Source organism: Hylobates moloch, unplaced genomic scaffold (genome assembly GCF_009828535.3).
Source record: "Hylobates moloch isolate HMO894 unplaced genomic scaffold, HMol_V3 SCAFFOLD_6, whole genome shotgun sequence".
In the NCBI taxonomy this organism is placed as follows: domain Eukaryota; kingdom Metazoa; phylum Chordata; class Mammalia; order Primates; family Hylobatidae; genus Hylobates; species Hylobates moloch.
Genome location: NW_026652281.1, coordinates 153,353,363 through 153,413,327, shown reverse-complemented (window position 1 = coordinate 153,413,327; position 59,965 = coordinate 153,353,363). Strand labels below are relative to the sequence as shown.

Here is a 59,965-nt window from a genome sequence, read left to right as displayed (position 1 = left end):
AGCAAGAGGAGTTACCTAAGATGGTAGCCACAATCTTAGTAATCTCATGTTGGAAATGACATTCCATCACTTTGGCTGCATTCCTTCCATTGGAAGTGAGTCAGGCTGGATGCCGTGGCTCACACCTGTAATCCCAAGACTTTAGGAGGCCAGGGAGGGAGGATTGCTTGAGCCAGGAGTTTGACACCAGCCTGGGCAACAGAGGAAGACCCTATCTCTACAAAAAAATTAATTAGCTGGGTATGGTGGCATGCACGTGTAGTCCCAGGTACTCGGGAGGCTGATGTAGGAGGATCTATTGGGCCCAGTAGGTGGAGGCTGCAGCAAGCTCTGATCGCGCCACTGCACTCCAGCCTGAGTGACAGAGCAAGACCCTGTCTCTTAGGGAAAAAAATGTGGCCCGGCACAGTGACTCACGCCTGTAATCCCAGCACTTTGGGAAGCCGAAGCAGGTGGATCACCCAAGGTCAGGAGTTTGAAACCAGCCTGGCCAACATGGCGAAACCTCATCTCTACTAAAAATACAAAAATTAACCAGGCGTGGTGGGCGGTGCCTGTAATCCCAGCTACTCGGGAGGCTGAGGCAGGAGAATTGCTTAAACCCAGGAGGCGGAGGTTGCAGTGAGCCGAGATTGTGCCACTGCACTCCAGCCTGGGTGACAGAGCGAGACTCTGTCTAAAAAAAAGAAAAGGCCGGGGGCAGGCCGGGCCTGGTGGCTCACGCCTGTAATCCCAGCACTTTGGGAGGCAGAGATGGGCAGATCACTTCAGGTCAGGAGTTCAAAACCAGCCTGGCCAACATGGTGAAACCCCATCTCTACAAAAATTAACTGGGCGTAGTGGCACGCGCCTATAGTCCCAGCTACTCGGGAGGCTGAGGCAGGAGAATTGCTTGAACCTGGGAGGCGGAGGTTGCAGTGAGTGGAGATCAAGCCACTGTACTCCAGCCTGGCAACAGAGCAAGACTCCCACAGAGCGAGACTCCGTCTCAAAAAAAAGAAAAAGAAAAAGAAAAAATGCCGGGTGTGGTGGCTCACACCTGTAATCCCAGCAATTTGGGAGACCAAGGCGGGCGGATCACGAGGTTAGGAGTTCGAGACCAGCCTGGCCACATGGTGAAACCCCGTCTCTACTAAAAATACAAAAAATTAGCCAGGCGTGGTGGTGAGCGCCTTTAATTCCAGCTATCTGGGAGGCTGAGGCAGGAGAATTGCATGAACTCAGGAGGTGGAGGTTGCAGTGAGCTGAGATCGTGCCATTGCACCCCAGCCTGGGTAAGGAGAGCAAAACTCCATCTCAAAAAAAAAAAAAAAAAAAAGTGAGTCAGGAGGTCCACCTGATACTTAAGGGGATCTCAAGGGTGTGAATACAAGGAAAAAGCAGAGATCCATGGCCCAGGAAGAAGCAGAGCTCCGTGGCGGCAGGGGTACCTTAGAGGTTGCCTACCACAGGCAGCCACTGGAGAGTTCTGAGTAAGAGAGTGACAGGATCTGGCTGACTGTTTTTAAGACAGGCCATCCAGTCACACAACACAAGATTAAAGGTGCAAAAGGGAATAGGGTGAAAAACCTCCCTTCCACTCCTGTCCCCAGCCATTTAACTACCCCTTCCCAGATGCGAGCAGCATTTCCGCTGCCTCACGTGGCCTTCCCAAGGTGGCCAACATGTATATAAGCAAAACTGTCTGTGGTGGTTGTTAGCGTTGTTCACCAAATATTTCCAATTCTTTTCTCCTTCCAGGCCTGTAGTAGTGATGCCAGGTACCTGTTTCTGCAGTACAAACTACCCCAAACTTAAACAGTGGCCTGTTTTATCCTGCTCATGGATTCTGTGGGTCGGGAATTCAGGCGGGACTCAGCAGGGAAGATGCCAGGGGCCTCAGCTGGATACTTGCATGGTTGGGGGTGACTCAAATTGCCAGGAGCTAGAATGATCATATGGAGGCTTCTTCACTCACATGTCTGGTGCTTGGGGTGGGATGACTGGATCATCCCAGCATCCTGGGCTCAGCTGGGATTGTCAACCACAGTAGAGCACACACGTGTGGCCTCTCCATTTGGCTAGGGCTTCTCACAGCAGCAGCTGACTGTGAGGAAACAGCCCAAGAGGACAGTTCTGGAGAGCCGGCATTTTACGGCAGCCAGGCCATACGGCCTTTCCTGACCTGGCCTCAGACTTCACTCTGCGTCATTTCCACCATATTCTACCAATGACAAGAGAGTCATTAAGGTCAGACCAAATTCAAGGGGAGGGAAATTAAACTCTATCTCTTGCTGCGGGGGTGGCAAGATTCCATTGCAGAAGTGCCCGTGGGATGGGAATGCATTGTCACACTCATCTTTAGAAAATATAATCTGCCATAGTAATGTTGTGTCTCCCCACTCCTTTAGTTATTTATTTATTTATTGAGACAGAGTCTCACTCAATCTCCCAGGCTGGAGTGCAGTGGAACGATCTCAGCTCACTGCAGTCTCTGCCTCCTGAGTTCCAGCGATTCTCCCACCCCAGCCTCCCAAGCAGCTGGGACTACAGGTGCGCAACACCACGCCTGGCTAATTTTTGTATTTTTAGTAGAGACGGGGTTTCACCATGTTGGCCGGGCTGGTCTCAAACTCCTGACCTCAGGTGATTCACCAGCCTTGGCCTCCCAAAGTGCGGGGATTACAGGCATGAGCCACCGCGCCGCACTTCTCCCCACCCCTTGAAAGCTACTTGTGGCCATGTGGTTTGCTTTGACCAATGAAATGTGAGCAGAAGTGCCTTGTGTCACTTTTGGGTGCGAGTTTTAAGGACCATTGTTATGATTTACCAAATTTCCCGTTTCCTTTTACTACCTGCCATTGTAGAAGCACAAATTGCAATGAAGCCCCTACTATGCTGGGGCCCTGAGTGACTACTATGTGTAGTGCCAGCCCACCACCTATCAAGCTGTGTTGGATATGTGGTGTATGTGGGAAATGAACTTTTGTTGCTTTAGGTCACTTAAACTTGGGATTGTTTGTTACTACAGCAGAACCTAATCTATCCAGACCCTTCTTTTTTTTTGAGACAGAGTCTCACTTTGTCACCCAGGCTGGAATGCACGATCTCGGCTCACTGCAACCTCTACCTCCTGGATTCAACCGATTCTCCTGCCTCAGCCTCCCGAGTAGCTAGGATTACAGACTTACGCCACCATTCCCAGCTAATTTTTATGTTTTTTAGTAGAGATGGTCTTTCACCATGTTGGCCAGGCTGGTCTCAAACTCTTGACCTCAGGTGATCCGCCCGGCTCAGCCTCCCAAAGTGCTAGGATTACAGGCGTGAGCCACCATGCCCAGCCCAGACACTTGTTAATGCAAGCCTTACACACTGTTCCGCACCCTGATTTTTTCCACTTAACAATATATCTTGGAGATTGTTTATATCAGTATACGAGCACTCCTGCACTTTTTTTTTTTAACAGCTACATCGTATTCCCGAGTAGGAAAGGACCACATTTTACTTAATCAATCTCTATTAAGGACAATTAGTATGATCCATCTTTTTGGACAATGCTGCAATGAATAACCTTAAACATTTCTTTTTTTTTTTTTTTTTTTTTTGAGACAGAGTCTCACTCTGTCATCCACGCTGGAGTGCAGTGGTACAATCTCGGCTCACTGCAACCTCTGCACCTGGCTGAGTTTTGGATTTTTGGTAGACATGGGGTTTTGCCATGTTGGCCAGGCTGGTCTTGAACTCCTGGTCTCAAGTGATCCTCCTGCCTCTGCCTCCCAAAGTGCTGGGATTACAGGTGTGAGCCACCAGGCCCCACCAGCCTTAAGCATTTATTTTGCTTGAGTGCAACGATATTTGTTTCTTTGGAGACAGAGACTTACTCTGTCGCCCAGGCTGGAGTACAATGGCACGATCTCAGTTCACTGCAACCTCCGTCTCCCAGGTTCAAGCAAGTCTCCTGCCTCAGCCTCTCAAGTAGCTGGGATTACAGGCACCCGCCACCACACCTGGCGAATTTTTTAAATTTTAGTAGAGATGAGGTTTTGTCATGTTGGCCAGGCTGGTCTCAAACTCCTGCCCTCGTGATCCACCCGCCTTGACCTCCCAAAGTGCTAGGATTACAGGTGTGAGCCACAGCACCCAACTAAGTGCAATGATATTTGTAAGATAGATTCCTAGATCTGCACATCTCAGATGGTTGGTGGCAGATTTTCCCTTTTACTTATTTATTTAGTTAGTTAGTTAGTTATTTTTGAGATGGAGTCTCGCTCTGTTGCCCAAGCTCTAAAACACTGGCGTGATCTTGGCTCACTGCAACCTCCACCTCCAGGGCTTAAGCGATTCTCATGCCTCAGCCTCCTGAGTAGCTGGGACTACAGGCGCGCACCACCATGCCCGGCTAATTTTTTATATTTTAGTAGAGATGGGGTTTCACCATGTTGGCCAGGATGGTCTCGAACTCCTGAGCTCAGGTGATCAGCCTGCCTTGGTCTCCCAAAGTTCTGGGATTACAGGCATGAGCCACCATGCTTAGCCAATTTTCCCTTTTAAAAATATCACTTTGGCTGTAGGTGGAAAATGGCTTAAAGAGCTGGAACCAAATTTCCTGAGTGACGTCTTCTCTTCACCTCTTATTGCCATGTCCTGTTCATGCCAGCTACATGCCAGGTCTCCATCTGTCCACCTGTCTGCATGTCCTGGCCACTGCCCCAGCACAGGGCACCATCATTCCTCTCTCTAAAGGTTCCTTCTAAAAGGTCTCTCACCTGTCTTAGGATACTTGGCCTGCAGACAAGGAAGCCAATTCTAGGTAACTAAGCAGATGAGGAATGGACGGGACAGCCTGGGGGGCTTGCTGAATCCGGCTCCTCCAGGAAGGGCCTAGCTTAACTGCCTTCCTTGCCTCCTCCAACCTCCACGGCCTCCACAATGAATTCTAAATGATCCCCCGATGTCTTGTGCTGGTCACTTGCTCTAGATTCAAAGACCTGGTTGGAAACAGTGGAATTGTGCTCCAGCTACCAGAGACCTGGGAGAAAAAATTCTACCTCCCTTCTTTGATTTCCTTAGTTGAAGGCAGGGTCTGCCTCCACATCTCATAGGATTCTTCTCAAATGGGAAGGGCTTCAGATGTTGGGAACTAAAACAACAAGCTAGCCCCCTCCCCTCAGCTTATCCTTCACAGTGCAGCCCAGAGCTCTCTATGAAAGCAAATCTGATCACCCTACTCATAACCTCCGTGACAGCTCCCTACCACCTTCAAGACGAACTCCAAAATTCCTTAGTTGGCTCTCAAGGCCCTCCCTGATCCAGGCCCCTCCTAAGACTTCAGCCTCATTTCTTGCCCCCCATGTCCACCCCATTGTGTACCTTTAAACCCTAGTTGGATGCTCTGCCCTTAGGTGATGAACACAGGAGCCCTTCCTGACTTCCTCTAGGGAACTTTGAACATGTGCTACCCCTCTGTCCAGAAGGCTCTTTCCCTCCCTACTCCAGTAACCTGCATTGTCACTGAATCTTCAGATTTCACTTGGACACAACAGCCTTCACTAAGTGAGGTACCTGCCCTGTGTTCCACTGGCCCCTGGGTTTCCCTCTTTTTTTTTGAGACGGAGTCTTGCTCTGTCACCCAGGCTGGAGTGTAGTGGCCCGATCTTGGCTCACTGCAAGCTCCGCCTCCCAGGTTCACACCATTCTCCTGCCTCAGCCTCCCAAGTAGCTGTGACTACAGGCGCCCGCCACCACGCCCAGCTAATTTTTTTGTATTTTTAGTAGACACGGGGTTTCACTGCATTAGCCAGGAGGGTTTCCCTCTTTTTTTTTTTTTTTTTTTTTTGAGATGGAGTCTCGCTCTGTCGCCCAGGCTGGAGTGCAGTGGCGCGATCTCGGCTCACTGCAAGCTCCGCCTCCCGGGTTCACGCCATTCTCCTGCCTCAGCCTCTCCGAGTAGCTGGGACTACAGGCGCCCGCCACCACGCCCGGCTAATTTTTTGTATTTTTAATAGAGACGGGGTTTCACCGTGGTCTAGATCTCCTGACCTCGTGATCCGCCCGCCTCGGCCTCCCAAAGTGCTGGGATTACAAGCGTGAGCCACCGCGCCCGGCCAGGGTTTCCCTCTTTTAAGGTACTTATCTTAACTCCCTAGATCCTAGATCCATCCACTTTTCTCCACCTCTATTGCCACCTTGTTAGTCCAGGCCACCGCCATCTCTTTCCTGGAATTCTGTAACCTCCTGACTGCTCTGCTTCCACTCTTGGCCCCCTAGGAATCCACCAGAGTGATATTTTTAAAATATAAATCATTCTTTCAAATGTTTCACATTTCACTTAGCAAAAACACTTCAACCTCCTGGACGTGTTCACAGTCCTCCATGACCTAGCTAGTGCCTTTGCTCCTTCTGTCTCATCTGAGACCACTGGGCCCAGAAGCTGCAGACGCCTTCTCCTATTCCCTGAACACACCACTTAAGTCTGGCTTAGAGCCTCTGCGTTTGCTGTTGCTTCTACTGGATCCGCTCAAATGTCACACCCTGAGAGTGTCACACACTCTCTTGTCTTAACGTCCGAAGAGCAGTTGTCACTCTCTGAAACCATCTATTTGTTTATTTACAGAATAATTACCTTTATCTCACCCTGCCCTCACTTGCTCCCTCCACTTCTAGCAAGTAAGCAGGGAGCCTGGCTATCTTGCTGCCATCACTGTATTCTCCAGGCTTAGTGCCTGGCACAGAGGTGCTGCTCTGTATTTTCGGATGAATGAATGAATAGGAACTAGAGAAGCCTAGATGGATCCGGCTCTGCCTTACTCGCGGAGTTTGTTTCCTGCTGCGTGAAGTAGGGGGTGGAGGAAGTGGGGTGTTAAGCTACAAGGTGTTGATTAGCCGTAAGATTTCAGCCTTGTTTTCTCCGTAGTTTTCGGGCTGGAGCCAGCCACTTGACGTCCAGCGCCTCAGCTCCCCACCTGTATAATGGGTGTGAACTCATCCCAACGTCTAGGGGTGGTAGTGCTGCCTTATAAGGCAGCAGAGGCCGAGGGAAGGCGAGGCCGAGTAGGTGGAGAGAAATCACAACATCCGGCTGCGGGGGCTGGGCGGGGCGCCTGCGGCGACCGGGCAAGAGGTCGGGGAACTGCTGCGATGCCGCAGCCTCCTCCCTGTCTCTCCCTCTTTCGATGTGCGCCCTCCTAGTTGGGGCCGACCCAAGGGAATACGGCCACACAAGTGGACCAAACAAACTCGCTGCCGGCTCGCAGGAGGCCCAGGATACGGAGCGCGTCCCCAACAAAACCCTAGAAAAGCCATCTGCGAGCCAAAGGCTGCCGGGCCACACCTTCAGGCGACGGCCCAATCAAAATGCAGTACTTAAGATGACGGACGTCTCCTTCACCCAATCACATAGTCGGCCTCCTGGGCGTGCCCCAGAGTACCCACCTCCATTGTCCCGGCTGAGGGCTCGGCCCTAATTGGCAGTTTGGTATCCTACGAAAGCCTAGAAATTCGAACCTAGGGGCTGAACCCCGCCCTCAGACCAACCAGGAAGAGGTGACGTGATTGGTCCCGCCCCCGCACTTCTTTGAGCGAGTCCCCAGCTCGGGGGGCGGGGGAAAGATGAAGAGGAAGACTAATGGGAAGACGGCGCGGGGAGCTTCTGCCCGGTGATTGGTCAAATAAGGTAAACAGAGGGCGGGGCGGGGCGGGCCAGCGCCGAGGTGGCCCCCGAGAAGGGGCGGAGAGTGCGCGGCTGGCTGCGGCGGCCGGGGAGGCCGGGGAGGCCGCGGCGCGGTCACTGCGAGCCGAGCCGAGCCGCGCCGAGCCGCGCCGATCGCCATCCGGCCTCGGCCCTCGCGCGCGATCCCGGCCGGCGGCGCGGCCCGGCGGGCCAGGAGGCGCCACATCCCATGGAGCTCGAGAACATCGTAGCGAACACGGTGCTACTCAAGGCCCGGGAAGGTGAGGCGGCCGGGCGGGCGACCGGGCCCGGGTGCATGGAGCGCGAGTGCGCGGCGTCTGAGCTCCGCGGGGCTACCCAGCCGTCGGATCCCCTAGGCCCGCGGGCCCTGCGCCCTACACCCCGCCCAGACACGAGCCTTTCCGGCCCGTCGTCTTCCTCCTCCGCACCTGCCCCCGGGATTCGGGGCCCAGGAAGGGGCGGGGGTCAGGCCGCCGCCCTCGCGGCGGGTGGGGGTGAAGGAGTGAAAGAAAGAGAGACGAAGAGGGAAGGGTGGGACCGGAGCCCCAGGAGAGCCTGTCTGAGACAAGCCTCCTCCAGGTGAGAGGTGTAAAGATGCCCCACGTGCCATGGGCCCAGACCCCAGCACCCTAGCCTAATCCCGCACAAAGTTGGTGTTAGGTAAAGGCTGGAGAATGAATAAACGGACCCTCTGCGTAGCACAGCCCACCTGACTTGGGGAAACTCCTGGTCACAAATGCTACTTGTAGGACTGCCACTTGCTCCGTGCCTCAGGACACTGAGGGCAGAGGTGAATGGATATTTCCCCTCAGGGAGCCCATGGTCTAGTGGGGCTAGCGGACACAGAAAGAAGTGGGAGCAGAGCATGCTGCTCTGTCAGTACTGTAAGCTCAAAGGCCTGGCTGGGGAAACCAGTCTGGTGGGCCGAGTGTGTGTGTAGCTCCTCGTGGCTCCCACCCCAGATGTTATCAGGCACTTGCTCTGTGTAGGTCCTGGGAGACACAGAAGGACCAGATCGGGTCCTCACTGCCTTGTGGTCAGTCTGCCCCCACTTGCCACACCCCACCTCAGTAACATGATCACTGACCACCCACTCTGCCCCACCTTTTCCAGGGTGCTGGGGAAGCAGCAGTAAACAAGACCCTTCTTTTTGGAACTCCAGGGCAAGGAGGGAGATTATGACAGTTTTTCCACCCTTTGCTGGGCTTCCAGGCTTAAAAAGTCATCTGCTTCACCTTTCTACCATATTTTACATGTGGGAAGCTGAGGCTCAAACCAGGGATTAGCATCAGTCACACGGCAAGATTGCGATTGACTCAGGCCTAAGACACAGGATGACCGGCACTGTCTATAGGAAGCCCAGAGGAACCTCCAGCTGGGTGCCACACCTGGCACCCTGTGTCCACCCAGTGCTTTGGCGAGGTGCAGCCCAGAAATGGCATGGCAGGCTGGGTCCTCATTGCCTGGGGAGCCTGTCTTATCCCCTGTCCCTTATCAAGCCCATGGGCTAGGCCTTCCTCCCAGCCTCTGGGGGCATCTGCCGATTCTGTTCTGCCTCGTCATCCAACCAGCCAGGGAGGAGGGGTGGGGAGGGCCGAAACAGGCCTTCTTCCCTAGGGCTGTAACCAGTTAAGGCCTCAGGCCTGCCGATGGCACTGCCTGGCCGGAGAGTGTGGGTACCTCTGGACAAGCTTTGTCAGGCCATGGGCAAGGCACAGGGTGGTGTGGCCAGACTGGGGACTGGTACCTCCACTAGAGAACCCTTACGACAACCTGGCTCTGCCCCTCCCACCTGCATGGCTTTTTTTTTTTTGAGACAGAGTCTCACTCTGTTGCCCAGGCTGGAGTGCAGGGCTCACTGCAACCTCCGCCTCCTGGGTTCAAGTGACTCTCCTCCCTCAACCTCCCAAGTAGCTGGGACTACAGGTGCACGCCACCACACCCGGCTAATTTTTGTGTTTATAGTAGAGATGGGTTTCACCATGTTGGCCAGGCTGGTCTTGAACTCCTGACCTCAAGTGATCCGCCTGCCTCTGGCCTCCCAAATTGCTGGGATTGTAGGCGTGAGCCACCGCGCCTGGCCGACCCGCATGGCTTTAAATATGTCTCTTCTTTCTCAACTTCAGTACCCCTTTTTGTGGAACACTTGGGAGTGGGACATAAACACTAAAGGAAACCCTGATTGTCACTGAGTCCTGAGCCCAGGCGCCTGGACGGGCTGCATCAGAACCAACTCATGAACTGGCTTTTCATGAGCTTGGGACTGGGGCCCCTGACGGCTTCTCAAGTGATCTGAGGCCCCAGGTGGGGTTTGGGAACCCTTGCTGTGTGTATACAGTTGGCACCTAATAGATGCCAGCCATGTTTGGGGTGGGAAAGGAGCTTGGGTTATGGCCATAGGGAGCTGGGTACGACTCCTGTCACCTCTGGGCTTTGTCATCTTGGGTGAATTGATTCCTCACTTCAGAACCTCAGTTTTCATATGAAATTGGGCCTGCTCGGCCGGGCGCGGTGGCTCACGCCTGTAATCCTAGCACTTTGGGAGGCCGAGGCGGGTGGATCACGAGGTCAGGAGATTGAGACCATCCTGGCTAATACGGTGGAACCCCGTTTCTACTAAAAATACAAAAAATTTGCCGGGTGCAGTGGCGGGCGCCTGTAGTCCCAGCTACTTGGGAGGCTGAGGCAGGAGAATGGCGTGAACCGGGGAGGCGGAGCTTGCAGTGAGCAGAGATCGTGCCACTGCACTCCAGCCTGGGCAACAGAGCGAGACTCCATCTCAAAAAAAAAAAAAAAAGAAGAAAAGAAATTGGGCCTGCTCAGGCAGAGTTGCTGTGAGGATGGAGTGGGACAACGCTGGGGCTTGAGACCTCCCCCAGTACCCCTTCTCTTCCCAGGCACTCAGAGGCATGGGGAGGGGGCCCGGGGACACTGAAAGGGGACGGGGAGGGCGAGGAAGAGCCCCACTGACTGGGCAGCCCAGGACAGGATATTTGCGTGTGACTCTTCGCTGCTGCCTTGATGTGGCTGGGAGGGGGGAGGAGGAAGTAACTGAGGGTGGGAGGCTGACGGATGGAGGGTTGGGTGAGGGACCTGTGGGTGTGGGGGAGGAGTTCCCCTTCTGGGAAGGCTTTGCCCTGGGTTGGAGGGGTGGGGGTCTGTTGCTCACTCACAGTGAAGCAATGACTGCAGGGCATCCTCGCAGGAGGCCTCTAGCAAGTTTCTCAATGGGCCCCTGCAGTACTTCCTCCTCCAGGCAGCTTAGGTCTGGGAGTCATCTAGGGACCTAGCCTTGCCCCCTCCCTAGAAGGCAACTTCTGCCCTTGCACCACTGCCCTCACCCAGGCCAGATGGATACAGGACTGGAAAGCCAGAGGGGAAACTGAGGCCCAGCATGAGAAAGTGGTTGTCTAAGGTTGCCATGGAGCTGTTGGAGTTGGGGTTCACCTCTTGACTCAGCCCTACTTGATGTGGACAGTGTCTGCCATTCGCTACATAACACACATGGAGAAGCTGAGGTTCACAGATAGCGAGTGATGGGCCACGGTGTGAATCAGAGATTCAGACCCAGCTCTGGGAGGCTCAGGCCCCTTCCACCCTCCTCAACCTGGTGGCCCACAGGCCACACACATTTGGCTAGCTCCCTGACACATTTTATTTGGCTGCAGTGAGTTTTTGTTTTCTAAACAAAATGGGGGCCAATATTTTATGTTAGAGTCTGCATTTCCGGCTGCTTTTGAAAAATCAGAAGAGCTGGCCACACTGAGCCAGAAACCCTCCTAGCAGCAATCAAGCAATCAGCTGGCGTTCTGCAGCTGGCCCTGTCAGAGAGGCCTTTGCTGTTCCTGGTCATCTCACATCTGGCCCACGTTTCCCACACCTGTTGGGCTCTGCAGGCAATTGAACTGCTGCCGTGACCTCAGCTGCTGCAGATGGGGTGTCTGCGAGGTCAAGCAAGGCAGGCAGGGGACCCGGGAAGCCCCAGTGTGCAGGGGACGGGGAGTCCTGGGTGCCAGCCCCCTTGCCCCTGCCTCGTTTGAGCGTCTGATAGCTCTGATGTGGGGCCTGGCGATAGAGGCCTGGGAGCCTCCTTGTCCCCAGGCTGCCCTGTGCATCTCTCAGGCCTGCCCCACTGGCCTAGAATCTCTCCCTCCTGGGCCTTCTGCGGTTCTCACCACTGTGATGTCCTTCTCCCCGTTCTTCACCGGGGGAGCTCCGCCTGGTGGGAAGCAGCTGGGGCTGGACCCATTGTTGCAGCTACTTGGAACACTGTCCTCCCCCAGCGGCCTCACTGCCTGTCTTGGCTCTCCCAGTGCAGGAGCCTGAAGCAGGAGAACCACGTGTGTCCTGGAACGCAGCAAGGGCGTGCTGGAGCGTGCAGAGGGAAGGCCTGAGGTGCCGTCCTGCCTTGGCTCTGCCTTGGCTCGGCCCTAGAGGCCCTAGACCGCACTGAGGACCCAGAGGCAGTTCTGAGGCAGCGGGACTCGAGACCCAGTGTCCGATTGCTCCCACAGGTGGCGGTGGAAATCGCAAGGGCAAAAGCAAGAAATGGCGGCAGATGCTCCAGTTCCCTCACATCAGCCAGTGCGAAGAGCTGCGGCTCAGCCTCGGTGAGGCCTGGGCAGAGACTGGGGGTGCTGAGGCGAGGGGCCCTGCTGGGGCCAGGGGAGCCTCCCCTGAGACCTTGCCCTGGGGCAGAGGGGCAGACTTGGGGGCTCCAGTGAGCAGGAGGATGAGGACTGCACCATTCAGCCCAGTTTCAGTTCCCAGGCTTGGAATGGGTGGAGAGCAGACAGCAAACAGGGTCACACTGAGGGTGGTTAAAGCGGGTGTCGGGAATAGGGCAGGGGCAGATTGGGGCAGTTGATTCCACTTTGAAGAGGAGAGCCAGCTAGGGTGAGCAGGGCCCACAGGACGGAGGGAGCAGCAGCTGGGCCAGCCCACAGACTGACTGCCTTGGGAGCCCCAGGCTGGGGCTTAGCCTCCCAGGCCCAGCCCTGAGGGGTGCCTAGCAAATCCTTGACCAGAAGCCCTCAGCCTGGGCAGTGTGACAGGGTTACTCCTGGGAGGGGACAGAAGGGCCCAGGACCCCAGTTCCTGCCAATCTTCGCCAAGGCCCCAGGTCTGAGCAGCACCCAAGGTTGCTGAGGCCCCCGGTGGCCTGCACGTGGGCAGAGCACACCCGGGCTGTTTCCACCTCCTGGGAAGGAGGCCCAGCTGAGAGCCTGCCGGAAGCCACAGCTTCCTCTCGCACTTTCGCCAGGCAGGCAGCAGGTGTGGGCCTGGCCCCGGCTGGGCTGGGCCGGAACCTCATGGACCGCACCCAACCCCAGTACTGTGACATAACGCAAGTCGTGTAAATCAGGAGACAATGCGGGGAGGTGGACGGAGGCCTGGGCTCTGGAGCCAGACTCCTGGCTGCGTGGCATTGAGCTAGTCAGTTAGCCTCTCTGCGCCTCATAGTCCCAAAACAGCTATGCCCACCTGAGGGTGGTGGTGAGGGTTCTGAAGAAGATTGTGGCTGCCACACTGCAGAGCTGGAAGCTGTTGTGGGGGCCCAGGGCCTGGTGGTGTGGGCAGGAATGCCCCCGCCATGTGCTCTGGGGCTGTGGACCCAGCAGCTTCCATCACTGCCCACAGAGCGTGACTACCACAGCCTGTGCGAGCGGCAGCCCATCGGGCGCCTGCTGTTCCGAGAGTTCTGTGCCACGAGGCCGGAGCTGAGCCGCTGCATCGCCTTCCTGGATGGGGTGGTGAGTGCAGCCCAGCCCTGCCCAGCCCTGTGGGTGGCCGAGGTCCCAGCCCCATGTGCCCCTCCTCCCCACACCTGCTGCTTGCTCTGCCCAGACCTCCAGCTTCTTTGCTTTCCACCCTGCAGGCTGAGTATGAAGTGACCCCAGATGAGAAGCGGAAGGCATGTGGGCGGCGGCTGATGCAGAATTTTCTGAGCCACACGGTGAGTGAGCAGCGATAGAGAGATGATGGGAGCCACCAGAGCCCAGTGTCAGGGAGAGGAGTGACCACAGTGTCAGGCCTCTGAGGGTGGTCTCTTCACACGGACGCAAGTAACACACAGCCTGGGCAGAGAGTGCCCTGGAGCTGCTCCAGGCAGCACGGCGGGCATGCAGCCCAGGGTATGGGCTGGGCTTGGGCCAGGCGGCCTCCCAGTGGCTCTGCTGCGCTCTGCCTCATGGATGGGCAGCAGGAAGGAGTTCAGCAACCAGGCTGGCTGGCACACCCCGGCCTGCAGCCTCCCATGGCACCAGCCTGAGTTGCCTGACCCCTCTCCCCTGGGAGTGGGCAGCCATCTAAGGGAGCCCCTGCACTGACCTGTCTGGAGCTTGTTCCCAGGGTCCTGACCTCATCCCTGAGGTCCCCCGGCAGCTGGTAACGAACTGCACCCAGCGGCTGGAGCAGGGGCCCTGCAAAGACCTTTTCCAGGAACTCACCCGGTAAGCCTGGCCCTGCCCACAAGCCTGGAATTATGCCCAGAGGAGGGGGCTTCTGGGGGCCAGGAAGACTGTGAACAGCTCGGTGGCTGGTGAGGGAGCTCAGCTGCCCAGCCCTGGCCTTGCCCCTGCTGTGTGACCTGAGCAGGCTACCTCCCCTCTCAGTAGCACCCACAGCTTCAGCACAGGCTCTGTGTCTCCCCGCTTGAGGGTTAGCGGGAGGACTGGCCAACGATGATACCTGTGGGCTAAGCCTGTGCAGAACGGGAGGCCTGGCCCAGCAAGCCGAGAGCCTGAGGTGTCGGGGGCTGGTGGGTGAGCTGGGCCTGCCTTCCCTCAACAGGCTGACCCACGAGTATCTGAGCGTGGCCCCTTTTGCCGACTACCTCGACAGCATCTACTTCAACCGTTTCCTGCAGTGGAAGTGGCTGGAAAGGTGAGCTCCCTGAAGGCTGGGCTGGGACAGGCCAGGTCGCCAGGGTTCTTCATAGGCCTTGGGCTCTCCTGCTCAGCCAGCATGTGCTTCCCCACCCCTTGCCACAGGCAGCCAGTGACCAAAAACACCTTCAGGCAGTACCGAGTCCTCGGCAAAGGTGGCTTTGGGGAGGTGAGTGGCCAGGCCAGCGCCCCTGGGAGAGTGAATAGGGTGGGTGTGTTGGGCCCTGGACCACCCCCTGGATGCCCAGCAAGGGCACAGCTGGCCCCCATTCGCCCCTGTCTGCCTGGCCACAGGTGTGCGCCTGCCAGGTGCGGGCCACAGGTAAGATGTATGCCTGCAAGAAGCTAGAGAAAAAGCGGATCAAGAAGCGGAAAGGGGAGGCCATGGCGCTGAACGAGAAGCAGATCCTGGAGAAAGTGAACAGTAGGTTTGTAGTAAGTACAGAAGGAGACTCTCCCTTCCCCTTGGCCACTCTGGCGCACCGGCCCTCCCCACCCGCCAGGCCCCACCCTCCCACACGGGATCCCAGGAAGGGCGGGTTTGGGGTGTTGACGCCAGGCTTGGGGAGCAGGCCGAGCCCAAGAAGTGGCACCGAGAAGGCTTTTTTGGGCAGCCCTGCTGCCAAGCGTCCCGCAGCTCCTGCCTGAGGGCTCGGGTCCCCTCGGCCACAGGTGAGCTTGGCCTACGCCTATGAGACCAAGGACGCGCTGTGCCTGGTGCTGACACTGATGAACGGGGGCGACCTCAAGTTCCACATCTACCACATGGGCCAGGCTGGCTTCCCTGAAGCGCGGGCTGTCTTCTATGCCGCCGAGATCTGCTGTGGCCTGGAGGACCTGCACCGGGAGCGTATCGTGTACAGGTGGGGAGGGCTCGGCCACCCCAGGGGCTTAGTCCTTCCCTGCCAGCGACTGCAGCTGGGCCTGGACGGAGGTGGCCAAGGCTGCCGATCAAGCCAGACTATGGAAGGACATTGGTTTGGGGGCTGTGGCACCAGCTTAACTCACACGCCAGGCCAACCTGAGTAGCCCAGACCTAGGCTTTGGGCTCTGGTAGACCCACGGGGGAATCCTGACTTTGTCACCCCTCCATCCCCCACCGTGTGACCTCGGGCCAGTCAGCTCCCTGCTCCCAACACCGCTTCCTTTTCTAGGAAGCAGAGACTATAATTCCTACTTCCCAGGTTGTTAGAAGTAGGCCCAACTTCCTACTGGAGGGGCCCAGTGAGCTAAGTACAGAGTGCCTGGCACGCGGGGCTGGGTAAGAGAGAACCCTGGTTCTGATTGTTGCCGACTTCCTGTGAGCCTCACAACAGCCTAATCAGGGAATGGATGAGTAGTCCCATTTGATAGAGAGGAAAGGCAGAGTCAGTCACCAAGGGGTGAGCAAGGCCACTGGGGAGGCCCCTCCCGGGTAGAGCTGCCTTCCACTCGTCTAGAGAGTCCTGGGAGTCCTGGCTCTAGATCCTTCCTCCGCTCCCTTGAGTCTGGGCTGTTGCCAGGGAGAGCAGGGCTGTCTGTCACCCTGGCAGCAAATGAGTCTTGCACCTTGCTCCACACCTGGTCCCAGGAGGCAAGTGAGCTAGGAGGGGCTGGCCCCGTCTGGCTCCCTGGCAAACTGAGCAGCATCTGACCCTGCTCTTCTCTCTGCACAGGGACTTGAAGCCAGAGAACATCTTGCTGGATGACCACGGTGTGTGAGGGTGCCTGGGGTGGGCCAGGGTGGGGTGAGATGCAGAGGCCCGGCCTGTTAACGGGTCCACCTGTTTCTCCACCCACATTCAGGCCACATCCGCATCTCTGACCTGGGGCTAGCTGTGCACGTGCCCGAGGGCCAGACCATCAAAGGCCGTGTGGGCACCGTGGGTTACATGGGTGAGTCTGCTCTGCCCGGCCCACGAGCCTCCTGGGTTCCCTCACTATCCACCCACCCAGCCACACCCACTTCTGTCTGGGAGTCTTCTCTCAAAAGGGGCCTCAGTAGAAAGGGCCCATACCGATGCTCCTCTTCTAGAGGTTAGGAGACCAAGACTCAGCCAGGGCCGCACACAGTTGTGAAGCCATGTCGTTCATTTGCTAAATACTTATTAAACCCTGCTATGGCTGAGCTTGCAGGTGGCTACCGGGAGATGGAGGAGAGAGACCCAAACCTGTTTCCGTGGCCCCGGTCCCTGCCCTCCCTGTGCCCATCTGTGAGGGAGGTCAGTGGAGGGGCCAACATGAGGCCCCACATTCCACTCGGAGACCGAGAGACACAGGAGGCAGAGTCCTGGCTTTGCAGGCTCCGCCTCTTGCCTGCGTGGCCTTGAACCAGACACTCCGCTGCTCCCGGCCTCACTTTCCTCCACTGGAAAACGCTCATCATACCTGCCTCCCAGGGCTGCCTGGAAGATGAAAAGAGAGAGTTCAGGGAAAACTCCCCACAGGGCTGCCCTGGCAGGTAGGAGGTATTCAGAAAATAGGAGTTTCCTTCTTCTCGCTGATAGTAAATCCAGAAGTTGCAAACTGGTAGCCACATGGGCCCAATTTGGCCTACATTTGTGTTTAAGTCAAATTGTTTTTAGTAAGTCAGACGGTTTCACATACAAAATACAGATTTCTGACTTCTTGTGTAAAATCTGAAGACCTGGGGACCCTGGGCATGGCCTCCTGCAGGGCTGTATCCACCCCGCTTGATGGGGCCTGTGCTCTCCTACTGGCCAAGGTCCCCTCCAAGCTGGGACGGCGCCTGCCTGGCTAGCGGGTTTGAGTGGATCCCAGACCTAACGTTCGCTGGCGTTCCTGGGGCCTGAGGGTCCACTGCCCGCCTCCTGCCCAGCCCTAACTCCCATGCCGCCCACCCAGCTCCGGAGGTGGTGAAGAATGAACGGTACACGTTCAGCCCTGACTGGTGGGCGCTCGGCTGCCTTCTGTACGAGATGATCGCAGGCCAGTCGCCCTTCCAGCAGAGGAAGAAGAAGATCAAGCGGGAGGAGGTGGAGCGGCTGGTGAAGGAGGTCCCCGAGGAGTATTCCGAGCGCTTTTCCCCGCAGGCCCGCTCACTTTGCTCACAGGTACGGCAGCTCGTGGAAGCCTGGCCAGCCAGGGCTGGGGTGGATGCACCTTTCCCTCCCTCCCACCCACTCACCCGCCTGCCTGGCCGACTCACCCCTGCCACAGCTCCTCTGCAAGGACCCTGCCGAACGCCTGGGGTGTCGTGGGGGCAGTGCTCGTGAGGTGAAGGAGCACCCCCTCTTTAAGAAGCTGAACTTCAAGCGGCTGGGAGCTGGCATGCTGGAGCCGCCCTTCAAGCCTGACGTGAGTGCAGCCCACTCCTGCCGAGGGCGGGGCCCCGCCAGGGCTGGGGCTCAGGGGCTCTTGTAGTATCAGCCAGGATGCTTCCAGTGCAAGTGGCAGAAAAAACAATCTAGTGGCTTAGCCACAGAAATAAAGACAATTCACAAAAAGGAAAAGCCCCAGGATAGGTCTGGCTTGTGGCATGCCTGGATGGGGCTTGGAGCCTCTGACAATGTCCTAGGAACTCTCTCTCCCTCGCCTCACTGTACTGTTGAGTGTGTAGTCTTCATATTGGGGTAGCTCTCCCCAGGGTGCGGCAGCAGTGGGCCCCAGCAGCTCAGCCACCACAGTAGACAGAGAGCTTCTCTTCTCTTCTCTTCTCTTCTCTTCTCTTCTCTTCTCTTCTCTCCTTCCCTCCCTCCCTCCATCCTTCCTTCCTTCCGTTCTTTTTTCCTTTCTTTCCTTTCTTTTCTTTTCTTTTTTGAGACAGGGTCTTGCTCTGTCCCCCAGGCTGGAGTGCAGTGGCGAGATCTTGGCTCCCTGCAACCTCTGCCTCCCAGGTTCAAGCAATTCTCCTGCCTCAGCCTCCTGAGTAGCTGGGATTACAGGCGTCCACCACCACGCCCAGCTAATTTTTGTACTTTTAGTAGAGACAACGTTTCACCATATTGGCCAGGCTGGTCTTGAAATCTTGAAATCCTGACCTCAGGTGATCCGCTCGCCTCGGCCTCCCAAAGCGCTGGGATTACAGGCGTGAGCCATCGCGCCTGGCCTTGCCCAATAATTTCAAAAGAAATCCTCATGGGGGAAAAGAAGTCCCAAGGCTGATGCCCATTGCCTCTCATTGCTCAGAGGCCCCTCACTGGCCACACCCAGATCATACACCCACCCGAACCTGCACCAATGGGGAAGCTCAGTTCCCCAGAGGAAAACTACAATGCAATTGCCAGCAGTGGGAGGGGCTGTTGGGCTGGCCATCCTTCTGTGGGTGGTCACTTTTATAGAGTCTCACCTGTTAACTGAGCATCTCAGTGGGCCGGGCACCCAGCAGGCAAGGGTGTCCTCTAGTTGTCAGAGTCCGGGTGGCAGAAAACCAACCTAAACTCACTTAAGCTCAACGTGGAGTGTATTGGTTCATTTGGCCAGAAAGTCCCAAAGTAGGGCCAGCTTCAGGGTTTCCTGCTGTGTGCCACGATTCTCCAGCTGTTGCCTGGCCTTCAACCTGTTGACTCTTTCCCTCCCCCTGAATTAGGCTTCTCTGTGTGACAGTCATATGGAAGGTTCTGATAGGCTAAGATGAGGTCATGTGCTTTCCCCTTCCCATGTGTTTGAGGAGTGGTCCTGTAATTAACGGTTCACCAGGAACACTGGAGAGGCCCGAAGGATGGGCAGGGCAGGCCAAGTTGATAGCTGTCAACGACACACATGTTTATGCTGAGTGCCCATTTATGCCAGACCCTGGAGATAATGAGGCCCACTGGGGCCAGTCCTGCCCTTACTTTCTAGTGGGAGACACACCCAAACAAACCGGTAAGCCAGAAGGAATTCCAGGTAACGTTAAGTGAGACAAAGAAAACTAAAGTAAGCGGCTGCGCGCGGTGGCTCACGCCTGTAATCCCAGCACTTTGGGAGGCCGAGGCAGGCAGATCACCTGAGGTTGGGAGTTCGAAGACCAGCCTGACCAACATGGAGAAACCCCATCTCTACTAAAAATACAAAATTAGCTGGGTGTGGTGGCGCATGCCTGTAATCCCAGCTACTCGGCAGACTGAGGCAGGAGAATCGCTTGAACCCAAGAGGAGGAGGTTGCGGTGAGCTGAGATCGCGCCATTGCACTCCAGCCTGGGCAACAAGAGCAAAACTTCATCTCAAAAAAAAAGAAAACTAAAGCAAACTACAAAGATGGCAGAGAATGATGGTGTGGGGAGTGCTTTTAGACACGGTGGTCTCTGGGGATGTGATGGCGGTGCAGAAATGTAAAATATGTGAAGCGGAGAGCCATGCCAAGGTTTGGGGTGTGAGCATTCCAGGCAGAAGAAACAGCCAGGCATTGTAGTCCTGAGGCAGGGGCCAGCGCTGTGAGGTGGAGCAGCCGCGAGGACACCTGTGTGGCTGAGCGGGCCCATGCAGGCAAAGAGGAGTGCCGGCAGGTTCTCAGCAAGATAGGACCACTGGGGGACCCTGGGCAGGAATGTGAGGTATGGGGAGTGGGCCATAGTTGGTGTGAGTGGAAGTGGGGAGGCCAGTGAGGGGGCTACTGCCCTGAGTGACTGCCTCACATGGGCCTCACTGGAACCGCTGGCCAGGCTGGTCTCGAACTCCTGACCTCAGGTAATCTGCTCGCCTTGGCCTCCATTCCTCTTGGTCTGTACCTAGAAGCAGAATTACCATGTCATATGGTAACTATGTTTAACCTTTTGGGGAACTGCCAGACTGTTTTCCAAAGCAAAGGTGGAAGCCGGGCGCGGCGGCTCAAGCCTGTAATCCCAGCACTTTGGGAGGCTGAGGCGGGCGGATCACGAGGTCAGGAGATCGAGACCATCCTGGCTAACACGGTGAAACCCCGTCTCTACTAAAAACACAAAAAATTAGCCGGGCGTGTTGGCAGGCGCCTGTATTCCCAGCTACTCGGGAGGCTGAGGCAGGAGAATGGCGTGAACCCAGGAGGTGGAGGTTGCGGTGAGCCGAGATCGCGCCACTGCACTCCAGCCTGGGGGACAGAGAAAGACTCCGTGTCAAAAAAAAAAAAGAAAAAAAAAGAAAAAAAGCAAAGGTGGGCCCTGTCAGAGGCACTTGAACTGAGATCCTGACTTTCGTCAGCTCGCCCCTGAGGCTGGCACTGCCACTCAGTCTGTTCTGTTTCCTGTGTACATCATCTCATTTAACCTTGAAATAACCACACTGCCTCTGGATCTTCCATTCAAAGTCGGAGATAAAATCAGTGCCCTGGAGTTTAACTTCGTAGAAACAGTAGATGAAAAAGCAAGCTTGATGATGATATTTTTTTAACAGCTTTATTGAGTTTAATCTATATCATTTATATACCATACAATTCACCTATTTAAAGTGTGCAATTCGGCTGGGCGTGGTGGCTCATGCCTGTAATTCCACCACTTTGGGAGGCCAAGGTGGGTAGATCACCTGAGGTCAGGAGTTTGAGACCAGCCTGGCCAACAAGGTGAAACCCCTGTCTCTACTAAAAATACAAAAATTAGCTGGGTGTGGTGGTGCATGCCGGTAATCTCAGCTACTTGGGAGGCTGAGGCAGGAGAATTGCTTGAACCTAGGAGGTGGAGGTTGTAGTGAGCTGAGATCACACCATTGCACTCCAGGCTGGGCAACAAGAGCAAAACTCCATCTCAAAAAAAAAAAAAAAAGTGCAATTCATTGGCTTTTTAGTTATGCAGTCAGCACCATGATAAATTCTTGAGTGTGTTCATTACCTGCCCCACTCTGCAAAAAAAAAACAAACCCATGCCCTTAGCAGTCATTCTCCATTCTTCCCTCCCGCTGCTCCTGGCAATCACCAGTCTACTCTCTGTCTCTCTCTGTTTGCCTATTCTGGACATGTCATAGCTATGGAATCACATAGTATGTGATCCTCTGTGCCTGGCTTCTTTCACTTAGCATAGTATCTTCAAGGTTCATGCATGTTGTAGCATAGATCAGTGCTTCATACTTTTTTAAGGCTGAATAATATTCCATTGCATGGATAGACCACATTTTTCTTACCTGTTCGTTAGTTGGTAGACATTAAGATTGTTCCCACTTTTTGGCTGTTATTGCTGCTGTGAACATTCCTGTACAAGTTTTTGTGTGTGCAGATGCTGCCATTTCTCTTGGTCTATACCTAGGAGTAGAATTACCAGGTCATATGGTAATGATGCTTAACCTTTTGGGGAACTGCCAGACTGTTTTCCAAAGCAGCTGTACCATTTTACATGACAATGATACTTTAATTGACATCTTAATTGAAGGACTTAGAAAACAATGTTAAGATAAAAAAAGAAGGTGGCCACCTGGAGCTGAGGTGGGCTCCCAGTGTGGGTCTGGGGAGGTGGAGCAGTGGGAGACTGTGCCAGCCCTCTGATTGGCTGGGAGAGAAGACGGAGCAAGTCCCAGGTCATCGCAGGGCAGGGAGCCAGGGAGTCACCAGCTCCAGGCTCTGCGTGGTGATGCCCAGCGGAGGGGCCGGCTGAGATTCAGCCTGTACTTCCCGCCCCAACTGCATACCCAGGAAGCTGTGGGCAGGTGAAGGAGGTGCCTGGCATTGGCCTTTACACAGCCTCACAGTCATTAAGCAGTGAGGAATAATGTACCCAGTTCACAGAGGGGAAAACCAGGCTTCGGAGAGAAGGGCCTGCCCCGCTTAGGAAGTGTGTGGGGCACCTGGTTTCTGACTCCAAATCAGAGAGCTGCTGGTGTCAGGCAGCACTAGGCCAAGACCCGAGTCAGAATCAGGGCTGAGCTGCCTTCACGTGTGCATGTGTGTGTTTCCTATCTGACCGCTGCATCTGTCCCACCAGCCCCAGGCCATTTACTGCAAGGATGTTCTGGACATTGAACAGTTCTCTACGGTCAAGGGCGTGGAGCTGGAGCCTACCGACCAGGACTTCTACCAGAAGTTTGCCACAGGCAGCGTGCCCATCCCCTGGCAGAACGAGGTGGGGGCCTGCCCTGCTGGTGGGGTGGGCTCCAGGAGGCTGCCCTGGGGACAGCTGTCACAGCTGCCTGCTCCTCAGCAGATGGTGGAGACCGAGTGCTTCCAGGAGCTGAATGTCTTTGGGCTGGATGGCTCAGTTCCCCCGGACCTGGACTGGAAGGGCCAGCCACCTGCACCTCCTAAAAAGGGACTGCTGCAGAGACTCTTCAGTCGCCAAGTAAGCCCCAGCAGCAGCCTACCTGGGCCCCCAGCCTGGCTCCAGGGGACGGTGGGTGGGAGGCAGAGCCGGTGCCCGCATGCGCTGGGAGTGGGCATCCTCCAGTCCTGTTGTGGTGCCCAGGGTCTCTGGCCTCATTCCCGCCTGTCCCCCACCCCTGGCTGGGCTCATGGCCTCTTTTCTCTTTCCAGAGGTGAGCAGTGTGGGCTCCCCGTGGGTTGGCCTTGCTGCCTGGCCTCGGGGAGCCACGGGCAGCCCTTCCATGGCAGAGGCAAGATGTGGGAGAAAGAAGTCTGGTGCCCGCCCCACTCCCCCTGCCCACTGCTTTGATTCCCTGCACCGTGGCCCCTTCGAGCTGCCAGCTTTGCTTAGCTTGTCTCCCTGTGCCGTCTCTGCCAGCCCCAGGGGAGAGGGCTGGGCAGAGGCCTTGCCCTGGCAGACCGTGGGATCTACCCAGCCCCCTTACTTCAGTCTGTTGCCAGCAGCCTCTGCAATGACGCCCACCCGCGTGTGGCCTGAGCTGCTGCTCCAGGCTCCTCGTGGAGAGGCCCCTCCCCAGAGTGCGCCCCCCAGGCAGCTCCTGGCCTGCCCTGGCAGGGTCGGCCCCATGTGACGTCCCTCGTGGTTAATAGCACCTGCTCTGCCTCTCTCCCTCCCTCCGTGTCTTCCCCGTCCCTCCAGGATTGCTGTGGAAACTGCAGCGACAGCGAGGAAGAGCTCCCCACCCGCCTCTAGCCCCCAGCCCGAGGCCCCCACCAGCAGTTGGCGGTAGCAGCTACTCCGAGCGCCGTTTACAGTTTTGCACAGTGATCTTCCCCGTTGTCCACTCAAGTCGTGGCCTGGGGAACACAGACGGAGCTGTCCCCAGTGTCCTCCGTCCCTCAGCCCCTGGCCTGGCTGAGTTTGGCAGGGCCTAGGCCGTCCCTGGGACAAAGGTGCGTCCCTTCAGCTCTTCTCCGTGGAGCTCGGGGCTTTCTGTATTTATGTATTTGTACGAATGTATATAGCGACCAGAGCATTCTTAATTCCCGCCGCAGACCTGGTGCCCCCGCCTTGGCTCCTGGGGGCAGCCAGCCCTGGCTGGGAGAGCGGGAGCTGGCAGAGGAGCCACTGCCAAACTCAAGGCTCCTCTGGCCCAGCTTGGACGGCTGAGGGTGGTCACACCCCCGAGCCTTCAGCACTGTGTTGGCCACCCCTGGTCTCTGAGTAAGATTCGTGCCTGCCCCTGCTGCCCTGGGCTCAGGCTGCTACCCTCTGGGGCCCAAAGCTGTCCCTTCTCAGTGCTTGTCAGCGCTAGATCTGGGGCCTCTGTATGCCCTAGGCCTGTGCCAAAGTGGCCAGAGATTGGGCTGCCTGTGATACCCATCAGCCCACTGCCCCGGCCAGTCCAGATAGGTCTGCCTCTGCCTTCCAGCTCCCACAGCCTGGTCCCTGACACTGGGCTCTGTCCTGAAGACACCTCTTTCAGAAGCGCCCAAGCCCAGCCCCTAAGAGGAGGTGGGGCATCCCTGGTCAACCCTCAGACATTCCGGACTCCCCTCATAACAATAGACACATGTGCCCAGCAATAATCCGCCCCTTCCTGTGTGCGCCTGTGGGGTGTGTGCGCGCGCGTGTGTACCTGTGTGGGTGAAGGGGATAGGGCGAGGCTGTGCCTGTGCCCCAGGCCCCTGCCCTGGCCCTTCCCAGACTGTGATGGCCATCCTGGTCCCAGTGTTAGGGTAGCATGGGATTACAGGGCCCTGTTTTTTCCATATTTAAAGCCAATTTTTATTACTCATTTTGTCCAGTGTAAGCTGCCACGTGTCTCTGTGTGAATACAGTCCGAGCACAAACCTGGCTGGCCGCCCCTGCCTCTTTCTTGCTTCCGGTGCTCCAGGGGTCTTCCTGCTCCCCTGGCCCAACTGGAAGCGGGAAGGGATTGGAGGTGGGCCTGGAGGGAAGCAGGGTGTGCCCTTCTGAGGCCCAGGAGCCCCTAGGGCTGACTCTGAACTGGCCTCTCCAGACAGCCAGGCTTTGGTAGCCTTTGGGCTCACCCAGTGGGTTTCCCAACTTCCTAAATGGGATGGGGCCTAAGGAAAGAAGCCTTGGGTACCCACTGGGGTGTGGGTCTGTTTCTGACTGCTGGTAAGGCGGGCCCTGTTGGTGTCCTCCCCTCCAAGGCTAAGGTGGCCTGGCTGCCTAAATGTGGACTTAAGAGTAGGGTGGGAGCTGTGTAAGGAATGTCTGCCCCAGGCCTGCTTTACCTGGACGCCAGCCATGTACGGGCCCCTGGGCTGATGCACGTGTATCATATCCACCCCTCCGTTTTGCCCTTGACACATCATGGGCAAAGACCTAGACAGTGGGTGATGCTGGCAGATAGGCTGTGGCCAGTGTGGGAGAGTTCTCTGGAGACGGTGGTTGAGCTGGCCTCGAAGTGGACATTCACCTGGGAGGAAGGGGGACTGGGAGGCACTCAAGGGGCGCTTCCTGCCTGGGCTCTGGGGCTGAGAGCTTGTTGCCTACCAGTCTGTCCCACATCTTGCAACCCCATCGTGGCTCTATAGACTCCCAGTGTCCCCAGCTCCCTAAGAATGCCCCGTAACCCCCATCGAGCTTGTTCCTGGCCTCTGGACTGGGCACCCAGTGCTGCAGAAGCCACATGAGCTTTGTAGCTGACAGTTCCAGGTTCAAGCCCCAGCCTGGCCACTTTTCAAGTTGGCCCTGCACAGGCGCTTCCCTTGTATGGAAAGGTAGGTGTGAGACCCATCACCTTTCTGGGCAGCTGTGAGAATCCACCAAAGCAGCCAGCCAGCCCCTTGAGTTCCCAAGCCACCGCAGGACTCTCACCTGCTGGGGAGTTGTGCTGAGTACCAAACTAACCACCTGGCTTAAGCACAGCCAGAAGGTGCCGAGCCAGCAGCCTGGCAGAAGGGGCCTTTTGTGACCCCACTCATGACATGTGGCGTGCCTGCTGCTTCCCATCAACCTAAGGGAAATAAGGGGAGCGGGGACCTGCTCAAGGTCTTCCAACTGGTTAAATGGCCATTGCAGGGTGAGGAGGAAACCAGGTAATAATGGGAAAGCCGGATCCTACCCACGTGTCATGAGAAAGGATCCTGGGGTGGGTTTGCCCTTCTGCCCTAGGCTGTTTTGAGGTGGGAGTGGGGGATTTTTAGGTAGGTGTTAGCATGTCATACCAAAGCCCAGCCCTGGTCAGGTATGCAAGAGTGAGCGCGTGCCAGGTGGACATGCAGGACCCTGAGGCACTCTGCCTGCACCTGGATCAGGATGCCCTGGCCAGGCTCCCCCTTGGGCTAGGGAGGCATCCAGGGAACTTCTTGGCTAGGGTTAAACTCACCTTAAAGCTCTTACCACAGTGGGTCCTTGGCAGAGGGAACTCCCAGAATTCATTTCCCAAGAAGCTTCCCTCAGCTGTCCTCCATGCCCAGCTCTATGGTGGGAACTGGGACCCAGATGGAGACGAGGCCCCTGGCAGCTTGGAGCTCAGTCTGGTGGGGAGGCAGACTTGGGAACAGCGGGACCCAGTGTGATCAGCACTGTGGAAGAGGATTCTACAGCTGACAGGGTTGGGGGTGGGGCGGCACCAACAGGGAGGCCCCTTGACCCTGAAGGTGTCAGAGTTGGTGCCCTCCAGGACACAGGATCAGATGCACCCAAGTAGAGGAGCCAGGTGGATGGTCTAGGGCTTTAGTGGTTTAGGATGGCTGAGCATGGGAGGCCGAGGTGGAAGCAAGGAACGGCTGGAGCCGAGGTCAGTGAGACACAGCCAGCTTTGAAAGCTGGATTAAGGATCACAGGGTTCAGGCCCAGATGGGGCCTCATCTGAAGGTAGGGGATTCCCTGAAGGATTTTGACGGGTTGTGTTGGAGTGTTTGCTCCAGCATCTACAAAAGCACCCCCAGTCTCTGTCCACGTGGTTTAGGTGGGGCTGGGCTCGCACCCCATGCATACACATACTCCACACACATACCGAGAGTGAGAGAGCCAGGTGGGAATGTTGCAAGTGACAGAACTGTCCTCCCGCTAACTTAGAAGGTGTTCAAAGGATATGGAGGAGCTTCGGGGTCTTAGTTGTGGGCCCCATTCTCATCAGGGCACACCCACCAGAACCAAGATGATGGAGCCATTTGGTTTTGCCTCTTTGAGCCCAGTTGCAAACTCAAGGAATCTGAGTGGCCAGGCTGGATACCTGCCTGCTGTGCACTGTCAGGGAGCAGGGCACTTGGGTTCACAGTTTCACCAGGATGGCACCCCTGGCGCAGTGACTCCCCTGTTGAAATCACGGTGCCTGTATACAAAGAAAAGGGAGCGGGTACTGGGAGGCCATTCCCTTCACATAAGGAACACATATCCTCTCCCTTAACACACAGGCACTTAGATTGGTTCACTGATAGAGACAGCCCAAATGAGTCCAAAAAGAATCATTCATGGAGTTGTTTGCTTGTATTTTGCTCAAATGATGGGGAAGGAATCGGGGTTCCATTTCCTCCAGGGATAGATGGCAGGATATGAGCCTAGGGCTGTTGGGGTTGTCCTCACTACCTCTTGGGGTGAGCTTGCCTGAGAGTGATGCAAACATAGAAGCAGATACGTACCTGACACCACTGCGGGAACACCTGGAAGCAACTGTGACCAAAGCTAGAATCTACCCTGGGACTTGCCAGTTGCATGAGCCAGTCCCCTTTGAGCTCAAACCTTTTCCTTTTCTTTCTCCTTTCTTTCTTTCTTCTTTCTTCTTTCTTTCTTTCTTTCTTTCTTTCTTTCTTTCTTTCTTTCTCTTTCTTTCTTTCCTTCTTTCTTTCTTCTTTCCTTCTTTCTTCTTTCTTTCTCCTTTCTTCCTTCTTTTTCTTTCTTTCTTTCCTTTCTCTTTCTTTCTTCTTCCTCCTTTTTTTTTTGAGACAGGGTCTCACTCCGTCCCTTAGGCTGGAGTGCGGTGGCGTCATCTCGGCTCACCGCAACCTCTGCCTCCCGAATTCAAGCAATTTTCCTCCACAGGCGTGCAGATTTTTTTTTTTTTTTGGTAGAGACGGGGTAGAGCTCAAACCTATTTGTTTGGGGGTTCTGTCACTTCAACCCCAAATGTTCCAGCTGACATGGTGGTGGAGGGGTTTTTGGAAAATCACCTTAAGTGCAGTAGAGAAGTTGGACGAAAAACAGCCCAGTTAAGAGGCCGATGGACAGCCAACTTCAGAGTGGCCTCTGCAAGCTTGGACCTCGGGGTAGACAGTGGGGCGCTCTCTAGGGGTCATCTGTTCCCTGGTGGGGTGTAGGAGAGGCATGTCCGCCGAGGCCAGGGCTGTGGATTCGGCACTAGGTCCTCCTCCCCGTGGCTTGCTAGTAGGCATGTGGTAGTGTACGCCTGCTGGGCACCTAGCAGGAGGGGTCGTGAGTTGGGAGGGAGCCACATTGTGGTGCCTGCCTGCTGGGGGGGCCCCTGCGCACTGCGTGTGCGCAGCGCCTGTCAGGATGTGACGGGGACCTGGACATGTGTGTGCTCTCCGAGCTGAGCTGTGTGCGCGTCGGGGTTCTCGACCTCAGCTGCCTGGCTGTGTATCCAGCGTGCACGACCGGTGTGGCCTGGGCTCCAGCCTGGAGTGTGGACCGGGTCGGCCGGCGTGTGCCTCCCCTGTGAGGGTGCCCTGGCGGGTGTGAGCCCGGCGGGCTGGAGAGCCGGGTCTCGGCGCCGCAGGTGGGTGACCGTCCTCCCCCTCCTTCCCTCCGGGGGCAGCTTCCTTGCGGCGTGTGGCTGGGGGTGGGGGGCCCTCTGCCGGCTGCCGCGCGCGCGCACGCCGGGCTCAGCACCCGCCGTGTACGCGCCCGTGCGCGCGCCCCGCGCCTCCAGCCCAGCGCTCGGAGCCGCTTTCGCTGCCACTGTCTGCTCCCCCGGGCCGCCGCCGCCGCCGCCGCCTCCCCCACCGCAGGCCCGGGGCTCTGTCCGCTGGGCCCGCGCTGCTCGCCCCGAGCCAGGAGAACGAGCTCGAGGAGGATGCCTGGGCCCGTGAGTACCGCGGCGGCTGCGGGCCGGGCGGGCACGGAGCGCGGGCGGAAGATGGTCCCAGGACTGAGCCCTTCCCCGCGGGCAGCTCTGCGCCCTGGCCCCGGGTCGCCGCCCGGGTCCCCCGCCCAGGCCGCGGGCAGCCCCTCCCCCAGTCCACACCGGAGGGAGGGAGAGCGCCAGTGAGCGAGGGAGCCGGAACGGGGCGCGAGCCGCCACCAGTTCGCTTGGAAACGGTTGCCACAGCAACGGGGTTGCGCTCCCCGGCAACACGACTGCGGGGCGGCGACGCCCCCTCCCCCTCCCTCCCCCCTCCCCCCACGCGGTCCCACAGCTCAGGGGCACAGGGGGAGAGGGGTGCGCGGCGAGGGCATGTCGCCCCTCTGGCCCGGCTGGGTGTGCCTGCCTCCACAGCCCGTCGAGGGGGGGGTGGGGGCGAACGGCCGTGGGCACGAGCTGGCTCCCACGTGGCTGCAGTCGTCGCAGCAGGGCTCCTGGGGTGGCTGCAAACGTGGGGGCGGCCCAGCCCCTGGGCTTGTCACGGGAGGAGGAGGCATGGAGGCTGGGGCTGGGGTCTTTGCCCATAGACCCCCCCACCCACCGCCGCCACCACCTAATCGCGCCTAATCGTGCCGGCCCTGGACATGGCCTGAGCCGAGCTGGGTTCCCCAGGGGCGACGTTTCTTACCAGGGTAGAGGAGCGAAGCTCGCATCCCTCCTCCTCCTCACGGCCGAGGCACGTGCCAAACCGGGCCTGGGCCCGCGGTGAGTCTCTGCTCCGTATTCCTAGCCACCATTCTCCAGGGAGGGGTGGAAGCAGAGTGGGCAGGAGAAGAGGAAAGGACATTGCTGACCCAGGGAAGCTGAAGCCCAGGCCAAATGGGAGCGACCCAGCCCATTGTCCGGATCACAAGTGCCCCTTTCTTGTCTGAGCACAATGCCCCAACTGTACTGAGTGGCATGCAGGTTGGCCGGCAGGGAGGCCCGCGCCACATGGAGGTGCCTGGTCCTCCAGGGGAGCTCCTCTGGGAGGAGAATGGCCTCTGACTCAGAGGAAATGACCTCTGGCTCCCCTCCCAACCTCCCCTCAGCGGGCATCATGATGGAGAGAGAAACGGCCCTCCTGCCAGCTCTCCCAGGCCTGACTCAGCAGATACTAGCCCCGACCGCAGGCTTCAGATCCAGGATCCCAGAGACCACAACAGCCCTTGGGTTTCCTTTCCCATCCGGGGAGGCATCCTAGAGGTGACTGGCATCTGGGGCATTGGAGGCCTCGGCATAAGATGCCCTTAGATGGGTGGTGTCCTGGAGGTCAGGCCTGAGTCTCCTGCAGGCAGGGGCGCCTGGGGAATTACTCACGGGTGCCTTTCATTCCCTTCCTGCTCTGTGAGACCTGTGTTGAGTGCTCTGCATCCATTATCTCCTAATTTTTTTTTACAACAGTTGCGCAAGGTAAGTTTATTATCCCCATTTTAGAGATGAAGACTCTAAAGGGAGGCTCAGGGAGGTGAGTGACTTGCCCAAGGTCACACTACCAGTAAGTGGCAGAGCTGAGGCTCCAGTGCAGGCTTCTGTGCGGGCAAAGCTCCTCTGCCTGCTAGCTAACTTCTCTTGTAACCCAGGCAGAAAAGAACTGTAGAGCCTTCTTCCTTCACTTTCCTCCAGTGAGGACTTTCCCCGTCTTTTGGGTGTTGGTACAGTTTTCCTTCTTCCAGCAAAATCAGCCACATTCTTGCTCCCCCAGATGCATTACAGGACGGGGCTAGCTTTCTCTCTCCCTTCTTCACTTCCTCCCTCCCCCCATTTTCTCCCTCTGGGTGAGACCAAGCAGCAAAGGGCTGCCTCAGTCCCCTGGGAAAACCCCAAGCCCTGGTCCTCGGCTCATGGGCTCCGTGGCCTGCTCAGCTTGCAGTCTTGGCTGTGGGAGAGAAAATTTAGCAAAGATGGGTCCATGCAGTGCTGCAGCCTGTGGGTACTCAGTCTAGCTCCAGGCATTGGAAACCCAAACGCTTCTAAGGATCAGGGGGGAAATGGTATGAGTGAGGCGGGCCAGGGAGCTGCTCAGCTCCAATCTTTGTCACTGTGTGAAATGTGGACTTGGTATGACCTGACTGTCCAATTTTCAAGATGAGCCAGAAATCCAGACCTTTATATAAAATCTCCTGGATTTGTAAATGTTGGCAATTAATCAGAATGTTTTTAAAAATGGATTGTGAACATGGATTGTTTTTAAAACATGTCTGAGAACTGTGTCCAACCTGAGGGGCCTGTGTCTGAGACCTCTGGTCCATGGGAAAGGGACAGCAGGTTTTGCTGGGCCGCCTCCAGGCTGTGTCCACTGTGACACCAGGGGCTGCTTTCTGCATTTGAGCCTCTTGAGGCTGCAGGGTGATCCCTCATCAGAGGCAGTTCTGTTGTCCCCTCGGCACCCTGGTCCTACTGCGGAAGAAACTCCAGCTCAGGTATGGGAGTAGCCAGGATGGGATCACATGGCTCAGTGAGGGCAGAAGCCAAATTTGAGCTCAGGCCTACCCCTCGGCACTCTGCATGTTACCCAGGCTGCCCCCCCACCAGGGTATCACCATCATGCCCATGGGGCCGCCTCCCCTGGAGGGTCAGATCATTATTTCCATGCTAGCTGCGGGGATGAAGGCACAGAGAGCCACAGACTGAGGTTTCAGTGGAGGAACCTGGTCTCTGAAAACCCTGCCCTGAGGAGGCCGGAGCTGAGCGCAGCAGACACTGGCCCGAGGGAGGGCTCTCCACCTACAAGCCCACCGAGGCCTCAGTCTCTGTGGTCTTATTTGTAGTTTCCCAAGCCCCCGGGTTCCTGGCTTGGTGTCAGGGTTAGGTCATCTGCCTGCAAGCAAGGGTGCCACTCAGTACCCTGGCCTAGGCGGAGGGCGGTTCTGGCCAGCTCCAAGCCTGGCTGACTGGGAGTGGAGACAAGTCCTGTCAAGCCCTCTCTGGCCTCAGTTCCTCCGTGTTGATGTGGGAAGGGTGGAAGGGTGTTACCAGTGGCTCCCTGAAATGCCCTTCCTGCCGGGACCGAGGACTTTGTCACCACCCGGGCTTCACACCACCTGGCTATGGAGCCCTGAGCTGGACCCACTCCTTGAGCCCACATCCTTGTCTGTAGAGAGAACAGCAGCCACCTCCTGAGTTTTCCTTAGGTAACTAGCGTAGAGACCAGTAGTGGGCCCGGCGTATGCAAGGCACACAGGACAGGCTGTCAGTCTGTCCTGTCCCCCAGCCCTCACCCCCTGCTCTGAGTTCCTGGCCCTTCCCTTGAAGACCAGCAGCTCTAGCCTCAAGTCCAGGTGTGACCCAGTGCCCCTGCTGCCTGGGATTTTCCATCCCCACCCCCCAGAGCCCTGGTGTGTGCCTCCGTACAACCTTTTCCTTTGATTCACGTAGACACATGGGTTCTCCACTTGCTTATAAACCACCCTGCCAGGCGAGGGCTGGATGATGGCTTTTCTCTCAGTGACGTTTTGGTGAATGGCTGACATTTCCCAGGAATGAATTGGACACAGACCCAGCCCTTGAGGTACTCCCGGTCCCACAGCTAAAAGACCAAACAGGTAACGAGCCCTTCAGCGTCTCCTTCCATAGGTGGTTCTTGAGCTACTTACTGGGTGCCAGCTGGTAAGGCTGATGGTGCTGGACCCTGGCCACCCTGGAACATCCTGGCATCACTGGGCTTCCCATCCCCGAGGGGTGAGGTGGTTCAGGCGAGCCCAAGAGGCCTTGGCAGGAGCTCATCCGGGAGGCTAGCACCTAGGTCAGTGGTTCTCAAAGTGTGCTCCCTGGCCCTGCATCTGCTGGAAATTTGTTTAAAGTGCAAACTCGGGCCCCATCCTAGACCTACTGAATCCAGCACTGGGAACGGAGCCCAGCACTGTTTTAACAGCCTCCACGTGGTTCTGATGCTTGCTTAAATTTGAGAGGCCCAGATCTAAGCCATGTTAAATGCTAGATTGGCTCCTGAGGCAGCGTAGTGCTATGAAGAGTGACTAGGCTGGGCAGGGGCACAGCACAGTGGCAAGCATGGTGATGGGGGCCAGGGGAGAGACGATGTTGGCCTGGCCAAGGCAGTGGCAGGAGGACCAAAGGAAGTGGACAAATGCCACCCTGCAGAGGATGCGGTGGACGGAAGGAATGGTAGGCTCTTTGCTGAGATAAAGGACCCAGTAGCAGATCTTTGGTGCTTTGGCGTGTAAGGCTGAAGGGTGCATAGGGCAGTGTGGGAGGTGCCCACAGCAATGCAGCCAGGCCCTGGCTCTGTGTGCCCTTGGGTGTCATTTATTCTCCTTGAGCCAAGTGTTCTCATCCGCCAAATAACAAGAATGCTAGCCTGCTTCTAAGAGTGATTGTGGTGCCCAGCCCTCAAGCAGGGAGCACCCTGGGGACACACACATCTCTGCATCCTCAGCTCAGAAACCACCATCATCAGAGCTAATGTTTGTTGGCACCTCCACACCCTTTGCATGGATTAGCTTCATCTTCACCGATGAGGAAACCGAGGCAACTTGGAGGTTAAGAAACTCACCAAGGGTCTCGCTTTGATCCCTCTGCCATGCTCCCAGTGAGCGTGTGGCCCGAGAAAACATGCAGAACGATTTGGTTCAAAAACACTACAGACAAATCAAGATGCAGCCCTAAAACATGCTCAAATAGCCTTCAAGAAAGTAAGAAAAGAGAAACAGGAAACAAACAGAACGTGAGTAATAAAATGGCAGACTTCGGTCCATGTGCAGGGCATCGCTCCTAGCACCTGAACGCGTTGAGTAGGTAGGAGGAGGCAGGTATTTGCTACTACCAGTCTGGAGCAGTGCGGGCAGTGGAGGGAGTGGCTGGAGCAGCAGGCTGCAGGCGGGCTCTGAGCCTGAAAGGCTCCCAGACAAGGGCAAGAGCTCGCATAGTAAAGGAGCAGTAAGGGGGCATGGTTTTTTCGGGAGGCTTTGCCAAGTCTGGCCTGGTCAGGTAGAGCATTTTGAAAGGTCTGAATGCACCTCTGATGTTTGTGTATTGAGCACCTATGGTCGGTTACATGAGAGTCTACTGAGCACCTGGGAGGGAGGCTTCAGACAGGATTCCAGTCCCGTGGGCCTGCTGTGACACTGCCGAGGGGACAGTGTTCAGCATCGAATCCCCACCCACTCCACCTGTGAGCGGAGCCAGGTTGGGGCCAGGGAGCTAGCTATGTGACCTTAAGCAAGAGCCTTCCTCTCTTTGGCCCAAAGTTGCCTAGTCTATAAAATGCAGCTATGATGGCACCCAGCAGGTCCTGGGCGTGGCCTGCCCTGTATGGCCTAATGCCCTACCTGCTGAGCTGGGCGCCCTCAGGGCACAGACCCTGTCTTTTGTCTCTTGCTAACCTGGAGCTGCCATTGCATCTCCCCTTCACCCTGTAGCTCTTTCTCACGCTGCTATTCCACAGCAGCGTCGGGCTGGTGATCAGGCATGCCAGGGCCCTGGTGGGAAGGGATGGGAATGCATTTTGGCTGCTAGCTGGCTTGTCTGCCCAGTGCCCCCACGGCTGCCACTTACATCTGGCTTGTCACAGAGTTTGGATTCAGACTCAGGCTAAATCCTAGCTCCTCCCCTTCTGAGCTGTGTGACCTGGGGCAAGTCATTTCCCTCTCTGAGCCTATCTCCCTGTCTACCAGATGGGCACAACCACCACGGACAAGGTGGTGTTGAAGAGAGGATTCTGCATGGTCCTTGAAAGATATTTCTAATTCAGCTAAACCCCATTACCTCCAGGCCCAGAGTTACCTTTTCTGACCCAGAGCTGTTCCTGCCTGGCAGACCAGGGGGACCTCTAGTTAGTGCCAGTTTCCTCAGAGCATTCCTGATGGCTCAGGAAAAGAATAACAGATGTAATTAACTCCCAGTGACTGGCAGCATCGTGTTTTTATCTGGGCTGCGTCACCATGGCAGCCTCATGGCAGGGTTGTCGAGGGGGCGGGCAGAGCTATGGTTCCTGCCATTGTCTGTTCTGGAACGCAGGCCCAGGAGAAGGGGACTGGCACGGGCACCAAGTGGCACGTGGCTGAAGGCAGCCATGGAGTCAGACAGGAGCCATCTGGGGAGAAGTGTGGGGTGGCCCATGGCCTGGCTTCCCCCAGCTTGGGGCTCAGGCTCCCTGTGGCTCTCGAAGCAGAGTGTGTGTGTGCCTTGGGCATGCTGAGGGTAGGGTCCGTGGGGCTCCTGGAGGAGGCCCACAAAGTAGCCCAGGCAGCATACCCCCCACCCCACTCAGGCTAGGGTTTTGTGGCCAGGCCTGGGTTCAAATTATAGTTCCACCACCTGCCATCTACACAGCCAGTTGTTCCCCCAACTCCTCGTCTGTAAAATAGGAATCATTCCAGTTACCCCAAAGGCTTTCGTTCAAACCCGTGTGTATAAGGTATTCAGGAAAGGCTCAGTTCTGTTCTGTGGGGGCGGTGAGCAGTCACCTGCCACCCTTCACTCTCAGAGTCAGGGCTCCCTCCTACCTCCCTCTTAGGGTGCACGGTTCCCCCTCTCACCCGCGGCTGTGGAGAGGAGGAAGCGGAACTAGAGATGCCTATCTGGAGTGAGTGCAGGACCAGGTGGGTACGAAAGACTAGCTTCCAACCCTCATCTAGTTTTCCTCCCTTCCGCGAGAGGGAAAGGGAGACGGCGGCCTGAAGCTAGAGGCAGAGCCAAGTGGGGCTGTGCAAGGGCAGGAGGCGGGGAAGCGGAGTTGGAGCAGGCAGGGCGCCTGGAGGAAAGGAAGAGAGAGTGGCCCACGCCCGGCGCGGCGCGCTAGGCTCAGACAAAGGCAGGGCCGGTGGCACGCAGTACTGGCACGCATTACCAGTGAGAGCCACCCGCCTGAGCCCTCCTACGCGAGCGGCGGAGACCCGAAGGGCGCGGTGCAGGGCCAGTTGTTCCGGGCTTTGGGCAGCCAGGGGCTGCCAGGCGTCTGTACAGGGCGTCAGGTGGCTGTCTGCGGGGCTCTAGGAGATGTACCACCCTTTCCCCGCCGCACAGCAACCGCGCCGAGACGCCTCTTCAGGGACCTGGTGCGCACAAGCTCCTGAAACCCTTTGGCCCCGGGACTGCGGATGGCGAATCTCTCGTACTGACTCAGAGCTGGAGTCCGGCCTTCGCGCGCCCCCTGCTGGCCCGCCTCGGCTCCCCTCGGCGGCCGGGGCTCAGATCGGGGAAACCCTACCAGGGAAACCTCGAGGCGTGACGTCACCCTCCTCGGTGACGTCACCGGGCCCCCGGGGAGCGCAGGGTTCCCACGGAGGAGGCTTTCCCCGGACTGCGCAGGGCGAGGGCGGGGGCCGGGAAGTCGTTGGGGGCCGCGGTGCGCCTTCACTGCGCCCCGTGTCTGCCCCACAGGTCCCGCGCGGCCCCGGGTGAGGCACGCCCGCGCGCCCGCCGGCGCCATGGGAAGGAGCGGGCGCCGCTGCTGTCCCCCGCCGGCGCGCGCACGACTTGAGACCTGCCACGGGCAGCCCCCGGCCGCGGGTCCCCGAGTGACGCTGGCGGCACCTGAGAGTGTGGCGCGGGCCCGGGGCCACGCAGCGGAGACCAGTGTCCAGTGAAGCGGCTGAGGACCCGCCGCCCGTGCCGCCGCCATGGTGATGTCCCAGGGCACCTACACGTTCCTCACGTGCTTCGCCGGCTTCTGGCTCATCTGGGGTCTCATCGTCCTGCTCTGCTGCTTCTGCAGCTTCCTGCGCCGCCGCCTCAAACGGCGCCAGGAGGAGCGACTGCGCGAGCAGAACCTGCGCGCCCTAGAGCTGGAGCCCCTCGAACTCGAGGGCAGTCTGGCCGGGAGCCCCCCGGGCCTGGCGCCGCCGCAGCCACCACCACACCGTAGCCGCCTGGAGGCGCCGGCTCACACGCACTCGCATCCGCACGTGCACGTGCACCCGCTACTGCACCACGGGCCCGCGCAGCCGCACGCGCACGCGCACCCACATCCGCACCACCACGCGCTCCCGCACCCGCCGCCTCCGCACCTGTCGGTGCCGCCACGGCCCTGGAGCTACCCGCGCCAAGGTGAGTACCGACCTCCGCCAGGGGGCGATCCGGGCCGCCGGGAGTGGGCGGGCGTTGGAGGGCTCGCTGCTTACCCTCAGGGCTTCCACCCGCAGCCTCCGGGAGAACACGGGCGGCGGCGGGCTCGGGTTCGGGCTAGGGCTGGGGCGCGGGCGGCCCTGGCCAGGGCCTCTGCGAGAGGCTGGGAACCGGCGGCCTCACCCCCTCCGACCGCCTCCCACTCCGCAGCGGAATCGGACATGTCCAAACCACCGTGTTACGAAGAGGCGGTGCTGATGGCAGAGCCGCCGCCGCCCTACAGCGAGGTGCTCACGGACACGCGCGGCCTCTACCGCAAGATCGTCACGCCCTTCCTGAGCCGCCGCGACAGCGCGGAGAAGCAGGAGCAGCCGCCTCCAAGCTACAAGCCGCTCTTCCTGGACCGGGGCTACACCTCGGCGCTGCACCTGCCCAGCGCCCCTCGGCCCGCGCCGCCCTGCCCAGCCCTCTGCCTGCAGGCCGACCGTGGCCGCCGGGTCTTCCCCAGCTGGACCGACTCAGAGCTCAGCAGCCGCGAGCCCCTGGAGCACGGAGCTTGGCGTCTGCCGGTCTCCATCCCCTTGTTCGGGAGGACTACAGCCGTATAGAGGGGCGCCCGGCGCCCCGGGCCCCACCGGCGGACTCCTGGCCTGACTGCGGGGCTTTTTAAATGCTTCCCTGGACTGCGGGGAGGGGCGGGGGGAGGGAGGGATTTCTTATCCCGTTTGTTACATTTTGAGGATAATAAAGGTGTGTGATCTGGTTTGGTACAAGCGGAGGGTGGATCCGCTGCTTTCGCCCAGGGTTCTGTGTGACCAGACAAGCCGGGGCCTTGGCGGGAAGGACCCTCAACGTGCGTTTCCGCCACAACAGAGCCTAAGGGTACAGCACTAAGTCTGAGAGCAACCCTCCTCCGGTGGTTGTAGGTGCCAGGCGGCTTCCCCTGGGAGCCTTAGCCCCTAGCACCGCCCCCCACCCCAACCCCGCCTGGCGGGCCTTGGAATTAGGGTGAGGACGCCCCCTGGTGGCAAGGAGGTGCTGCGGCCTCGGAGGTGGGAGGAGTTGGGAACCTGGGTCAGGGCAGGCGGCAGCCCGAAGGGATCTGGATTTCTTTATTAACAGACATGAGCACGACCCGTTACAGAAGTTTGTGCTTTCCAAAAAAAAAAAACAAAAACAAAAACAAAAAGAAAAAACAAAAAAAAACAGTTACTGAACGTGGAACGTGAAAAAGGAACCCAAGCAAAGAGGAAGGAGTTGGGGAGGGGCCACCAAAGCCCCCGGGCCCCGTCCATAGCCCTGACCTGAACCGGGCCTAGGGCCTCCAGCCTGGGACCTGCCCGGCAGGAGAGGGGGGGGGTAGCCGAGGGGCCCCAGCTGGACCTGCTACTTCCTTTGGGCCAGACAGGAAGGGGTCGAAAGAAGGGCGGGGAGGGGGGTCCCAGGGAGCCAGAGCCCACGAGCCATTTATTGCCATGTTTTAAAATTCGTGCAAAATATCTGAAGCCCTGGACAGAAAATACAAAGTGATATTTTTCCAAGAAACATAAAACTAGGAAAAGAGGTGGGGGACATTTTCCCACCAGAGCTCCCCCCACACCAGGCCCCAAGCAGGGTGAGGCCTCCACCCCGGCCAGCTGAGCAGGGAGGACTAAGAGCTACAATCTGGACCAGGGAAGGAGGGGTGGAATTTGCAACAGCGTCTCAACTACCAACGGGAGGAAAACCAGTCAACTGTACAAGTCTCCTATCAACTTTTAAAAAAAAGAGAAAAGCTGTAAAAGTCAGGCCCTGCGGGTAGGGAAGCGGCCAAGTCCCCAGCTAGGGCCGGAATCCGGAGTGGGTGCCAGGCGGAGCTGCTGTGAATGCAGGCACGGCGGGCCGTCTGGCCAGAGGCCGATGCAGGTGGGCGGCCTTGGCAAGGGTAGCCTAGGGCTGGCGCCACCGCTAATCACCACCCTCGAAGCCCTCCTCCTCTTCTGGAACTGGGTCTGCATCCCAGCATGTGATGTCGATTTCTGTGGCGTTAGAAAGGGAAAGGAGTTAGGGACCTAGCAGACCCATGCTTGTGTCCCCAGCCTCTGTGAGCGGTAGGTAGTGGTGGGGTGGCTACCCACATTCAAATCCAGCCCCCGCACCCAAATTCCTCCCCATCATCCAGCCCAATACTACCTGGAGGCTTGTTGTAGAACACAGGAGGCGGAGCCTTGGCACAGAGCTCTTCCGATTGGGCAAACTCCTCCTCCTGTGATTGACTGAAGTACCCCTCACTGGCCTACAGGGGAAAGCATCAGGTCACTTGGCCCCACCCAGCAGGGCTGGGGCTGACCTATCAGGCCTGAGCCCGTTTCCCCAGCAACCAATGATTCCATCAGTGGTTGCCAGGGAAACACGGATGCCTGCCTTGGGAACAAAAGCAGAGCCGGCCCAGGGAGGCAGGGCGGGCGGGATGGACTTCCCCTCAAATAATGTGGGTCACAGAGAAAGGGGGTACTGGTGCAAGCATGATGAATGCAGGGCCAGCACCCTGCTCAGCCCCCACTCCCTCTCATCCCTCCCACCAGGCAGTCCCTGCCGCACCTGCGTTCCCTCCTTCTGAGTGGTCTCGCCATTGGTTAGCAGGTGCGGCTCTGGCTCCTGCTCTTGCTCCAGCTCCTCAAGGGCTGAGGGCAGAGTTGGGGTCTGGGGGGCAGCCAGGGGCTCCCCTTCCACTTCCTCTGGGTCACAGAAGGTGGCTGGCGGCTCAGGCAGCTCATCAAAGTTGAGAAGAGTGGCACAGCCTTCGCCTGCTGGCAGCAGTGGCTCTGGAGCCACCTCGTCCAGCAGGGGCACCTCTGCCAGGGTGACCTCAGTACCCGAGGGTGGCGTGGGGGCCCTGGGCTCACCCTGGAGTGTGGAGGCCCCTTCCCCGTTGCCAGGCCATAGGTCAATGAGGCTGGTGGCAGCGGGGGGTACGTTGTTGGCAACAGTGGTGTCAGCAGTGGCAGTGTCGGTTTCAATGGCGTCAGCTGCATCGTGGACCTCCATGGCGTCGGCTGTGGCAGGCTCCACGGGAGCAGCCAGGACAGCCTGCTCTGCAGACTCCATGAACATCAAGTCCTCTGCAGGGCTGCCTGGCCCCCGGGGAGGCGCCTGTGCCTGAGGGGGCTCCTCCATGGGGCCGGCCCAGGCCTGAGGGGCTGCTGCTCTGGTCTCCTCACTGTCTAGGACGGGGCTGGGCTCCTGGGTCTCTGTCACAGCACAGGCAGAGGAGATATGTAACCGGCTCCCCTCGGGGAGGATGGAGACCCTGCCCACCCACTAAGGAGTGAGGGAGCCAGGGACTTCCATGCAGGTGTCCCACTGCCCCCTTACCCAGTGACTCCAGTGACTTTAAGCCCCTTGGCAGCTCCGGGAGGAAGGCCAAGGCCGGATTCCCACTTGAGGGGGCGGGTGCTAAGCTTTAGAGAGGGCAGGTCTGACTGTACACCAGGGCTCCTCCCCACACAGCCGCCTCCAGGGCAGTGCAGTCTTGGTGATGGGTGGCCCAGATCCCCGGAGAACGGTTACCATGGCAACCTGGGGCTCCCAGCCAGGGACTGATGATGGGAGGCCTGGTGCAGGTAGCATCCCTCTCTCACCTTGGGCTGGTGGGGGTGGCGGTGGCAGTGGTGGAGGCTGCGAGGATGTGACCTCATCCAGGGCCCGCTCTATCTGCTCAGCGACAGGGGTGGAGGCGGTGCTGGAGTCAGACGGGCTCCGTGTGGGGATGGGAGTGGGTGCCATCCTCCGGTGGCTGTCCAGGTGGCTGCCTGTGGAACAAACCCCAGGTGGGTCAGTGAGGGCGGGGGAGCCAGGTGAGACAGGATTGTCCACCTTGGGGCCTGGCCAGCACCTCCTCTCTGGAATCTGGGTGGAGGCTGGGAGCTCCCCAGCACCCCCAGGGGCCAGACTCCAGCTCCAGACCCTGTAAGCTAGGCCCCTGGGGGCCAGTGCCCCATAAGGCCAGGGGTAAGAGGCAGGCAGTGCCTGCCCTGGGGACAAACACCAGAGATCAGCGGTCAGGCTGGGGGAGTGAGGGTGGGGGGCTGCTGGGAAGCGGGGCCCTCCTTACCACCCCCGCCGAGGCCTGGGGCTGCTACCTACATGGGAGGGAGGAAGAGAGGTTTGGGGTGCGGTGACAGGTGATATAGGGAAAGGGAGTCCGTGGAGGGGAGGAGGAGGAAGAGGAGGAGGAGGAAGGCCCACTGTCCGATGCCTTTATGAAAGGGCAGTACGGACGACCTGCCGAGAGAGACAGACAGAGAAAGAGACAGAGGACAAGAGAGGGTCAGTCTCCCCCACCCCTGCCCGAGGCCTCTCCCGCCCCCAGGGCTGGTCCTGGATGTCCAAGCTGCCTTCAGCCAGGCGCACACTCAGCCAAGCCAGCCGCAGCCTCACACCAGCCTCAGACACACAGCCAGCCTGGGAGCAGTACAGTGGGGACGGCAGCCTCACACCAGCCCCAGACACACAGCCAGCCTGGGAGCAGTACAGCAGGGACAGCCTGTGGCAGGACCCCAGCATGGGGCAAGCACACTCAGACCAGCAGACAGGGCAGGGAAGAGCTTCAGGGGAGGCAGAAGCAGCACAGTAAGAAGCAGAATGGGGACACCTGGGTGCAAGCTCCAAGAGGCTCACTCAGGCCCGGGGCAAGAGCCCAGCCCGCATGCATCCCGGCCTTCCAGGCCAGACCTAATTCACCCCAGCTGAGCTGCTCCCCGTGGCCAGCGCTGTGCCTCAGCCCATGCCAGAGCTGCCCCACAGGCCCTAGCACTCCCCACTGTTCAGCCACAAGCGACTTCACCACCATCCCCGGCCCTTCTTGGGGTCCTGCCACCTGGGAAGTGGCGGGCGGATGCACGCTGGATGAAGGGTCTCGCCTTCTCCAAGGGTTCCTTGGGCAAGGTTACCCTTCCGAGAGAGTCCCAGAGAGGCTCAGGGCCGTAACCTGAGGAGTGGGGCCGGGTGGGGGTGAGGCCTAGGACTACCTGGTCGATGGTTGAAGGGCGAGGGCACATCACAGCTGCCCGCAGAGGCCGATGCAACTCTTTCCTGCTGCTTGAAGAACTCCCTTGGGTTGTCAGGCCGCTGGGCAATAATAGCCGCTGCCTCCTGAGGGCACGAGGAAAAGGTTGGGGCTGGGCCAGGCAAGCTGAGGTAGCCCTGTCCGCCTCACCTGGCTGGTGCCCCCAGCTCTCACCTCCACCTCCGACTCTGACTTCTTCATGTGGGTCTCTTCCTCCTCATCCCGATGGTCACCCTAGAAACCAAAGGGACAGTGTCTGGTGCACCTATCCCCACAGGGGCTTTTGGCCTTCTTTTTTACTGTATTTTATTTATTTATTTTGTTTTTAAGACAGGTGCTCGCCCTGTCATCCAGGCTGGGGAGCAGTGGTGCAATCACGGGTCACTGCAGCCTCTGCCTCCTGGGCTCAAGCGATCCTCCCACCTCAGCCTCCCGAGTAGCTGGGACTACAGGTGTGCACCACCATGCCCGGCTAATTTTAATTTTTTGGTAGAGATGGGGTCTCCCTACATTGCCCAGGCTGGTCTCAAACTTCTGGGCTGAAGGGATCCTCCTGCCTTGGCCTCCCAAAGTGTTGGGATGGATTACAGTCATGAGCCACCAATGCCTGGCCTTCTGGCCTTCTTACAGCCCCCATGCTTCTTTCGCAATCTGGCAGGAAGAGTTTCAGAGGTGGTACCTCTGCCCCGTCAAACCAAGGCACACAGCCCCTCTCTTCCCTCAGGGCCCTCAGCCACCTCATCTCTGACCTGCCAGGCCTCTGGGCACCAGGTTCACTCACTCACTTGCTCATCCCCATATCTAAGCAGGTGCCTAGGGCCATCCAGAAGTGCTCCTTGTTTTGTAGATAACTTCTCGGACCTCCTACCCCAGTGCCGGGGCCACCATGCTCCCAATGTTGCTGCCTGGACTGTGGCATCATGGTCCAGCCTTCCTCACTGCCACCTGCCTTATCTGCTCCCCATAGGCCCTGAAAGGATCTTTCTGAAATGCGGATCAGACCATGATTTTCCTGAGCTTAAAATCCCTCAGGGGTTCCCATGAGCCACAGCAAGCACTGGCTAAATATGACCCACAGATGGCTTTTGTTTTGCTGGTATGATATTTTTAAACCATGTTAATTAGTTGCCACCACTTAAAAACCAGGAACTTTCATACTGAAATCAGGGTCCCAGTTTCTCCTGAGGTGCCAGAGCCCTGGCGACATCACCTGCAAGCCCGGAGCAGCCATCACCGGGGCCTTGCCGCAGCCCCCTTAAGACAGGCGTGTGCCGCCCGCTCACGCGGGCTTCGCCTGCCCACTGCACATGTTGTTTTGGGTGGGCAGGGCCCGCGCTTGGCCTACGTCCCCCACCCCTGCCTGACCTAGCCGTCACCTCTCCAACACCACCCCCTGCCGGCCCCCACCCCAAGGCGCCCACATACTGTGAGATGTAGATATCAAGTCCTCAGCACGACGCAGGCAGTTCCCAGAACAGGCACACCCGTTTCCACCTCCAAGCCTCAGCATGGGAGACTGGCCCCCCTCCCAAATGCCTGCTCCCCACCCCGGGGCCAGGCCCTCTGGTTTCCAACCGCAGCGTGGCCACTGCTTCCTGGGGAAGAGGTCCCTGGCTTGTTCAGGTCATTTCCTCCTCTGGGTCCCCACAGGGTGCTCCTGGCTTCCACCTCGATGACACCACATCCTAAGTTCCTGTTTCCGGAGGCAGCTCCCCCTCCGTGTGAGCAACACAGGATGAGGACTGGGGTCTCCGGGTGGGTGGCCAGCACAAGGCAGGCGCATGTTTGCTCAACTGCACTCACACTAAGGCTTCTTAGTCGGTGTCCCCTGCTGCTCAGGTGGCAGCTTGGGCAGGAGGGGCTGCTAAGGTGGTGAAGTCCCAGGGCCTCTCTGTTTTTGAGCCTATAATCTAAAATGTTAGCTTGTCAGGGGCACTGGGAGAAGGGCCCTTCGTAGTATCCCACCTCAGGAGGGCTATCACCTCAACAATAACTTTGTGACCCCCAGAATGAAGTCTAAACTCCTCCTCTGCCCTTGCTCTCCTTTCCCAATCAAATTTCCCCCACTCCTCAGCCCACGGGGTTCCAGTCAGCCCAGGCTCTTCACCTTCCCATGAGCCTATGTCCTGCCAGCCTTTGCTGCTCTGCCCACTGCCTGCTGTAATCTCACTTGGTTCCTCTGCCTTGTTCAAAGAAAGGACCAGAGGCAGCTACCACAAAGGCTTATTTTTTTTTTTTCTCTGAGACGGAGTCTCTCACCCAGGCTGGAACGCAGTGACGAGATCTCGGCTCACAGCAAGCTCCACCTCCCAGGTTCACGCCATTCTCCTGCCTCAGCCTCCCGAGTAGCTGGGACTACAGGCACCCACCACCACGCTCAGCTAATTTCTTGTATTTTTAGTAGAGACGGGGTTTCACCATGTTGGCCAGGATGGTCTCAATCTCCTGACCTCATGATCCGCCTGCCTTGGCCTCCCAAAGTGCTGGGATTACGGGCGTGAGCCACCACGCCCGGCCCACCACAAAGGCTTTAACTACCAACCATGTGAACAACACTGAAACAAGTAAGGCCCAGAGGGAGGAGAGAGATCAACGCACTAACCACACGGGTCAAAGCCACTGCTGTGCCTAAAGCATTTTCAGATACACGGGAGCTCCCCTGCAGGCCAGGCCAAAAGGGAACCCAGATATGGAACACAATTTGTAACAGCGGAGAGAAAGCAGACAGCTCCTTAAGCCAAGAGAAAGCATTTCACGGTGCTAAATCCCAAAGTCTCTCACACATGCCCTTCCTTAGACGACCTGAAGTTGAAAGGGTACCACAATGACCTGCTACAATGTCCACTGTCACTCTCACGTGAAGTATACTTGAAGGGCCAGATGGGACTATAAAATAATGGTAAGCTCCTTCACACTTTACCTGAAATGTTGGTAACTGGTGAAAATAAATCAGCTCGGGGGTTCACAACACTATTCTGTCTACTTGCATGTGTGTATGTTTGAAATGTTAGCATAAAAATAAACTTTATCGGGGCTGGGCGCAGTACACTTTGGGAGGCCGAGGTGGGAGGATCACCTGAGGTCAGGAGTTTGAGACCCGCCTGGCCAACGTGGTGAAACCCCGTCTCTACTAAAACTACAAAAATTACCCAGGAGTGGTGGCAGGCGCCTGTAATCCCAGCTACTAGGGAGGCTGAGGCAGGAGAATCACTTGAACCCAGGAGGCAGAGGTTGCAGTGAGCTGAGATGGCGCCATTGCACTCTAGACTGGGGGACAAGAGTGAGACTTCATCTCAAAAAAATAAAAAAATAAACAAATAAAAATAAATAAATAAATAAACTTTATCGGGCAGGGCACAGTGGCTCACGCCTGTAATTCCAGGACTTCGGGAGGCTGAGACAGGCGGATCACGAGGTCAGGAGTTCGAGACCAGCCTGACCAACATGGTGAAACCCTGTCTCTACTAAAAATACAAAAATCAGCTGGGCATAGTGGTGCACGCCTGTAATCTCAGCTACTCCGGAGGCTGAGGCAAGAGAATCGCTTGAACCCGGGAGGCAGAGGTTGCAGTGAGCTGAGATCGTGCCACTGCACTCCAGCCTGGGCGACAGAGCAAGACTCTGTCTCAAAAATAAATAAATAAATAAATAAATAAATAAATAAACAAACTTGGCTGGGCGCGGTGGCTCACGCCTGTAATTCCAGCATTTTGGGAGGCTGAGGAGGGCGGATCATGAGGTCAAGAGATCGAGACCATCCTGGCCAACATGGTGAAACCCCGTCTCTACTAAAAATACAAAAAAAAAAGAAAGAAAGAAAGAATAAACTTTATCCGCTGGGTGCGGTGGCTTATGCCTGTAATCCCAGCACTTTGTGAGGCCAAGGCGGGTGGATCACCTGAGGTCAGGAGTTCGAAATCAGCTTGGCCAACATGGTGAAACCCCATCTCTACTAAAAATACAAAAATTAGCCAGGCGTGGTGGTGGGCGCCTGTAATCCCAGCTACTTGGAAAGCTGAGGCAGGAAAATCACTTAAACCTGGGAGGCAGGCCGGGTGCAGTGGCTCACGCCTGTAATCCCAGCACTTCGGGTGGCTGAGGTCAGGAGATCGAGACCACCCCGGCTAACACGGTGAAACCCCGTCTCTACTAAAAATACAAAAAAATTAGCCGGGTGTGGTGGCGGGCGTCTGTAGTCCCAGCTACTTGGAGGCTGAGGCAGGAGAATGGCGTGAACCTGGGAGGCGGAGCTTGCAGTGAGCTGAGATCGCGCCACTGCACTCCAGCCTGGGCAACAGAGCGAGATTCCGTCTCAAAAAAATTAAAAAAAATAAAAAAAATTTAAAAAACCTCACTCTGAAAGGATAAACAAAATGTGGTATATCCATACAATGGAATATGATTCAGCCTTCAAAAAGAAGGAAATTCTGACGCATGCTACAACATGGATGAATCTTAAGGACATCATGCTAAGTGAAATAAGCTACATGCAAAAGGACAAACACTGTGTGATTCCACTGATAGGCGGTCTCCAGAGTAGTCAGCTACATAGAGACAGAAAGTGGAATGGTGGTTGCCAGGAGCTGGCAAGTGGGGAAGAGCAGAATTTGTGTTTAATGGACAGTGGTGGTGGTTATCCAACAATGTGAATGAATTTATTTATTTATTTATTTATTTATTTTTATTTTTATTTATTTATTTTTTTTGAGACGGAGTCTTGCTCTGTCGCCCAGGCTGGAGTGCAGTGGCGCAATCTCGGCTCACTTCAAGCTCCGCCTCCCGGGTTCACGCCATTCTCCTGCCTCGGCCTCTCCGAGTAGCTGGGACTACAGGCGCCCGCCACCACGCCCGGCTAATTTTTTGTATTTTTTTTTTTTTTTTTTGAGACGGAGTCTGGCTCTGTCACCCAGGCTGGAGTGCAGTGGCGCGATCTCGGCTCACTGCAAGCTCCGCCTCCCGGGTTCACGCCATTCTCCTGCCTCAGCCTCTCCGAGTAGCTGGGACTACAGGCGCCCGCCATCACGCCCGGCTAATTTTTTTGTATTTTTAGTAGCGACGGGGTTTCACCGTGGTCTCGATCTCCTGACCTCGTGATCCGCCCGCCTCGGCCTCCCAAAGTGCTGGGATTACAAGCGTGAGCCACCGCGCCCGGCCGTGAATGAATTTAATGCCACTTAATGAAATGCAGATTTTTAAATGACTGAAATGGTACATTTTATGTATTTTGCCACAGTTAAATACATGTGGCCGGGCGCGGTGGCTCATGTCTGTAATCTCAGCACTTTGGGAGGTCGAGGCGGGCAGATCAACTGAGGTCAGGAGTTCAAGACCAGCCTTGGCCAACATGGTGAAACCCCGTCTCTACAAAAACACAAAAATTAGCTGGGCAAGGGCCGGGCGCGGTGGCTCACGCTTGTAATGCCAGTACTTTGGGAGGCCGAGGCGGGCGGATCACGAGGTCAGGAGATCGAGACCACGGTGAAACCCCGTCTCTACTAAAAAAAATACAAAAAATTAGCCGGTCGTGGTGGCAGGCGCCTGTAGTCCCAGCTACTTGGAGAGGCTGAGGCAGGAGAATGGCGGGAACCCGGGAGGCAGAGCTTGCAGTGAGCCGAGATTGCGCCACTGCACTCCAGCCTGGGCGAGAGAGCGAGACTCTGTCTCAAAAAAAAAAAAAAAAAGAATTTCAGGCTGGGCACAGTGGCTCATGCCTGTAATCCTAGTACTTTGGGAGGCTGAGGCAGGCGGATCACAAGGTCAGGAGATCAAGACCATCCTGGCTAACACGGTGAAACCCCGTCTCCACTAAAAATACAAAAAATTAGCTGGGCGTGGTGGCGGGCGCCTGTAGTCACAGCTACTCGGAGAGGCTGAGACAGGAGAATGGCGTGAACCCGGGAGGCGGAGCTTGCAGTGAGCCGAGATTGCGCCACTGCACTCCAGCCTGGATGACAGAGCGAGACTCTGTCTCAAAAAAAAAAAAAAAAAAAAAAAAAATTAGCTGGGCATGATGGTGCGTGCCTGTAATCCCAGCTACTCAGGAAGCTGAGGCGGGAGAACCGCTTGAACCTGGGAGATGGAGGTTGCAGTGAGCCAAGATCACGCCATTGCATTCCAGCTTGGGCGACAGAGCGAGACTCCATCTCAAAAAAAAAAAAAAAATACATGAATCAGCTTATGAAGAAAAGATCTTACCCAGCTCGTTCTCCACCATGTTCTGTATGTGGCACGTGGCAGGTGGCAAGTGTGTGTTGAATGAATGACTGAGGCTGGAGCTTACCAGACACACATCATCCCCACCCCATCCAAGGGCAGATGTGACTGGAGTGACTTAATGTTGCTGCCTGCGGGACTGTCTTGCCTCCTCTCTCTCAGCCTCCTGTGGGTTACTGTGGAGCCCGTTTGAGTTCCCACAGCCCTGCATCTGCCCATCACAGTCTCAATCCAGATGAGTATCAACCCACCTCCCTTCCTGAACTGAGCCATGCTCAGTCCTGAATGACATTAGCTATTTCCAAAATACTAAATTCAAAGCATGAAGATGTGACTCTGCTGTGATTCTCAGGGACCAATCCACAGGACCTACGGGCCATTCCCAATGTGTGGAGATTCAGACAGTACCCCTGGAACAAAGGGGCTGCTCCCAAGGAGATGCTGCACACTGGCTACAGATGCTCAGCACTGGCCCAGGCTCACCCATGCCGCCTGCCTCACTCCTGTGGCGGGCCTGGAGGCCCCTCAGAGTGCAGGAACAGTGTCTAATCTGCCGAGAGCCCCCAGGGGAGGGGAGGGGGAGCCTGGTCAGTGAGGGTCTGGGTCTAGATGGATTTTCTCTACCAATCTAGAGCACAAGCTTCTCCAAAGTAGTCTTTTTCCACGGCCAGAGGCCAGAGCCCCACGTGATGAGGTGCCAGGCCTGATGCTCCATGGCACCCTGTGCCCATGCAGCTCCCCAGAACAGCCACCACTGTCCCTGAGCCACTGATCTCCCCACAAGGCCCAGGAACACAGGGACCATTCTCACTTCCCTGACCCAGAGACCACGAGCCTTGGCAAAGAACTTACAAAGATAGACTGCTCCTTCAACCGCCTCTTGGCCTCTTCCGCTTCTAAAGTCTGCTGTTTCCTCCTGGAACGATAAGCAGCCAGCACCCATCAGGGTGCGCCCGGGGGCCCCTGGAGCGCTCCGGGCGGGCAGGCTCACCTGTGCTCCTCAATCTGCTGCTCCCGCTCCCGGTAGCGCCGCTCACGCTCCTCTTGCTCCTGCCGCTCCTGCTCCATCCGCTCCTGCTCGAACCTGAGCCTCTCATCCAGGGCCTTCTTCCGTTCCTCCTCCTTCCGCAGCTCTTCTTCCTTCTGCGAGCCCCGGTGAGAACAAGGGTAGGCCCTGAGCCTGGGCACCTGGACCCTGCCCCTCCAGCCCCTCCCTAAACCAGGGCTGGGGGCGGGGCACCTGGCATGGGCCATGCCACTGTAGTGAGGGACTCAGACCTGCCCCATGGGGTCCATGAGGGGCGGCTCAGCCAGGCCAGGCTCAGGGTTCCATACCTTGGCCTGCTCCCAGAACTGCTCTCGGTTAATCCGCTTCATTTCCACAGCTGCATCCGTCTTCTGGTAGGTGGTGCCCTGCAGTGTCAAAGGACCCAGCATAAGCAGGCTGAATGCCCCAGGAGCCCCTGACACCTAAAGGGTGAGGGCTAAGAGGGACCGGGCAGGCCAGACTCGGGCACCAGGCCACGCAGGCAGAGCCCACGGGTGCCAAACACACACTAACCACGGGCTCTGCGTTCTCATCCTCTCGCAGCCGCAGTCGGTGCAGCACAGGGCTGGAGAGCCGCGCCAGCCCGTTAGAGAGCCGCTGCCCGATGGCACCCGCGTCTATGTCTTCCACGCTGCTGGCGTTCACGATCACGTCGACGCCCTTCCGCAAGAAGACGGCAGTGCTCAAGCGGCACCATTCTCCCGCCATCACCACCCCAGCACGCAGACCCTGGTGGCTGTCCCCACCCCCAAGAGCCCTGGCCCCTGACACACACCTGGAAGAACTCAGCCACCTTAGCCACGTGGCTGGCACAAGCGCACTTGCGGGCATCAGGCACATCCTCGCCCACCTGCAAAGTACCCAGCAAAGAGGGGCTCAGGAAAGGACAAGGGGGGCCCTACATGATAGGGTGCATCTTCTCTGGGGCTGGTGGGGTTCCCTCTCCAGGGGTGTCAGAGGGCCGACAGGGAGGGCGACTGCTCTGGGCCCTCAGCCCCCTTCCCCAGCCCTGGCCGCATACCCAGTTGATGAGCACGTATTTTGGCAGAGCAGCTTGGGAGTCCTTGACACTGCAGAAGCCGTACATCACCTTCTGGTTCTCAAAGTGTCCCGAAAGCTCCTGCAAGCCCCCTTCTAGGGTAATCAGGAGAGTGTCAGGTCTCTCTGCCTCCTAAACCCTTCCCAAAAAGAGCCTGGAACTCAAAGCAAAGACTTCTCCAGGCCTCCACAGGCACACCCAGGGGTCTTCTGGCCTCTGGGATCTGTGGGTCCCAGTTTTCTGTTGGTATGTGTGGGGGTGGCGGTGCACAGGGATGTAGCTTTGCCTATGACTCCTGCAGGGCCTGGTTTGGGGTAGGACTGAGGAAGTGTTTGTTCTTCACACTCAGGTCTCATTCTTCACACATCATCATGTCTCACCAGGTGCCAGTGCCCAGAGGCACAATCAAGCCTTCTGGCTCTGGGGAAGGCGGTGAATAGGGCCCTTCCCCCAAAGCGTCCCAGCTGTGTGGCTTCAGGTAAGTCACTTTCCCTGTTGGAGGCTCAGCCTCAGAAGTCCAACATTCAACAAGGCTCCGAGACTCCTCCCCACCCTGGGGACACAGGGATGACTGGAGGAAGGACACGACACCCGCCAGATCCAGACAAGTGTGGGGCTGCAGGGTGCAGGCAGGGAGGTGGCCTACAGCCAGGTGGGTGGGGAAGAAAATGACTGGGAGGAGGGGGTGGAGAGGAAGGCGAAGGAATGGCTGGAATTCCTACCTCCTGATGCTGCAAGCTTGAGGTCATCGGAGCCATCCTCGTATGTGTACAGAGCCCTGGGGAGAGGGAGGGGTGGCGGTCAAACTATCAGGGCCCAGGCCGCCAATTCTGGGTGGGGACGGCTCTGGGGAGGGAGAGGGACATGGAGAGGGTGGGACAGGAACGGGGAGGGCTCCTGCTGTAGCCATGACAACAGGGCCAGGCATCGGTTCAGGCGGGAGCCCAGCAGGGTGCCGCTGGAGGCCGGGGTCAGGTGGGGCGCAGGCAGTGAGGGGAGAAATCGCTGGCTGGTGCGCAGCATCGCGGCCCTGGCCCTGGCAGCCTACAACCCAGTGCAGCGGGTGTGTGATGGAGATTCCAAGGCGACGGTTCCTTGGTTACCGTTCCCTGGCTACCACGATCCTCATCCCCCATTGGCTAGTGCCAGGAACTTACCTGGCACGTGCCTTGGTCCCCGCTGCCCCTCCCCCGGGGAGGAAGGAGGAGAAGAGAGAACCTGGTGCTCCCACAGCTCTGGGCATCCCCCGGTAACCATGGCTACCCTGCAATTGGCACACGACTGGCCCACCCCAACTGCATTCTCCTTGAACACAAAGGACCCTGGGGACCCGCCCTCAGCCTCAATCTCCGCCTCTCTGAAATGGGGATGAGGTCACTGCAGTCACTCTTGCCCAGACTCTGGCCCCGGGGTGGCCATGCGTGAGCTCCAGGCCTTCCAGCCCCTAGGCGGCCTCAGTCCTGGCTGAGGCTTCCTGAGACTGCTGGCCTTTCCTTCTGCCTGAGCTCTAACAGAAAGCTGACCTGGCGGCCTTCCTCCTTCCTCCTCCTCCCTAGCTTTGTGTGCCCTGGCTCCTTTTGATAGGCTGTGGTGACAGAGCATCCATTTCACGGAAGCGAAGGCAGAGATGCCTCCTCCATCACCCCATGCAGGCCCAGGCTGAGGACCCTCTGGGAGGGAGGAGAGCCGGGACCTAGGAGGAAGGGCCTTGTCCCTGAGGTTTGAAAGGGCTCAACCCCTTCTCCAAACTCCTATTCCCCAGGTGCCAAGGCAGGAGGCTGGGGCTGTGAGGAGGGGAGGCAGAAAGGGAGGGCAAGGGGGAAGAGAAAGAGAAGGGGAGAAGCAGAGGGAGAAACAGGGAGAGGAGGAAGAAGAGAAAGGACAGAAGTGAAGGGACGAAGGAAATGAAGGCGGGAGGGATGGAGGGGACATCTCAGGAGGTTGTGGCCAGGGCCAAATGGCCTCAGCCCCTCCCCTTCCTGGATTCCCGGCTTCCTACCTCCAGGAAGGAACACAGGTGGGCTGTGGGGCTGGGAGCTCCGAGTCCAACTGTTACCCCCAGCCCCAGCCTGGCCCTGACAGATGCTTCCAACACAGCTGGCCCACCACCTGTCCTGCTGCCCTAACCCACCACGGGAACAAAGGGCCCTGGGAGAAGCAGGCTCTGTCCCTCTCCATGCACCAATGAGAAACTAATGCAGAGCCCAGGGACCCTAGTTCCTAGAGACTGCTCTAGACATCAAGCCTCCCTCTGAGAGGACCTGTCTTGGCCTGCCCAGGCTCCCTGGGGCGCCTTCCATCTTCAGCCCCTGGCTACCCACCTCCGGCCACCTTTTCCTGCTCCAGCCACAGCCCTCCCCCAGCAGAAACCATACTCCAGTTCAAACCCTCCAGCCTGCCTTTCCACTGAACCGCCCTGTCCACACCACACACTTGGGACACACTGGATGGCCCCCTGACCCAAGCAGGGTTCTGGACAGGGCTCACCCTGGAGCCTCTGCCTATGTGGTTCTCTTCACATGGAAGGCAAGACCTGCTCCTCTACCCCACGCTTATTCCCAGTGGAATCCTTCCGTTCTTCAGAGCCCAGTGCTGGCCCCCAGCAGCCTCCCCTGAGCTGCCCCTCCCAGAGCACCCACCACATCCCAGCAGGAATACAAAGACCAGTGCTTCTCAAACACATCAGAGGCACCCCAAGCCTGGTGGTGCACCAGGTGGAAGCTGGTGAAACCACAGGGAATCAGGATGGGGTAGGCGACCAGGCATCTACACATCTCACCAGCTCCAACTCCTGGAGACAGACACCGCCTCCAAGTGTAAGCCTCGTGAAGGCAGGAACGCTGACTCAGTCGATCAGCACATCCTGCTCTCTGGGTCCTGGGGTTCCAGCACACCATATACCAGAAGTACGTGTGATACTGACACCAACTTAAAAGCCATCTAGCCAGATAAACTGAACTAGCGTGAGGTGGGAGCTGGAATGTGGCAGTTCCAGAGAACCGGGGGTGAGCTGGAGTGGGGGGTGAGCTGGGGTCGGGGGTTGAGGGCAGGTGGACCCCGCAGGACCATCACTCTCAGGATGGTGGTGCTAGAAAGGCCTTCAGTATCGAGGTAGGGCTGGGCCCAATCCCTTTTCTTTCCAAGAGGACCAGGAACTTGTGTATGACCACAATGAGTCATATCACAACCAGGACAACAGTGGCCCTTCCCACCATACAACCTCATTTCCTGGGTCCCCTGCTCCCTGCGCCAGAGTAGTGGTGCACTTCAGAGGCCCTGCCACCTAGGAATGAACTCCCCCCAACCACCCCTCCCCATTGGAGGCAACGTAAGGGTGGGGGGGCAGACAGCAATTTACCCAAGACACCCCTCCCTCTGGACCTATGCGCAGGGTCTCCCTCCGAGTCTTCAGACCTCACTGCACCCCTGGTTCCATGCTGGGCACTGGGGTATTCATATTCTCTTGTGTAGAAAGTGATCCTCACACCCCTTTTTCAAAATGTTATCTGGGCCCTTAGTGAACGAATGTGTGCATGTGCGAGGGTACATGTGTGCATCTGTGTGTGTCCCACACACAACCCAGATGGGGGCTGACGCACACCAGTGATGAATAACTCGCTTTGGCCACATGGATGCTGCTGGGGTGGGGGGGGGGCAGGCCTCTGTTGAGCAGGATGTGGGGCAACAGGGGTTGTGTGGCCCTGGCAATAGGCCACCAGAGCTCTGCTTTTAGGAGAAAATGCGGTGCTGGTAGACAACACCTCTCCAGACTGGAGGGCAAAGGAGGTGTTCTGGGGTGAGCTGTGCCTCTCCCCAGGCGGGGCCTTATCCCAAAGCCAGCTCCTTCACCAGGCCAAGCCGGCCACTTGCCCAGAGCTCCTCCCATGATCTCAGCCTCCCTGGGGCAGGGCTGGGACAATGGGTGGGCCGCCTGCCTGCTGAGCCTGTGCCGGCCTCTCCTGTGACTGACCTGCAGGACACGAGAGCTTGTCTCTCGCGTCCATCCCTCCAGGCCTGGCTGCTGGCCAGTGCTGCAGTACCATGCCATGGATGCCCAGCCATCTCATCCTCTCCTCCAGGAGCCCCCAGGTCAGAGTCCCCACCTGGCTGCCCTCCCAGTGTGCGGGTGAGGCCAGCCCAAGCGGGGTCCCTCAGACCCGCCCTCCTCTTTGCCTCAGTTTCCTCAAGAAGAACCTGTTCCCATCTGCCAGCAGGAAGAGGAGGCCTAGGAACCAGATGGGCGCCTTCCCTAGGAGAAGAGTATTACGGGGGGGAAAAGGATTCCAGGATGGGGCAGTGAGGAACCCCTCGGTTTCCTTTTTCCGCCACCCTGGGCCGCCAGCCCCAGAGCAGGTGGTCCATCCCCTCCCCCCGCTCAGGGTGAGACAACAGCTGGGGGGCGGGGTGAGGGGCGGCCCAGCCCCTCCCCCATCAGGGACCGAGTGCCCCTTGCTAGGGGCCCGTGGATCTGTTCACCACTTCAGCCCTCTTCGGGGGCTCCCTCCACACTTGTTCTCCAGAGGGCTTCCTCCCAGGGACCTCAGCTGGCCCCTTAGGCAGCTCGGTGCCCCCCAGCCCAGCTGCCTAGTCCCCGCAGTCCCCTTCAGGTAGGGGAGGAGAGCTCACCCCTGCCTCCGCGACCCGCGGCGGTAAGGGACTCACTTCGCGGTCGCCATGTGGCAGCAAACATCCTTCCACCTCACTCCAGCCCAGGTTTCGGGGGGAGTGCGGCCCACTCGGAGAGGCCCCCCGGTGGGCGGGGCGCCCGGCCCCCAGCCCGCTCCGCTCCTCCCCCGCCCTCGCTTTCCTTTGTGCTGTGGCCGGGCCGGGCTGAGCCGGGCAGGCTGCGCTGGCTCCGCTAGCTCGGTCTCCGCCCCGTCCCCGCCCGGACCTCGCCCGCTCGAAGGTGGCGAAGGTGCCCTTGGCCGCCCGTGCACACCTGTCCCCCGGGCCCGGGGGGTAGGGTGGGGGATGGGCTCCCGCAGGGCCACGCGGCCCCGGGCCCCACATCGGGACCCCGCGCCTCCGGGCCGCGTCCGGCCGCGGCTCCCACCGCGCGCCTGGGGCCGCCTCCGGGCGCTCGGGGCCCGGTAGTGCCCCGCCTGGCCCGCCGGCCCCTCCCCCGGCGCGCACAAAGGCAGCCCCTCCCGGCCCTCCCGGCCCGCTGCACCATTTCGGGGTCCCCCTCCCTTCCTGGCGGCGGGGCGGCGGGGCGGGAGAGAAACAAAGGCGCGGCGGCGGCGCGGGGACAAAGGGGCCGGGGGCGGGGGCGGGGGGCTCACCAGTCGGCCGCGCTCTCCTCTCGGATCACCTCCTCGTAAGCCGCCAGCAGCTCCAGGCGGTGGCCGCTGAAGCTGACGCCGGCCATGCTTCGGGCCGGACCGGGCCGAAGGGACAGACGCGCGGACGGACGGGCGGACGGAGGAGGAGGGAGGGAAAGAGGGAGTCGCCGCCGCCGCCTCGGAGCCTCTGCAGCGTCGCGAGCCGAGCGAGCCAGCGGCCGGGGGAGGGGAGCCGGCCGGCGGGGGGCGGGGGGCGCTGGCTCCGCCCGGCTCGCTCCCTCCGCTCGCTCGGTCCTAGCGCCGCCCTGGCCCGGCCCAGGGGGAGGCCCGCCCCCCCTTCCCGGCCTGCCCCGGGCGCCCCCGCGCCCCTCACCCGCCGCCCCTGCGCGCCGCTCCAGGGCCAGCCCCACCCACGTCTCGAACCCTCACCTGCCCGGTCCGTAACCTCGGCGCTAGCCCTCCTTCCAGCCCCGAACCCAGCCCCGTGCCCACCTCCCCCCGCCCACACCCCGTCCCAATCCGGTCCGGCCCCACCCATTGCTTCATTGATCTCCATTCCTGGTGCGTCCCAGCCCATGTTAAACCCATTTTCATCCCAACCCAGCGCACACACCACCTCACCCCTGGCCCGTCTCCTTTTCCTGAGAGGTCCTTGCCTAGTCTATCCCATCATATCCACTGCCATCTGCATCCCACCCTCAAATCCAACCCAGTTCCTTTCCCATCCCAGCTTCAGCCCCATGCTTAGCACGTGTCCCCCCCGCCAACATTTCTCACGGCACATCTTCAGTCCAGCCCATCCCAGTCTCATTCTGATCCCAGTTCCCAATTCCCAACCACAGCCCCCCATCTCGGCTCCATGACCACTTATTCCAGGCCATTCTCAGCCCCTACCCAGCTCATTATCCCTCCATTCCAGGCCTCTCCTCCCCTCCACGCCTGTGCCCTGTCAGATGGGGCCAGCTAGGAAATCCTTTGCATTCTGTCTCAAGCCTCACGCCTCCCAGAGGAGTCCCAAGTAGAGTTCCGGAAGCAGCATCTAACCCCAGACTCCCAGGGCAGGGCTCCTCCAAGGACGCTCAGGGCCAGCCTCTTGGCATCTTCATCTCCTAAAGCTCTAAGCACAGAAGTGGAGGGGGCCTCAGAAAAGTCCCCTGCAAGGGAGTGGACACCATGCCAGGGCCTCCCAGAACTCCGTTCCTTGCTGGGTTGGGACCCTGAAACCGTCCACAGCGCTCAGAAGCCTTTTCCACCACTACAAAGCCTCCAGCCTCGACCTCCCTGAGCAAACTTCACCTGGTCCCAACCTCACCACGGAGGAGGAGGTGGTTCTAGCCGGGGCTCTGAGTTCTGCATTGGGTAATTGGCTATGCCAAGAGAAGGACAGCAGTGCTGCCTATGTGGCAGTGTTCCTGGCGCTTTGGAGTTGGGAGAACCCTCTTAAAACTCAAAATACAGGCCCCTGCCTTGGGAAGTCAGTGCCCACTATGTCTAGGGACCACTGGCCATGGCAGTTTCTCCATGGCCCCCACTAGAGTGAGGCCCAGGCAGGGACACAGCCAGGCCCTGTGCCCTACACCAACTGGCCAGTAGGTGTGGTTGGTGTGCAATGGGGATCCCTAAGGGAGTGGGTGACACAGGGTGGGGAAGGGAAGTGGGGAGAGCCATGGAGGAACAGAGCTTCAGCCATCCCCCACCCTTAGGCATGAAGAGCCTGATTCTGGAGAGGAGGGAGACCCTGCAGCCGGGGAGGGGCAGACAGATGGCTGGCCATGAGCATCTGTGGCCTCAGCCTCTTCCAGCTTCCTTTGACTTGTCCTAGCTCACAGCTCCTCGCCCCCCCTGCTCCCCTCACCCCCCAGCCTCCTGCACACTCAATTTTGCATCCAAAAAACAGAAGCCCTAAATGCATCTATGCTCTTCCTTCCTCAAATTCCTGCCTCCCCACCAGCCACCTACAAACTCTCCAGCCACGCCCACTCTCACCTCTTGCCATCAACATTTTTAAATAAACTTTCTATTTTAGAACAGTGTTAGATTTACAGAAAAGTTATAAAGATAGTATAGAGAGTTCCCATACACCCTGCACTCAGTTTTCCCTATTTTCAGGGAAGCAAGGGTGTTTCCTGCTGGCATGCCCTAGAGCCCACTCCCCTGGTCTCCGCACCCGTCACCCTTCCAGGTTATCTTCATCCCCTCATTTCTATAGGATGCAGACAGACATCTGTCCTCTGTCTCCTCCTCCCCGCATTTTGTCTGGCACTGCTGTGGCCAAGGTCACCAGTAACCCCTAACTTGCCAAACTCAGTGGACCCATAGTTCTCAGTTGCCCTGACTGGTGGGAGTGGGTGGCCACTGGTCACTGTCCTCTGAGAACCTGCCTCCTTTCAGCTGCCGTTGCCCCTGAAGCCCACACACTCAGCCTTGGTGGGCTGGTGGGTTCCTCCTACCAGGACTTCGTGTCTGCCACCCCCAAACCGATCACCCTTCAAGTCGCTGACAGGTCGGTCTCTCCCACCCCCAGAGCATGAGCTCCCCACACGCACACTGGGAGGCTGGGCCAATGACTTCTGGATCCCCAGAGTGGAAAAGATGAGACAAGGGAGGACTGAGATCCAGAAACTGGGCCTTTGCTGTGTGACCTTGGCTGAAACACTTCCCCTCTCTGAGTTTCCTTTTGATAACCTGTTGTGAGAATAAAATGGGACTGGATGGAGGCTTAGAAGGAGAACCCCCTCCCTCCCTCCTCACAGCCCCACCCTCTTCCCTCCACCCCCACCTTCCTGTTCTGTGCTCCCCCACACCTCTCCGGGAAGGTTTTAGGGCTGAGGGGAGGCTGCAAGACTTTTTCAGCAAGAGCTGGTGGAGTCTTCTCTGGCCTCTTCCAACCTCTGCAAGATCCCACCAAGCACACACTGATTGCCCCGTGATCATCACAAAGCTCATGGCTGTTCCCAGGTATCTGCCCCTGGCACCGGGCCAGCCACGTTCATTCACGTTAGCTCTGCTCCTGAGGAGTCTAGTGCTAATGGTGTGACCTTGAGCTTGGTGCCTGACTCATCTTCAACTATAATATGGGGGTGATAGTGATGGTACCTACCTCCTAGGGTCAGTATGAGGATTTTCAAAAAGTATCTAGAAAGTGCTTAAAATGGGACCAGTACATAGTAGGTGCTGTCAATGTGTTGATTGTTATCATTATTTTACAGATGGGAAAACCGAGGCCCAGAGAGAGTCAGTGACTTGCCCGGAGACACACAGCTGGTGAGTGGCAAAGTCTGAATGGGAACCCAGGTCTGTCCCAGGTCATTTCAGTACCCCACACACTCTCCCGGCTTCCCCTTGTAGCACCCCTATTTCTGCATGCAGGGGTGAGGTGGGCTGGAGTCTGATCAGAAGTTCCAGACGCTCCAGCTCTGAGGTCTGGCAGTGGAGTTGGGGGCGGGGCCCTGGGCACGAGGGGAGGAAGTGCCGTGGACATCCCTGCCAGGCCTGCTCCACATCCCGTTTTCTGGCAGATCTTCCACTTTCAGCTCTAAACAGGAGTATGTCATCCAAGCCAGGAAGGGTCAGACCCAGTGACTAATTCAGAGACAGACACATGACCCAAGTTAGTCCAATGGGCGTTGGCCCTGGGACTTTCGCTGGCGCCATTAAGAAAGGCTCCCTTGCTGAGCACAGTGGCTCACGCCTGTAATCCCAGCACTTTGGGAGGCCGAGGCGAGTGGATCATGAGGTCAAGCGATCAGGATCATCCTGGCCAACACGGTGAAACCCCATCTCTACTAAAAACACAAAAATTAGCCAGGTGTGGTGTCGCATGCCTGTAGTCCCAGCTACTCAGGAGGCTGAGGCAGGAGAAACGCTTGAATCTGGGAGGTGGAGTTTGCAGTGAGCTGAGATCACACCACTGCACTCCAGCCTGGGCCACAGGGCGAGACGCCATCTCAAAAAAATAAATAAATAAAAAATAAAAGAAAAAAGAAAAGAAAGGCTCCCTCTGATCACTGGGGCTGCTGAGCTGGCCAGGTACGGGCCTGGAGCTGCTGGGGGTCATCCTTGCCAATAGAGGGGAGAGCCTTCTGAGAACGAAGCCAGCATTGAGGACAGCAGAGCCCAGAGGTGGAGAGCACAAGAGAGGGTCCCGATGGCGGCTACCTGGATCCAGCCAGGTCTGAAGCCATTCACTTTTTCAGTTCAATTATCCCCGTTTTTGTTTAAACTAGCTTGAATTGCAGCTGAGAGACCTACCTAATCTGCCTGGTACCCAAGTAGTGGTCATTTTGTCAGTGGCAAGAAACTTGGGTGAAATCTCAGTTGATTTTCCAGTACCCCAAAAACCTGAGCGGGAGGGCCCAGTTTGGTCCTGGGGTCTTCACTGGCTCAGAAGTGGCTCCCCCTGCACAATCTCCCCAGTGGCTGGTGCTGGTTTCCTGAGTTCCCCCAGGCTGTCAGTCAGCGAGCTTGTTCTTGTTCCACCATGACCCCCGGAACCCTGGTCCCCTCCCCTACTTCCTTCCTTTAAGGCCTCCGTTGGGAGGGGTTCTTCCACTCTCAGG

General features: G+C 57.9%; 3 protein-coding genes and 1 long non-coding RNA gene across 15 annotated transcripts; 2 read left to right on the top strand and 2 right to left on the bottom strand.

Moving 5' to 3' along the window:
• Window positions 1-7,515: 7,515 nt before the first annotated feature.
• Window positions 7,516-24,551, top strand: GRK6 (G protein-coupled receptor kinase 6). Of its 5 annotated transcripts, XM_032158703.3 has the most exons (17): window positions 7,730-7,929; window positions 12,184-12,279; window positions 13,310-13,422; window positions 13,548-13,625; window positions 14,021-14,121; window positions 14,462-14,554; window positions 14,662-14,725; window positions 14,851-14,991; window positions 15,229-15,419; window positions 16,212-16,249; window positions 16,342-16,431; window positions 17,401-17,609; window positions 17,716-17,853; window positions 22,359-22,496; window positions 22,578-22,712; window positions 22,904-22,905; window positions 23,394-24,551. In XM_032158703.3, exons 1-17 carry the CDS (start codon window positions 7,878-7,880, stop codon window positions 23,482-23,484), a joined length of 1,770 nt encoding a protein of 589 aa, XP_032014594.1. In that variant the 5' UTR covers window positions 7,730-7,877; the 3' UTR covers window positions 23,485-24,551. The 5 variants fall into 5 exon arrangements, with proteins under 5 accessions (XP_058296150.1, XP_032014593.1, XP_058296149.1 ...); XM_058440167.1 differs by lacking the exons at window positions 7,730-7,929; window positions 22,904-22,905 and adding an exon at window positions 7,516-7,651; XM_032158702.2 differs by lacking the exon at window positions 22,904-22,905 and having other exon boundaries at window positions 7,708-7,929.
• LOC116471891 (uncharacterized) lies at window positions 19,236-29,702 on the bottom strand. Its single transcript, XR_009213909.1, has 4 exons — window positions 29,402-29,702; window positions 26,056-26,254; window positions 21,565-21,682; window positions 19,236-20,204 (listed from the first exon to the last, which is right to left on the bottom strand). It is a non-coding gene; the product is annotated as an uncharacterized LOC116471891 (long non-coding RNA).
• Window positions 27,739-37,585, top strand: PRR7 (proline rich 7, synaptic). Of its 4 annotated transcripts, XM_032158705.2 has the most exons (4): window positions 28,521-28,716; window positions 35,228-35,312; window positions 36,094-36,759; window positions 36,988-37,585. In XM_032158705.2, the coding sequence occupies exons 3-4, from the start codon at window positions 36,333-36,335 to the stop codon at window positions 37,383-37,385; spliced, it is 825 nt and encodes a 274-aa protein (XP_032014596.1). In that variant the 5' UTR covers window positions 28,521-28,716; window positions 35,228-35,312; window positions 36,094-36,332; the 3' UTR covers window positions 37,386-37,585. The 4 variants fall into 4 exon arrangements, with proteins under 4 accessions (XP_032014597.1, XP_032014596.1, XP_032014595.1 ...); XM_032158706.2 differs by lacking the exons at window positions 28,521-28,716; window positions 35,228-35,312 and adding an exon at window positions 27,739-28,407; XM_032158704.2 differs by lacking the exon at window positions 35,228-35,312.
• Window positions 37,586-38,278: 693 nt separating this feature from the next.
• On the bottom strand, window positions 38,279-55,637 carry DBN1 (drebrin 1). Of its 5 annotated transcripts, none has more exons than XM_032158697.2 (15): window positions 55,407-55,637; window positions 50,847-50,902; window positions 50,107-50,219; window positions 49,861-49,935; window positions 49,599-49,745; window positions 49,373-49,450; window positions 49,029-49,180; window positions 48,890-48,953; window positions 41,999-42,058; window positions 41,787-41,910; window positions 40,903-41,040; window positions 40,398-40,568; window positions 39,358-40,007; window positions 38,950-39,052; window positions 38,279-38,795 (listed from the first exon to the last, which is right to left on the bottom strand). In XM_032158697.2, the coding sequence occupies exons 1-15, from the start codon at window positions 55,490-55,492 to the stop codon at window positions 38,725-38,727; spliced, it is 2,088 nt and encodes a 695-aa protein (XP_032014588.1). In that variant the 5' UTR covers window positions 55,493-55,637; the 3' UTR covers window positions 38,279-38,724. The 5 variants fall into 5 exon arrangements, with proteins under 5 accessions (XP_032014588.1, XP_058296148.1, XP_058296147.1 ...); XM_058440165.1 differs by lacking the exon at window positions 55,407-55,637 and adding an exon at window positions 54,095-54,317; XM_058440164.1 differs by lacking the exon at window positions 55,407-55,637 and adding an exon at window positions 52,904-52,921.
• Window positions 55,638-59,965: the final 4,328 nt, after the last annotated feature.

What these genes read in the sequence shown, in the direction of transcription:
- DBN1 (XM_058440165.1), bottom strand. Translation starts at nt 54,186, where the DNA reads ATGGCTGGGCATCCATGGCATGGTACTGCAGCACTGGCCAGCAGCCAG. An exon ending in CAAGCTTGCAGCATCAGGAG is followed by an intron (nt 50,220 to 50,846) that starts GTAGGAATTCCA and finishes TGATTACCCTAG; the next exon opens with AAGGGGGCTTGCAGGAGCTT. An exon ending in AATACGTGCTCATCAACTGG is followed by an intron (nt 49,936 to 50,106) that starts GTATGCGGCCAG and finishes GGTACTTTGCAG; the next exon opens with GTGGGCGAGGATGTGCCTGA.
- PRR7 (XM_032158706.2), top strand. Translation starts at nt 36,333, where the DNA reads ATGGTGATGTCCCAGGGCACCTACACGTTCCTCACGTGCTTCGCCGGC. An exon ending in CTGGAGCTACCCGCGCCAAG is followed by an intron (nt 36,760 to 36,987) that starts GTGAGTACCGAC and finishes CCCACTCCGCAG; the next exon opens with CGGAATCGGACATGTCCAAA.
- GRK6 (XM_032158703.3), top strand. Translation starts at nt 7,878, where the DNA reads ATGGAGCTCGAGAACATCGTAGCGAACACGGTGCTACTCAAGGCCCGG. An exon ending in GCAAAGGTGGCTTTGGGGAG is followed by an intron (nt 14,726 to 14,850) that starts GTGAGTGGCCAG and finishes GCCTGGCCACAG; the next exon opens with GTGTGCGCCTGCCAGGTGCG. An exon ending in AGCCGCCCTTCAAGCCTGAC is followed by an intron (nt 17,854 to 22,358) that starts GTGAGTGCAGCC and finishes CTGTCCCACCAG; the next exon opens with CCCCAGGCCATTTACTGCAA.